General features: G+C 37.6%; 3 protein-coding genes across 4 annotated transcripts; 1 reads left to right on the top strand and 2 right to left on the bottom strand.

Annotated features, from left to right (window-relative positions):
* Nucleotides 1–14,694: 14,694 nt before the first annotated feature.
* Nucleotides 14,695–15,792, bottom strand: LOC140152369 (melatonin receptor type 1B-A-like). The gene has a single exon (XM_072174674.1). The coding sequence runs from the start codon at nt 15,790–15,792 to the stop codon at nt 14,695–14,697; it is 1,098 nt and encodes a 365-aa protein (XP_072030775.1).
* A 5,986-nt stretch (nt 15,793–21,778) lies between these two features.
* On the top strand, nt 21,779–26,818 carry LOC140153654 (uncharacterized). The gene is made up of 3 exons (XM_072176455.1): nt 21,779–21,864; nt 23,106–23,339; nt 24,089–26,818. The coding sequence occupies exons 1-3, from the start codon at nt 21,822–21,824 to the stop codon at nt 24,889–24,891; spliced, it is 1,080 nt and encodes a 359-aa protein (XP_072032556.1). The 5' UTR covers nt 21,779–21,821; the 3' UTR covers nt 24,892–26,818.
* An 816-nt stretch (nt 26,819–27,634) lies between these two features.
* LOC140153653 (protein arginine methyltransferase NDUFAF7, mitochondrial-like) lies at nt 27,635–58,085 on the bottom strand. Of its 2 annotated transcripts, none has more exons than XM_072176453.1 (11): nt 57,875–58,085; nt 37,040–37,188; nt 36,370–36,450; nt 36,007–36,117; nt 34,653–34,881; nt 33,418–33,476; nt 32,318–32,434; nt 31,335–31,481; nt 30,919–31,024; nt 29,668–29,735; nt 27,635–28,828 (listed from the first exon to the last, which is right to left on the bottom strand). In XM_072176453.1, the coding sequence occupies exons 1-11, from the start codon at nt 57,939–57,941 to the stop codon at nt 28,664–28,666; spliced, it is 1,299 nt and encodes a 432-aa protein (XP_072032554.1). In that variant the 5' UTR covers nt 57,942–58,085; the 3' UTR covers nt 27,635–28,663. The 2 variants fall into 2 exon arrangements, with proteins under 2 accessions (XP_072032554.1, XP_072032555.1); XM_072176454.1 differs by having other exon boundaries at nt 27,637–28,828; nt 31,335–31,478; nt 57,875–58,082.
* Between the last annotated feature and the right edge of the window lie 14,004 nt (nt 58,086–72,089).

The raw sequence follows: 72,089 nt of genomic DNA, 5'->3' as shown, positions 1-72,089 counted from the left end.
TACAAAAATACATTTGAATGGCATAAAATTCATAGAACACCGTCAAATTTGTTTACAAAGACATAGGCATACAGTAAATAAACAAATTAAACAACACAATGTAAAGTGATTCAATAATATAATAATAATTAAGATATGATTAATATATACTAGTACTATTAATAATATTAAAATGATAGTTATTTTTTTATTGTTATCATAAGAAAATAATAATAATACTATAATTTTTACTATAATACCGTATTAATTATTATTATATGAATAGGTCGTATTGATTATTCCATAATACATGAATATAAATGCAAACAATTGGAAGTTGTATTGATTGGCCATATGACCGCATGCACTGCATTCACGGCACTTTACAGTTTACACAGTGAGTCAATTGGGGCGAACTTGTCGTGGTATGTACGTGTATTGGGGCGAACTGGTCGCGGTATGTACGTGTATTGGGGCGAACTGGTAGTGGTATGTACTGGTGTGGGGCGAAACGTCCTGACACCGCTCATTTAACCATCAAGCTGTCCGAGTATACACCAATCCGACTTGGCCATTACTGAGGCAGGTGGATGTCAGTTCATAAGAGCAATGTCGGGGATTATAGATCACAATTTTTCAATCGATGGGGAGAGATGAGGTCCCACCAGGTCCGACCGAGTCTCCTACACAGGTTACGCTCCCTGTGGAGGGCGGAACCAAACTGGCTGATGTGGAGACTAAGCCAGTTTGCGTCGGTCTGATACTCGTCTATCCTCGTCTTTGCCCATGCGCAGATCTGGCTGGTCAGGAAGATATTTAATATCCCGAATTTATAATATGCCTACCAGTTCCACCGTATAACCGATTTGCTAGAGAATATTTGTTACCATGTTTAATAAATTCGTATAAATCGTATAATAAAATGTGGCCAAATGTATATTTGTGTACATAGTGTGTGGATCCACTCTTCTACGGACTTGGCTACTAAGCATGTCGGGAAGGATATGGCGGTATGCTGACCTGGGTCAATATGTTCTGGGCAGATGAGGTCCCACCAATTGCTACGACCTTGTGTGCGATCATGTGTGACAGGCAATTTCCGATAATAATAGAGGTTCCCTGACTGAGGTGTCCCCGACGTAAAACTGCGGTGTCCCAAGGTCGGGGTTCCACCAATTACTTGTTAGTGTGCTATATAATGTATACAGAATTGTACACAACAGTGATTTTCAATACACGATCATGCATTGATTAAACAAATTAAATCTCCCGCTCTGGTACATCTGTGGTTCCGTCAATAGAGTCAACTACAGTAAATGCTTCTCGGATTGGTGTATACCTGGGGTAGTTTGGACGCTCAAACTTGCAGATGAAGTCCAATGAAATTTATTTTTACTCTTACGAAAATAGTGATATTGAGTTCAAGCTTTATATTTAGATTCAAATTGTGATTTCCTGTCATAACAATGTATAGCCAAAATTCCAGTAAAAATCGCATGTTTGTACGATTATGTACGATTTATTACCATTTGGTCTTTGTTTTACGTGTTACAATCATGGTTATACATTTAATATGGTTTGCAAATGTTGTCCAACTTGATATAGTTTTATTCCCACAAATCCGTCCAAATGAGATTTTAGACATGCTTTTAACTTATTGGGAAGCAAAGTATACACTGAAAGCATTATTGTAATTATTTCGTGCCAAGGTTCGTGTTTTTAATAATGCATTATATTAGAATACTCTAGAAATAGCAACATTGCGTTTATATTAGTCGAGTTTAATCAAATCGACGTATGATCAATATTTTCTTTATACGATTTATTAATTATACTCAGTTTCCTCTTGTAGCGAGCAATCGTTCCCATGTTCTTGTGCAGGATGCGTAGCCCAATTACATACTTAATTTATATAATGCTGGGGAAACGATTAAGCATCAGTAAGGGTCGGTTCATAGTGCATATTCGAAGACGAATATTCGGCTTCGAATACTTTTTGTGACGTCAAAATATATACGGCAACGAATAAAATATGAGTTGAATCGGATTAAATATCGCGCAACTGACAGCGAGATACTATTGATTTATATGAAAGGCTCGAGGTCACCTGAATATCGTTCGACGAACGATGATTTCAAAAATCCCCAATGAAAATTAAAGGATCTGGAATGAGCGTTTTGAGCGTTTCGACAGTATTTTTGTGGGACATGAGAGCACATCAGACATATCGAATTACATTATGAATACGAAGAATGTCTTTCTGATATCAAATAATTTTCATTTTTTGAAATTCACGATATATAATACAAATTTTATGACAAATTATTAGAATGTGATATTTTTCACATATTGATATATAACAGTCCTCGAAGTAAATATTATAAATCTAATGATATTTTCTTAAAGTGTATGTAGCTGGGAGGAAAAGCCGGCGATCAATTGAAAATTTTGCCCTTTCATATTGAAGATATGCGAAAAAAAATCCATATTTTTTTTGGTGTTTTGGGAAAAAAAATCCATATCTTCAATACGAAAGGTCAAAATTGTCAATTGATTGTCGGCTTTTCATCCCACCTACATACGCTATAAGTATAAATCATCAGATTTATTAAGTTTCATTTGAGTACTGTTAAATATCAAAAATATCAATTTTTAATCATTTGCCATAAAATGTGTATTTCATTGCGAATTTCAAGAAAATCAAAATTATTTGATATCAGAAGGACATTCTTCGTATTCAGAATCCTATTCGACATGTCTGATGTGCTCCAATGTCCCACAATAAATAGACCTACTGCGCATTGATTTAGTGGTGTGCCCCCTTATTAGTGCGGTACAAGAGTACCCATTTTTATATGATTAGTAATGTTTTATGCAAATAATATGATATTTAGGCTTACAAACATAACCTAGATGTACAAGTGAATGTTTCCATATTAACGTAGCTCTATTTAAATCGACTGATGCAGAAAAAAAGTCTAACTCCAAATTCAGATTTATGCCTCCACACCGGTTTTACATAAATAATGTTTGGCCCCAGTTCTAGGTCCCCATATGCATCTGCCCCTGGCAGAGGACGTGTGAGGGTCCGGGGTGGTAAATCATTGGTTATTGATATAAAAATACGTTTGCCATGGAAGTTCACCCATTTTTGTTATTTTGGGCCGAATAAAGATGTAATGCATTGTTATCAGTCAAATTCATAATTATAATTAATAATAAAGAGGGCAAAATAAGTAATATATAGGAATGGATACATAGCGCTTTGCAATGAATCTCTTCATAAACTATGCAGAACAACCAAAACCACGAGCGTTGGTACCCTATCATTGCGTGTTCTTTTAAAATAAATTCTTGTTTATTTCTATAATTTGTGAATCAGGCATTAAAACACACTTAGGCCCTAGCAATGTAGGCCTACACAAGTTCGGAACGAGACTTTTTATCTTTTGACGCGTATTTCGGTCAAATGCCAAAATTGATTGCTCAATGAGTCATGAAATGAGAGCAATACTACTTTGATGATACCGATCTCAAGTGGATATCAGCCAATGAAAAAGTATTCACCGGAAATATATTTGTGGGAGTTGAATTTTGTTGAACTCGACAGATATATATTTGGTGGGTCACCGTGGGTGGTCTCATATATAACACTTGTGAGGGCTGTCATATTTGTCGTCGCTTCAATCATATCTTATGATATTTATATATTTATTTATATATTTATTTATTTATTTATTTATTTATTTATTTATTTATTTATTTATTTATTTATTTTTTATTTATTTTTTTATTTAATTATTTAATTATTTATTTATTTATATATATATTTATTTATTTATTTATTTATTTATTTATTTATTTAATTATTTATTTTTTTATTGACTTATTTATTGACTTATTTATTTATTTTTTATTTATTTATTTATTTATTTTATTTATTTATTTATCTATTACTCATTCATTTCTTGATTTGCTTTGCAGTTGAAACCTACAAGAAGGTATGGGTCAACCTCCGCGCCTGTTACAGGCAGGTCGTAAATGTCCCGAAAACCAAATCTTTTTGACTCCTATTCAGGTCAGGGGCGTAACCAGACCTGACCATCCGGGGGGGCAAGATTGAAAAAATTTCCCAATTTCTGATCAAACGTTTTAGTATTTATATTCGAGAGAACGCTCGCTTGCCACGAAGCGTTAAACGGGTGGAGTCGGTGGGGTCCAGGGGCAAAGCCCAGGCGGGGGTCAAGGGGGCTGAGCGCCATGAAGCTCCTGGTTTTTGGCATATTAGAAAATATCAGTGTTTCAGAGTACAAATTTCACAATGAAAGTAGTAGGCATATAGATCTTCTTCTCTCTTTCTTTCCCTTTTCTCTTCTCCCTTGAGTCCCTTCCCCTTTTCTCTTCTCCCTTCCCCCTTTCTTCTTTCTTTTTTCTTTTCTTCTTTCCCTTTTCTTCCCTCTTTTTCCCTTTTTCCCTTCTCCTTCCCATTTTTCTCTTCTTTCCCTTTCTCTTCCCTCTTTTTTCTTCCTTTTTTTTCTCTCTTTCCCCTTCCCAATTTTTGACTCTTCCGGGGACTCTTCTTCCAGGTTTTTTTTTTTGTCCGGGGGCAGCTTGCACCCCGGCCCCCACTGGTTATGCCACTGCTCCTATTTGACCCATTTATACAGACATTAAATCATGACAATAGTTCAACGGAGTTTACCTATTATGATTTTATTAACTTCGTTAAAGAAATTCTCTAAATTTTGCTTACCTTGGTCAACGGGCAATACTTGTTAACAGTCGGGCAACGCTATGAATTGTAGAAATATATCTTTCTCCGGTTCATAGTTTTATATTCGAAGCCGCATATATTTTGACGCCCAAAACGTATTCGAAGCCGAATATTCGCCTTCGAATATTCACTTTGAACCAGCCTTAATAATAAATCTCCTGTACTTCTGTACTTGCGTAATATTTGTTTGTGTGTATTACCGACTGCCTACATTATTACCCAGTTTCAACCACCATTTATCAATGCATGGGAGTTGGTAATTCGTCCAGAGATCGGAAGGTCGTGGGTTCGAATCCCATGCCGGCATATTCCTTTTTGTTGGGGTGTATGCCGGTCGGGATTTGTGTTTATTTGTTGTCTTGATTGTCTTGTTTAATTGTAACAATTTGGGTTGGTAAACTGTTCTTTCTTTATCATAAGCATGGCTCATTAATAGAATTGGGGGTATGATTGCGTGTTTTCGGCAACAAGAAAGTTTGGTGACGTCATCAAAACCAGACAGAAGTGTTGCCGGTTCTAAAAACACCTAGAAACACCAGTACCAGAGTGAACAAGATTCCTGATAGGAATTGAAATATTTCTGAGTGAGTAGTATCATTTTATTGGATCTGAACAAGAACCTTTATCAATCTTATGAACTATGAACGATCCTGATGAATCTGTTTCAAGAGTATATTAGCATCATATTCATTGTTGATTTTAACTATAGAATTTATACTTTGTGTGAAGCACCACTTTCAATAACAATATAATATGAAATAGTGAGGTGAATAATATTTAGAAAAACGGCGGGGGAAAGTGCGTGTGAGAGAGGGAAGGAGACTCTACATTAGGCCTACTATTAGTTTCAATGCAAGTTAAACCAGGGATTGGAAAGTCTACAGTACTGTTGGTTTTAATGCAAATAAAACCAGGGATCGGAAAGTCTACATTACTATTAGTCTTAATGTAAGTAAAATTAGGGAAGGAGACTCGACACTATTGTTAGTTTTAATTCAAGTAAAACCGTGGAATGGAGAATCTACATTAATACCGTAAACGTTCGCCTAATGGCGCTATGGAGTTCATGGAAATGAGAGAGCGCCATCCCTGTAAAAGCCGACTATTATCACTGATCATTAAGGGTACGTGTAGTTAAAGGGTGAAACCTATCGACACATACAATTATGAACATGATCGAACAAACTTGTTCATGATAATGCTGTAATCATTCACCTGATACGTTGTGGCCCAGTTAGCAGAGCATTAGACTATAGTGCGAGGATAAAGAGAACTTGTGGAGACGATTGATGGTTCGAATCTCATGCAGTAATTTCTGACAGATTATGATGTCTGTCAATGTTTTTTTTTCTGATTAATTTTGAGGAAATTTTATTCTCTATTTTCTTGATTTTATCTTTAACATTGTTTATATAATTTTATTATTTTATCTTGTATGTGTCTTTTTTCATGATTCTTTGTTTTTATCGTTTCATTTTAGAGTAACTCAATCCATTCAATCAAATGTTGTAATGAACCTATTTGATTGTATAGGCATTTGTTATGTATGTGAGACGAACTGTCGCGTGCGAAAAGTCTTTCAATTCGCGCGAGTGTCCTTGCCTATGCATCAGTGGTCATAAGAGGTATATATCATTTTATTCGAAAGGAGGGTGGGGGTCCCAAATATACGGGGGTCATAAAGTCTGGGAAAGAATAATAGGAGGGGGTCATAAAATGTTTTATGATCAAAATGTAGGGAGTCACACGATGACCACAGAAAGTGGGTTATTTTATTTAAAAAGACTGATTTCAATGCAATTTTGGGGTTTGGGATCATAAAATTTTTGTTGCCGACCGGGGTGCGCAATTTTATTGACGCAGACTTTTTGTAAATTTGGGACCCCCTTCCGAAAAAATGATAGCCCTCTAAGAGGATTCAAAAGATAACCTCTGCCCCAATAATCCCTAGCTATATTTGTTTGAAACTGTTCCACGGAGGATGTATCATAATAGGCTCAGTCTTCAAATGATATAAATAACATTTGAATGAGTGAACGAACAAAATCATACAACGACCAACTGAATAGAGGCTGTGCATATGACGTATCATCCCGTAAATATGGCGGACTACTCAAATGCATTCAACAAAAGCATGATTGCATCTACCGCGACAGTTCGTCTCACACATATAACAAAATGCACTACGATCAAATAGGTTGATGACAACATTTGATTGAATGGACTGCACTGCGCCATGATTACGGGGAAGAAACCGGTTCAAATCCTTTGATTAAAGCCAATCGATAAACGCAAGGCCTCTATAGCCAAGGAGTTTATATAGGAAGGAGAAGAAATAGATTATGTAACGCTTATTGTTCCTTTGTGCCAATTGGAGTTCCCGACACGCTATTCATCGAGAGGTACCTTTTGTTCGAGATAAAGGGCTTCCGCCATTAAATCGGTAACTGACCTGACCAGCGTATTAACGCTATAATAGGCAGGCTACTGTCAATAAGTGATGAAACGAAAGTCACGTAAAAGCGCCTATACGTACGAGAGGTACCTTTTGTACTAGTCCATCCCAAGGGTGTGCGTGAGTTGTCGCATGTACACAAAACAGAGGTTCACCTACAATAAAAACCTATTGCAGCGCCCAAATTGGTTTGGGCGCTCATTTGATTATACTCAGTGAACACGCTTTGCTCTACCATTTCGCTACGGACAGTTCAGCAGCATAGGCAAAGTGTGGCAGATATAAGAATCTACACAAGTAAGTTGTCTACATTGTTTGCCAATAGGTCTACATATAAGGATTTGAAGTAATTATGATATCACTCCTACTGTAGTATTTTTAAAGACATTAGCCGCGGTCCACATCGTGTTTTATTATGTATAGGCCTACCATAGTATTTTACATGAGCATCGCGTATATAGGAGTCTACCCTGGACCTCAAATGTGATATATTTGCTGAAGCATATAGCCATACTATTTCTGAATCAATCAATAAAGCAAAGCAAATCATACTTGTAGGCCTATAATACTATATTAAATATAATTGCGGATCAACCGATGCAGCTCGATACGCCCAATGTATTAATAAAAGCACCTGACAATAAAGTCGCCCAATTGAACAGCTGTAGGTGTTGATCGCACGACTTCATGAATATTGATTGGCAACATTTTCCAATATGTCAGCGCTCAAATCGGAAACAATAGAACAATAGACCCTTCAGTGCGTTGTCTATAGCTATCATTGAATACTGGCTAGGATTCCACAACACAATGAGAACATGTTATAAGGCGCTTTGGAAGGCACATAATACCCCAATGGCTTTCCATATTATGTGCACTCAACAACTATTCAGTATCGAAGCCCGGTATCGAAGTTACGTAATGATACTATGTCAACGGGATCACGCGCTTAAATAATGAACCACGATCGAAACAATCAGTACACAAAAAAGGCATACCAAAATTCGCTACTTGCACGGTTCCGCCATTATGCACTATGTGCGGGGAGAGCCTCGAACTGGCAGCATACATGAATGGGAATTGAACTAGTCATAACGTTCTGTGTAAGGTTACATAATTCTTCCTTTCATGTATGCTGCCAGTTCGAGGCTCTCCCGCACATAGTGCATAATGGCGGAACCGTGCAAGTAGCGAATAGCGTGATCGTAATGATCGCCATACAAACAGTGCTTGGTTCCGATACCATCACGGAGTTGCGTAACTACTTCGTGGTCTGATAGTTATATGATCAATGGTCTGATCTACTTGGGTTCGATCCTTTTAAGAAAAGATAAAATAGCTGATCATTTATGATGCATAAATGAATAAAGTAATGTAGTTACACAATTTGAAACATTGAGGCCGTTCTATTTTTCAAAGGTCATTTAACTGTTAAATGTAGTGGAATATATCACGCATTGATAGGTAGCAGGTGGAGCAAATTTTGTCAGCGGTTTTTGTTGCCGTTTGTTCGCAGTGCCTATTTATCTAAAAAAATAAGAAAATTAAAATTAAATTAAACAAAATTCACAATATTCGTTCGCAAAATGGGGACAAAATCCAAAAACATTTCTTGACCCTTCTTCACATAAAAGTGGGGGAAGAAATCAAGATTCGAACAAGTACCATTCACCATTCAAGGCGCACCCTCTACCGACTGAGCTAACGGGTCAGACAATAGAAGGTGTAATTTTGAACTGATGAATATTAAAAAAATATGAAGAAATTACAATGTTATAAAAAGATTTACCAAAATGAGTTAGGTATAACGTATGAATCGATTTACAAATTAAGTCCAATGGCACTTTGAGAAAGAATACCTGAAGAAACCCCAAAACATTTGCTGCTCTAGCAACTAACCTAGTGACCTAAAGTATTGGGTCATGTCACGATATTTTCTCTGAGGCATTATGTCCAGGTTGCTCAATTTAACATACACGTATCCTTAATGCTGTTGAGATTTTACAAGGATGGCGCTCTCACATTTCTAAGAATCCAAAAGCGCCATTAGGCGAACGTTTACGGTATTAGTTTTAATATAAGTAAAACCAGAGTTTGGCAAGTTTATATTACTATTAGTTTAATGCAAGTAAAACCAGGGATTGGAAAGTGTACATTACTGTTAGTTTTAATGCAAGTAAAACCAGGGATTGGAAAGTCTATATTACTATTAGTCTTAATGTAAGTAAAATTAGGGAAGGAGACTCGACACTATTGTTAGTTTTAATTCAAGTCATTCCTGACATTCGGTGATATATAACATCAAATAATAACAGCAAAAAAAAGAAGATGTCACATTCTTATAAAATTCGATGTTTCTATTTATGTGTTATCTAGTCAGTGACCATTATTGCGCGTGCCGTTAGATACGTAATGCGTATGCCCAACTGTCATAATTAAATTAGACCGATTTTCACATTGCATTTCTAATTTTCACGTCTTTCTACAGATTCGATCAGAACTGTAGCATATTCTTAAGCTTGAGTGTACTTCTGTGAAATGTTAAAATAATAACACTACGCTTGTAGACTAATACTAAATCGATTTTGCAAACATAAATATCCACGTCTTTTAAAAAATGACCAAGTAATTTGTGTTTAACTAACCCAAAATTGACATAACACCTATAATTACTTTGGTTGTAACAACGATGTTCTTGAGAAAACTCATAATTTAGAACTATATTAACTCTCTTCACGCGGGTGTCGACTGCAGACGACATGTTTCAAATTTTTTTTAAAAATTCAAAAATCACAGAAATGTACATTTTCATGACCATATTTGGAATCAGCATGACAAATGCATTAAAATGAGTACAAACAAGCCTAGTATTGGTTCAGTAGTTCTTAAGATAGCTCTTGATATTTTGAGAAAAAATTGCAAAACTTCAACTTTTTCCGTTGAAGCGCATGGCTAGCACGCAGAGCATATTCATTGTTGATTTTACTATAGAAATGATACTTTGTGTGAAGCACCACTTTCAATAACAATGTAATTTGAAATATCAGAAATAGTGAGGTGAATAGTATTTAGAGAGACGGTGGGCAAAAAAGTGAGTGCTTGTGTGAGAGAGAAAGAGACTCTACATCATTACTATTAGTTTTAATGCAAGTAAAACCAGGGATAGTAACGTCTACATTATTATTAATTTTAATGCAAGTAACATTACTATTAGTTTTAATGCAGGTAAAACCAGGGATTGAAATGGCTACATTACTTTTAGGTTTTAATGTAAGTAAAACCAGGGATTGGGAAGTTTGCATTGCTGATATTACTTTTAATGCAAGTAAATTCAAGGATTGGAATATCTATTATTTTTAGTTTTAATTCAAGTAAATACAAGGAGTGGAAAGTCTACATTACTATCAATTTTCATGCAAGTAAAACCAGGGATTGGAAAGTCCACTTTATTATTTGTTTTAATGTAAGTAAATTTCAACCAGGGATTGGAAAGTCTACATTACTATTACTGTGAAGTTATTATAATCTGATCTACTGGACTTACGTTTTTGATGAGTGGCAATATTTCACATCCTATCTCGGATGCATCATCAGGCCAACTGATGTTAAAGCTGCAAAAGTTCGTTGACCTGTGAAGAGGATGTTACGTCACAGGTCGAAGATTGACAGGGTGAAATATTGCCACTCATCAACAACGTAAGTCCAGTAGATCAGATTATAATAATTTCACAGTTATTTATACCTGGATGAATGATAATCTTCATAATCGTACATTACTATTAGTTTTAATGTAAGTAAAACCATAAGGAGACTCTACATAGACTGGAGAATCTACATTAATAATATTTTTAATGCAAGTAAAACCAGGGATTGGAAAGTATACAGTACTATTAGTTTTAATGCAAGTGAAACCAGGGATTTGAAATTCTACATTACTATTAGTTTTAATGCAAGTAAAATCAGGGATTGGAAAGTCTACATTACTATTAGGTTTAATCATTATGGTTTAATTCAAGTAAAACCTGGGATTGGAAAGTCTATATTACTATTAGTTTTAATGCAAGTAAAACCAGGGTTTGGAAAGTCTACAGTACTATTAGTTTTAATGCAAGTAAAACCAGGGTTTGGAAAGTCTATATTACTATTAGTTTTAATGCAAGTAAAACCAGGGATTGGAAAGTCTATATTACTATTAGTTTTAATGCAAGTAAAACCAGGGTTTGGAAAGTCTATATGACTATTAGTTTTAATGCAAGTAAAACCAGGGTTTGGAAAGTCTATATTACTATTAGTTTTAATGCAAGTAAAACCAGGGATTGGAAAGTCTATATTACTATTAGTTTTAATGTAAGTGAAACCAGGGATTGGAAAGTCTATATTACTATTAGTTTTAATGTAAGTGAAACCAGGGATTGGAAAGTCTACATAACTATCAATTTTCATGCAAGTAAAACCAGGGTTTGGAAAGTCTATATTACTATTAGTTTTAATGCAAGTAAAACCAGGGATTGGAAAGTCTATATTACTATTAGTTTTAATGTAAGTGAAACCAGGGATTGGAAAGTCTACATTACTGTTAGTTTTAATGCAGGTAAAACCAGGGATTGGAAAGTCTACATTACTGTTAGTTTTAATTCAAGTAAAACCAGGGCTTGGAAAGTCTACATTACTGTTAGTTTTAATTCAAGTAAAACCAGGGATTGGAAAGTCTACATTACTGTTAGTTTTAATGCAGGTAAAACCAGGGATTGGAAAGTCTACATTACTGTTAGTTTTAATTCAAGTAAAACCTGGGAATGGAAAGTCTACATTACTATTAGTTTAATGCAAGTAAAACTATGGATTGGAAAGTCTACAGTACTATTAGTTTTAATGCATGTAAAACCAGGGATTGGAAAGTCTTCATTACTATTAGTTTAATGCAAGTAAAACTAAGGATTGGAAAGTCTGCATTACTATTAGTTTTAATGCAATTTAAACCAGGGATTGGAAAGTCTACATTACTATTAGTTTTAATGCAAGTAAAACCAGGGATTGGAAAGTCTACATTACTGTTAGTTTTAATTCAAGTAAAACCAGGGATTGGAAAGTCTACATTACTGTTAGTTTTAATTCAAGTAAATCCAGGGCTTGGAAAGTCTACATTACTGTTAGTTTTAATTCAAGTAAAACCAGGGATTGGAAAGTCTACATTACTGTTAGTTTTAATTCAAGTAAAACCAGGGATTGGAAAGTCTACATTACTGTTAGTTTTAATGCAGGTAAAACCAGGGATTGGAAAGTCTACATTACTGTTAGTTTTAATTCAAGTAAAACCAGGGCTTGGAAAGTCTACATTACTGTTAGTTTTAATTCAAGTAAAACCAGGGATTGGAAAGTCTACATTACTGTTAGTTTTAATGCAGGTAAAACCAGGGATTGGAAAGTCTACATTACTGTTAGTTTTAATTCAAGTAAAACCTGGGAATGGAAAGTCTACATTACTATTAGTTTAATGCAAGTAAAACTATGGATTGGAAAGTCTACAGTACTATTAGTTTTAATGCATGTAAAACCAGGGATTGGAAAGTCTACATTACTATTAGTTTAATGCAAGTAAAACTAAGGATTGGAAAGTCTGCATTACTATTAGTTTTAATGCAATTTAAACCAGGGATTGGAAAGTCTACATTACTATTAGTTTTAATGCAAGTAAAACCAGGGATTGGAAAGTCTACATTACTGTTAGTTTTAATTCAAGTAAAACCAGGGATTGGAAAGTCTACATTACTGTTAGTTTTAATTCAAGTAAAACCAGGGATTGGAAAGTCTACATTACTGTTAGTTTTAATGTAAGTGAAACCAGGGATTGGAAAGTCTATATTACTATTAGTTTTAATGTAAGTGAAACCAGGGATTGGAAAGTCTACATTACTATTAGTTTAATGCAAGTAAAACTAAGGATTGGAAAGTCTGCATTACTATTAGTTTTAATGCAATTTAAACCAGGGATTGGAAAGTCTACATTACTATTAGTTTTAATGCAAGTAAAACCAGGGATTGGAAAGTCTACATTACTGTTAGTTTTAATTCAAGTAAAACCAGGGATTGGAAAGTCTACATTACTGTTAGTTTTAATGCAGGTAAAACCAGGGATTGGAAAGTCTACATTACTGTTAGTTTTAATTCAAGTAAAACCTGGGAATGGAAAGTCTACATTACTATTAGTTTAATGCAAGTAAAACTATGGATTGGAAAGTCTACAGTACTATTAGTTTTAATGCATGTAAAACCAGGGATTGGAAAGTCTACATTACTATTAGTTTAATGCAAGTAAAACTAAGGATTGGAAAGTCTGCATTACTATTAGTTTTAATGCAATTTAAACCAGGGATTGGAAAGTCTACATTACTATTAGTTTTAATGCAAGTAAAACCAGGGATTGGAAAGTCTACATTACTGTTAGTTTTAATTCAAGTAAAACCAGGGATTGGAAAGTCTACATTACTGTTAGTTTTAATTCAAGTAAAACCAGGGATTGGAAAGTCTACATTACTGTTAGTTTTAATGTAAGTGAAACCAGGGATTGGAAAGTCTATATTACTATTAGTTTTAATGTAAGTGAAACCAGGGATTGGAAAGTCTACATTACTATTAGTTTAATGCAAGTAAAACTAAGGATTGGAAAGTCTGCATTACTATTAGTTTTAATGCAATTTAAACCAGGGATTGGAAAGTCTACATTACTATTAGTTTTAATGCAAGTAAAACCAGGGATTGGAAAGTCTACATTACTGTTAGTTTTAATTCAAGTAAAACCAGGGATTGGAAAGTCTACATTACTGTTAGTTTTAATGCAGGTAAAACCAGTGATTGGAAAGTCTATATTACTATTAGTTTTAATGTAAGTGAAACCAGGGATTGGAAAGTCTATATTACTGTTAGTTTTAATGTAAGTGAAACCAGGGATTGGAAAATCTATATTACTATTAGTTTTAATGTAAGTGAAACTATGGATTGGAAAGTCTACATTACTATTAGTTTAATGCAAGTAAAACTAGGGATTGGAAAGTCTACAGTACTATTAGTGTTAATGCAAGTAAAACCAGGGATTGGAAAGTCTATATTATTATTAGTTTTAATTCAAGTAAAATCAGGAATTGGAAAGTCTACATTACTGTTAGTTTTAATTTAAGTAAAGCCAGGGATTGGAAAGTCTACATTACCATTAGGTTTAATTCAAGTAAAACCAGGGATTGGAAAGTCTATATTACAACAAATTTTAACACAAGTTAATTCTGGGGATTGGAAAGTCTACATTGGACTCCAAAACACACTCAATATATTTAAAAATATCAGTACTTTCTGATGATTCACTTTTTAGCATTGGAGCTCCCTTCAAAAACATTTACTTTCACCATGTAGGCCTATATCACGGTAATTTTCAATATAAATATCGAAATTTCAATGTTAGTAAAATGTTGATTTTCTATAAAATAAAAATCAACTAATTAGATCGCGAAGGTTCAATCACTGCACTTCTTTGACGAATACTTTGCAAAATGTGCGATGGTTCTGGAATATCAGCATAGCGACAGTGTAGTAATTTACCAATAACGTCCTTAAAATGTGGGTGCTTATAGGAATATACTATTGGATTCAGAGAACTGTTAGCCAAAACAAGTAGCTTTAAGTAATACACAGCATGAGTCCAGCCTGGAATAACACTAATGATAAAATAAGGTAAATAACAGATGAAGAAAATACACACAACAGTAAATAAGTTCTTGGTGATTTCCAGTTGCTCACGTTTAATATTTTCCTGTCGTCCAGTGCGTTGATGATGAGACTGCTGTTCATGCGTTCGTTCTGCAAAATTATCCAGTTCATTTTGAAGCTGCCGTTTGAAATGAGCTTTAACATGGCATCCAATCCAAGTATAACTAACAGTAATGAGTATTAAAGGTATTGGAAACACACTAACGATCTGCGCCATGTTGAAAACGCCAGCCTTTGGGTGATCATCTTGATCCGAGCAAGTGAAGTCAGTAGAATCGAACCCAAAACCACCAATTCCAGCAAGAGGTAAGAAAAGGCAGATGGACATCGGTATGAACCATATTGTGATTACCATTAAGGTCGAATGTAATGGAGTATACACTTTTTTGTACAAAGTTGGTCTGATGATCAAAAGAAGCCTGTTTACAGCTATTGCAGCGAGATTGTACAGACTTGCTCCATTACATGTAAATACGATGAAAGCACTTCCGCTACATAACCATTCGTGATTAGGAAGCGGCCATCCACTGCTATGAAAACGTGGCAGAAGAAATGCACTGAGCGCTAACGACGTCATGATGTCAGCAGTACTAAGGGATACAACAAAGATGTTAGTTGAAGTACGAAGTTTTCTGGACATTATGACGGAAATAATTATCAAAGCGTTTCCGACACAACCCAATAGGATTATGATTAAAATGACGATGCCAGAAAATACTCGTTCGATATAATGTATCGTCATTTGATGAAGAGAGTTACTTTCTTGGAATGTAGTGGAGTTGAAACCGTGTGTTTCGTTTGCTGTAGTTGATGAATGTTGCTCCATCTCAGATTATGTTATCGTTAAAAGTCACAGCGACATCACTGTGAGATAACATTGCCGGTATACTACTTCAAATAATTTTAATACCACAGTCTCCTTTCTGTCATGGCATCAAGTTCTGGAAATCATGTTTCTTCACCCTCAATACCATGAATCTATTACACAAGTTCAAATGTAAAAGTCTGTTTTTTCACGAGCTTACGGAGCTACACGTCTACTGAAAGTAATTCAACAAGAAGACAGAGGATGATTTAAGCACTTCCCACCACGCCACTGTGTTGACTTGCGGTTAGCACAGCTGTGTGAGTGAACATGACACGACTGCTCGCACATTGTGCATTGACGGCCATGGTTAAATTTGAATTTGGACTGATATATTTACAATAAATACGCATTCACAATGCTGGTCGATTTCACATTTTATGTTACCTACAGAAGGTGTGAATTATCCTTCATGCATACATCACTTTAGATCTGAAATCGACCAACTAAAAATGACACACGCACAATTCTTAAACAACGTCTTTTGCACAGAATTCAATGGGATTTGAAAAGTAAAGTGGCAGTTGAAACTCTGGTGATAACACGTTTGCAGTGCATGATGGGGCTTCCTTAAATCATCCTCTGACAAGAAGATAAAACGCTAAGCGAAGACAAATTAATTTAACTGCAATTTGAGAGCAACCACTCGTGAAATTATATTTGCCTTGGAAATGGTGGTATAGAATATCTGCAAGCTGAATTGTGTATAGCAATGCGCGATTTGTTTGGAGTCGGAAATGAGTAAGGGTGATGTGACAATTCCGGGGTGACAATAATAGTGAATAGCATTGATGCACACAAAAAGAGACGTTTGTTCTCCCGCGCTTTTTCCATATTTAACTTGCGAAGGTAATTTGTTCTCTGGATTGTTGAAAGATAAAAATATAATATTGATCTGACGTGTGCTATACCGTTGCATCGTTACACAGATTTAAAAATAGTGGAGGTGAAAGTGAGGTTTCAATAAAGTGGAATTCGGTAAAGAGATTCATTTGGTAGGATTGTTGAAATCATAAACTGGTATTTTTGTTAGCCAAATCCAAATAGAAATTACTCACGAATCTGAGCTTTCGAAATTACTCGACAGAGACTCTAATGCGTTCACGAGGAGAGTCAGGGAGGCCATCCAAATCAGAAGGAAGGGGCAAAAACTCACTCAATCGTGATGAAGGTGCACACTTTCTAGATCATGTATATGACCCACTGCTAAAATCAACATCACTTCCGGGTAACGAGGATGCGTCCTTAGCAACCAAGTCTCGCGGGAAAAGCAGTGGACCAGTTCATCTGTGATCAAGCCATCAGCCAAGATGGCGAAAGCTCAGATTCGTGAGTAATTTCTATTTGGATTTGGCTAACAAAAATACCAGTTTATAAAGTGGAATTCACTTGTGAAACATAAAGACTGTAAAGACGATCAAGCATTTTAAACTCAAAGTGATATATTATTCTTAATTACATCTAAAAATCCTTGTATGACTTAAAGTAATTTTCATTGTGTATCTTATTATCTATAACATAGTTAATGTAGTATTGAATTTGTCATGATAGTTTAATCATTCTTCAGTCTTTCTTCACCACAACAGTTTTCTTTTTGGTTTTGACACTGCATTGGCGTAGCTAGGGGTTATGGCGCACAGTGTTGTGTTCAGTGTGTACATAGGCTATTTACTTTTCAAATCTTGTGACAAAAGTGCTTGGTGATGCTTGTATAAGGTATTATAGACAAATTATTAGAATGCATGTGCACCAGTAGAAATGGCCCAGGTTGAATAAAATAAATAAACATATGAATGAATATTTTATTCCCTGGATTATTTTTGTTGGGACAAAATAATGATATAGTTTGACGCTTTGAAATACAGTTATGTTAATCATAATAAAGTTACAAAGTTAAAAAACAATATCGAAATATTGTAAAATCAAACATTTCCCCTCATAAGTTGCAATACAACATATTGAGGAAATTGATATGACAGATTTTTAAACTTTGATATGGAAAGATACCCCAGCCCTGTTGTCTCACCAGAGAAGATGAGCAGAAGTCTTTCTATCTGATGATAAAAAACCTCTAGGTATGATTACGAAAATGTTTTAAATAACTATTATCTACAAAAGTTTTATAACCATGTTTTATATAAAATGTTAACATAAAACGTCTTGTGTTATGATGTGAAGGGTTAATATAAAAACAGGGAAAATCTGTTCCAACTGACCAGCAGAGAACAAAGGATAAGCAATAGATCAGATTAAAATCAGGGAAAATATGACACAACCTCCAATGGGGGAATAACAAACGTATAAACGTATAAAGTTAAAAACTCTTTTAACTTTGTTTATTATACGTTTTGTGTTATTCCCCTATTGGAAATCGATGTTGTGTCATATTTTCCCTGTTTTTAATTGTGAACTTGACTTACTCATTCTTTCATTTCTCTTGACAATTTTTCATTTGCCCACCCTATTCCTTTTAAAGGAATTTTTATTTTCATACAGCTCCATACTCCGTCGGTGAGCGACGACGGGCGATTGGTATTTCACCGAACGCAAGAAAAGGAGTCCTATCTGATTGACTAGAAATCGATCGCTAGATCGCTCAGTGGTAAAGTACAAACTCAAAATGTATTCAATTCTATTGAAATCAATATTCTATTATTGACACAGATAAAGAAAGTTTACATATGCATTGTGTTATAGACGTGTGATTGAATATTCTATACAAACACCTGGATCTTAGGTGAATGGGCTAAATGTGTTCCTTTATATAATTGTAATTCTCAAAATTAAATATATCACACTTTTGATTTACGATTTAAAAATCGTTACGCACAAAATGCAGTAAAATATATCCAGAGCAAACAGCAATGGCCGCTAATTAGTGTATTTAATTTCAAGTTAGTGTATTAAAAACAAATCGAATTTTCTTGTAATAGCAACATCATATGGGGTACTAGAGCATGCGCAGATCGTAATAATGTGTAGAATAGAAACTTGGTGGTATCTCATATGATAGTCGTATAGTGTAAATGGTATGCTTAGCCTGAGTCGCTCGGCCTATCTCGAACAAAATCACCATGCGTAGCTATTGAAAAACGAGAGGATTCGCCGTACTATCACGGCAATTTTTGACACGAAGATAATAGGGATGATGATGCTGTGCGGTGTTTATTTTAGAATGAAAGAAAAAAAATTACATACAAAAAGGATGCTATATTGAAAAATTGGAGGATGTAATTACTCCTTCCCCACCCTCAACAATATAAGATAGCTTGAGTAAGATGGGAGTTAAAACTTGGAATTATGGAAAATTTCGGGCCTCATAACTGCTAAATTGTTGGTGTAACGTGTATAAAAGTATACATATTTAGAATGGCAAAGACTTGATCAATTCACCTGTGGGGTCAAATTTGGGCCAAAATGCCATTTTTAGCCCCAAACCCCCAAAATAACGGTTTTTGGCCCACTTCTTTTTCGTTAATCGTAACAAAAAAATTTTTGGGCCAAAAATTTTTATTTATTAATTGTTAAAAACTAGATAAAAGTATCTAGGAGCCGTTTTTTTAATTTTTTTAAATTTTGACCAACTTCACCAAAAATATTTGAAATTTGGGCGAAAATCTGACTTTTTAATGATTTTTGGTCGAAATTAAAAAAAAAACAAAAAAAAACGGCTCCTAGATATTTTTATCTAAATTTTCTTAAAAATTAATTTAAAAAAATAAAAAAACAGTTTTTTGGGGAATTTGGGCCAAAAATGAGCATTTTGGCCCAAATTTGACCTTACAGATGAACTTATTAAGTCTTTGCCATTCTAAATATGTATACTTTTATATACTTTATAGACCAACAATTTAGCAGTTATGAGGCCCGAAAGTTTCCATAAATCTAGGGTTCAGAGCAACCTTAACTTGAAGAAATCTACTTGGTTTTGAAAAATGAACATTGTAAACTCAGTTTCTGCAAACCTGATGAATCTATTTACGGACCTATCAATTTAGGTAATTAAACCTATTGTACGAATGGAAAATAAGAATAAAATCCTGATCACTGTGAATACTCCTACCACCAGTTGCCAAGGCAACCGCTACCAACATCATTACGATATTTTTGCAAATTACTTGCCATCCTTCTCTCGTTTATATATAAAGAATTCATTCATGCGGTACAAGTGACGAGTTGCCAGTAGCATCATTAAAACATACAAAGCTCTGCATTTTAATTTCTTAGGATAAAACAAAACAAATGGTGTATAGCAATCGATCGACAGTTATTAAACAACATTTCTCCTATTTTTACGTAATGATTGATTTACATTATGACATTATTCAATGGCGATATTTTTGTAACCAGAGGAAAAACAGACAGCCTTATGTAATAATTAATTATTCAATATCAGAAATTACTGTGCCAATTTTATCTAATTCTTGAACTTACTTTTTGCAATTTTGCAACGTTGGGCCTGGAACCATCAGACTTCTTCAGGCAATAGACATTATTCAACATCATTTTGGAACAAGCAACGAGAAAGCCTACATTACAGGACCAGTCTTGCCTTGCGAACTAAAAATGGGTCGATTAATTTTACCCAATATAAAATATTTTGATGAGTGATTTTATATCTTTCATCAAAATTTAAATACTGATATATTGATTTAATTAATAAAAGTATGCGCAATACATTATTTAAATATTTTGCACAAAAGGTGTTTTTATTTTCTGCATTTTGATTGACACACCTAAAAGCGTCAGCTGACTTCTGCGAAAATGTCAGTCTTTATGATTTATTCAGTATTTAACATAAATATTAATGTGCCTCAACAAAATTGAATGAAGAAAAGATAACACAAAATGACCACAAATCAGGCAACACTGTTTAAAGGTGTCTGTTTCCAATGATTAAAAGTGCTTAATAATTCTTTTATGAGCATAACGTATTTCCTTTTATTAGTCGAAGCTCAATAAATGTGAAATAATAAGTCAATCATATTTCATGTGATAGAATTGTGCTTCGATGGTGACAGTGTTGCTGTAATAATGAAAAATGTAAATGCTTAATTTGTAATGGACGCTGTTTTGGTGAGTAAACATTTATAGATATTAATAATAGTATGTCACAACATAAACGTATTCGTACGTATTGGTATTTTCAGTAATATATATTATCATGAGTAATGGCTAGCTGATGTATTTATCACGTTTATGTGGACATAATACGAAATTCCTGTTTTAAACAACACTACATGATGAGATCATGTCAGCTGAGTTCAGAGGCTGCATGTATAGGCTTATATATATTATATCAAGATTCAGCTGGATTTGATAATTAAAATTATTATTACTATTGTTATTATTAGCATTGTGTCTCGTGTATTCTGTATATTTTCACATTTTTGTAAGAAGCACCCCAAAATGACTTGGAGCGTTTCTAATATTTTTTTAAAGGAAAAGCTCATCTTTAGTTTTAGCATGTTTAGGAAAAGCGTAGTTTACTGCATTTCTTGTTCGTTAAACAGCATCTTGTCTGACAAAGAAAGAATCAAATGCTATTGGGTGGTCGAAGTGTTTTATTGTGCTTTTATGCAAAGTTCTACATTAGATGTCATGTAGGCCTACTTATGAAAGATTGTATAAGAAACACTTTTAAGTTTTCGATGTGTATAACAAAGGTATATAGAACTGAATCAAGCTATATCGATAACAACTTCCACCGCCGAGAGCTTATATATATGGGAAACCACGCGACCAAAACCAAAACCAGGAACTTGAAAAGGCATATTGTCATGCGAGATATTCTGTAGGCCTACTTCGTAGTTTCAAAATTATTGTGTTGTTTATATTCATTCAGCATGGTCATATACTAGTTTTCGAGAATAACTTGATATGCTAATAAAATGTGATAACATTTACAATATCATAATGCTACATCTTTTATTGTTATACTTTCGCTTTTCTGACAGATTTTGAGATTGATCGTGGGACTTCCTGTCGTTATGGTCACTTTCATTCCGTCCACTGCCTTTGTACAACAGCAAGGTGATTATTCTCACAGTCATAAAGATGATAAATGTATCACAGTCTTCGTTTAATATATATCTGGAATTTAGTGCTGTAGATAATAGGATTCCTTATAGACGAATCCAACGAGCCAAGTCATGAGCAGGATTTGGTCGGCCATTATTGGGTCCCCGCATGCACCCCGGGCATGCACCAAACAGGTGTTGTTAGTCCCGGGTTGTTAGTGCCCAATTGGGTGGATTAAAGCCGCTTAAATTTCAATGTTAGATTCTTTTGTGTTGTAAACTGTCATCATTCTTTTGTCTACGTGTAACACGGGTGATAGAATGCAGTTTAAAATACCCTCCAAGGCCGCATCATTTCACATTTTAGGTGAGATAGAGCCGACGGGGACCCAGCTAATGGCTGCCATTGAGGTGTAGGAATGCGTGAAATTGGATGGTTGAATTGGTGCTGGTGATTTTCACAACTTTTGGTCAACCCTCAGAATTGATTCTATAAGAAATCTTTCTTCAACAATCTGTTAAATTTTAATACTCTGAAATCAAAAACATAAAAGAACCGTCTGCCACATATCAATTTGTAAGCGCTCTTTAGCAAAGTCATAGTTCATTGAATTTACAACCGTATGACAAAACAGGCGAAAATAGTAACTTTTTGTACAGGATTTGTTAAAGAGAATTGGCCATTGCTCAATGAAATGAAGCTAGTATATGGAAAATATAAGTGCTTCTTTCATTTAATGACATAAAATTTGAAAAATATTGTAAGGGACACTTGAGGTTTTGACTTTTTTAAAACCCACATCTTGGTCAAAAATTGTGCGTGAATAGGTTGTTTTCAACAGATTTACCACATTCTCCTTGCTATAAACATTGAATTGCGTCATTTGTTGAAGTAATGAAAAAAAAAGCGTTTTTTAGCGGGAAGTGTTAGCTTTCGTTCGATAAAAAAAAAATTCTGATTGGATGAAGGGAACACTTGAGATTTTGACAAAAACCAATCACAGATGCCTATTTTCCACTAGTCACCAGCTAGAAGCTCACACAGCTCTTATGATGCTATGCACTCAACCGTGTAGAGTAAACACAGACTGTGTTCTCTACAAGGTACTGCTGCTTGGACGAAATAATGTGTGCTAAGGTGTATCGAGGTGGAAATTGTGCATAGATGCGTTTAAAAGAGAATCGTTTTGTACCCAAACCTTTCCACATGAACTTAAAATGAAAGCTAATCCTCTTCTTTTTTTTTTTTTACAGAAACCACTATCCGTCAAGATTGTTATTTCGACCAAGAACCAACCCATTTTGAGCATATTCCATTTGCCTGGGTTCTCAACACGCCAGATCCTTGCTCTTGCTTGTCTTTGAGACTGGGAGGTGCTTTCACTTTTATGCCACAAAGAACATTTGTACCTTATCGTTTCTACACAACACCGTATTTCACTAGTAACGCCAGTCTGATTCAAGATTTCTTTGGATGTGAAAAAGATAGTAAGTTTCGAGATAAGTAGGACTAACTGATGATGGGGTCCGGTCCACAACCACCCTCCCACACGTTTTATGCCAACAAACACACCCCCATCCACACCAATACACTCCATGCAGAACAAAAGCACTGCGAAATGTAGTTGTTGTTTGTTCATTATACGTTTTGATATTGTACATGTAAGATATCAAAATGCGACAAAAGGGCACAACTAGGGCTCGAGTTTCAGGGACTGTATGCCACCAATTAACTACCACTGCCTGCCCTTTTTCAGTTTTGGCCTTGGTAGCCCGGATCTTTGTCAACTTCAAGGCATTCTTCATCACTTGTTGGAGTTGGTGTCCTTCTTTGTCTTTGCCCAGTGGCCTTGAAAATGGGTTCCCCCAAACAAAAATTAATTTAAGGCCGGAGCATAACTGACATAAATATTAACAGTTTGAGGACATTTTAGGATTAAGGGTTTGAACTTGGGTGTGTGTAAGCTGTTATGTAGACAGACACCAACTGTCTAAAGCCATCAAAGTGAAAATTAAATCATGTTGGGAAAGTTCTCCAGATGTGTATACTAGTACCTTAACGAATATATATAATATAACCGTCATTCTTTTTTTTGAATAAAAAGGTACAAAAAGAAAAAAGAATATGGATTATTTTGGGGTCGCCAATGTACGAAGGACCGTTGATTAATATGTTTACCATTATTTGTGTTGTTATAATCACACTAAAACCTGATTTCACACATTTTCCTTACCAGACCGACGAAATTTGCAAAGTTTACAACATACTACTACGCCGTGTGCACTTTCCACGTTTACACCATCACCTATTTTTGAATACTACTACACAGTTTATGATATGGAGCTTTCTAATCCATATTCCAAATGTTCACCTGAAGCAATTCTCCCTACTTCACTTATCAAAACTGAGATTTATTATAACCGTGATTCATGGACCACACCCAATGATGAAACAACTTTGAATTATCACACTTTCAGCAATAATGCTACATGTCCAATTGATAAAGATGCAACTATCATTGATGGTACAATCAATGTAGATAATACAGGTACTAAAGATGCAACTTTCAATCAAGATTCTACCACCAAAGATGACATCACTACGGAAGATGCTATTGACAGCGACAAAGCTAATGCAGAATACAGAGCTAAGGAACGCGGCCCAAATGACGTTGACGACTACTGGACTTACATTTTTAAATCCTTCAATGTTTTAACACCTCAGCCAACTATCCCACTCTTTACACATACCAATGGAGGTCAAAGTTCATCCAATATTCTTGAATCACCAGAGGAACTCCTTCCATGTGTGCCATTCCACAATGTGACTAAAGTACAATGGCAAAATGAAGTCTGTTCCAATGATAAAGAACCGCCGTATTCTAAAGAGTATTATTACACGTTATATTATTCGCATCTTAACTGCAGAAAATTTAGAAAAAGTGGTGTTGGTGGTGATATAACATATGCAGGAACCTGCACTGCATGTTTTTACTGGAACCATGATCTAGGACATATTGGATGCAACAAATGTACTTAAAAAATAAGTCTGAAACACTTGGACAATGCGTTATTCCAGTTTAAATCCACACACCCCTATGGAAGACATGTGATGCGATCAAGCAAAATCAGTCGGAACTTGGAAATATTGATTTTGAGTTATAGCCAAACAAAGGAAATATTTTCTTTTGTTTCCTATTGTTTTGGAAACTCTATAATTGCTCATATCTTTGGAACTGGTTGTTCAATTTCAATGGGTTTTCTGCAAAATCCAGATTTGTAAATGCTTTTTACTATCCTGTAAGAAACTGAAAATGTATTATTGCCGAGTTCCGACTGATTTTGCTTGATCGCATTACCCCTTAATCTTCCACACAGGGAGTGTGAACTTTAAATGAGGTTTAATATACTAGGCCACATTGGATGCAACAAATGTACTTAAAAAATAACAGTCTGAAATACTTGGACAATGCGCTATTCCAGTTTAAATCCACACCGCTATGAAAGACATGACCTTAATCTCCCACACATCGGTGTAGATTTTAAATGGAGTCACCCATTCAGGTAGCCTCATTTGAAATTCACACTACCTGTGTGGAAGATTAAGGTCATGTCTTCCATAGGGGGTTTAATGAATTTCAATTTCATTATGGAAACTACATTTTGTCATTCGACATGTTCAAATGAAATAACTTGAATTCCATTGTGTCAAGTGAAGTATCAAAATGTGCATAATAAATTTATCCATCTATATAAATTTTAATTTTTAGGCAAAAAAAATCAAACATTTTCTCAGAAACATTTAGCAAAAAAGGCTTTGTTCTATGCACTTTGTTTATTTGTTTATGTGAGATAGCTATATTCTATGCAAAATGTATTTGTGTGTGTGCACTTTCTGCTCTTTCTTCTATATTTTCTGACAATTAAGGTCAATAATGGGCCGACATTCCATGTCCACCAGTACAATTCTTACTATAGAAAAAATATTAAATTCGTGTACATCGTGGAACATTCAACTACGCTTGTTACTCCGCGACTAGTCATGCTAACTACACGCACGTACCACGCTACTCTATGCATCCATATTAGCGAGGCTATCAGCGTACAACTGCTTACTACGCACAGCCACGCAAAGATTATGTTCCACGATGTACACAAATTTTTCTATAGTATGTTATTGCCAAATTCAAACTTTATCTATCGATGTAGTCTTGTCCAAGGCTCTCCAAGTTTTCTTCCCTCATATGATTAGTACAACCCTATGAAAGATGACAGTGCATAAATGCTAAACAACTCAACTTGCTAATTGAGTCTAACAGGCGATTAGACTTGTTCAAATTCAGTTGTTCAAAACATTTATGCACTGTATGATTTGGGCAACCCAATGGGGTTGTGCCCGTGAGGGTGGAAACTTTAAGGTCTTTGGACAAGGCTACTAGTACTATGAATGTTGTATGATGTAGAACTTGGTAAAATTAAAATTAATTACTCAACCTAGAATTATGCATGGGTCAATATATTATTGATAGGAACATGAACCATCATCATCTTATGTGCAATTTCCCTACCAAACACATTTCATTTCAAAACAAATGTCTTCTCCTCTAGATTTATTTATCATGAATTTATTTCAAAATAACCTTATAGATTACCTTGAAATTACATGTTCATTGGAACGTACATGTTTGTGTTTTAAAGCAATAAATCCAAGTGCCTTTACTGTGAATAAAGATGTAATCCAAGTGTGTGGTTGTGGCTATTTTGAATATCTTTTTATAGTTATTTGTGCCCTGGGCACTGATCCACTGAAGTCACCATGTTGTGAAAGTAAACCTGAACGTTTATGCACATCAATGTTGTCATTCAGAACAAATGGGCTGTTCCATTTAAAATCCACACTACCCCTGTGGAAAATTTTGGAATTATCTTCCACAGGGGGAATAAGAATTTCAAATGGAATGAACACATTAGGCAGCTCCATTTGAAACTCATCCTCCCTCTGGAAGATCAGGTTGAATCTTTCTCAGAGGGTGTATGAAATTCAAAGAGCTGCCTAATGTGTGCATTACATTTGAAATTCTTACCCCCCCAAGATATTTTCAAAATCTTCCACAGGGTAAGTGTGGATTTTAAAAGGAATAGCCCAATGTCACTGCAACTCCATGCCAGGGTTGTAGCTACGCTCAAATGTTTCAAAATCAATGAATAATCAGTAAAAAATGAGCAATTCTTATCAAAATTTCAAGTTTTTTACCATTTCATATAAATTTCACCCGGCACTAAAATTTGCCTAGCTATAACCCAAATCCATGCTGTATGATTTTGCTGTGATTTATTTACACTGTTTGCCATATTTCATGTTAAACATGTGTATATTTATTTGGTGCAAGCTAAAAAGTCCACAGGGACCCGGGGGGGGGGGGGGTACTCAGTACAAATGACCATACGGGGCCGTGCCGCAAACATGGGTAGCATTTTCAGCCTTCTGATATATCAATGACTCCCTTTTCAAAGCCTATTTTGGTATATGAATGGGTCCTTTTTTCAAAATTTTCTCTGAAAACAGCCAAATTTTTCCTTAATCTAGCCAAAAATTTTGGGAAAATTTGTAAAAACTAAGACAATTTTGGTTAAATTCGGCCGAAAATTTCAACTTTTGGTATATCAATGGGTCCAAATTTTTTGAAAAATTTGTATATTTATGGGTCCACTTCCAAAATCTCAGCGGCACGTCCCTACCAAAACCAAACTTGAATACCCCCCCCCCCGGACAGTATAATAAAGTCAATATTATTCACATAATTGGACCAAAAATATTAAAGTAGCACCACAGCAATATAATGATAATTGATATGGTAATCTTTATTGCAATTTTTTTTTTTTCATTTATTACACTGTACGCTATAAGAAGCACTCCACTGTAAACACATGCAATCTCAATATATTCCAATTTCAATTTGTAAATTAAGTTTTTGTATGTTTTGTGTAAAAACCTTCATTTAGAAGCATATGTGTACATCTGTATCAAAAGGATGCACTTGTTGGCTGCTACATGTGTCTCTTTTTACATAATAGCTAGGAATAAATATCAGACTCATCTTAAGTGGAGGTCACTTCAAATCATCCCCAAGTTTCTGGTTTAGGAATACAGAAAACATTCCTAAACCACATCACTTGAATCCTTTTGATATGGATGCACACATATATGCTTGTAGATGGAATTGTACGGTAATTTCTTAATGCATATAACTATCATATCTCATGGTCCAAAGTATGGATGAGTAAGAAACTGTATGGTTCATATGGAAAGGAAATCAGTTCATATAGCTCCCTAACAAGTCCTTCTTCACAGGGGATGCTCCCTCATGATGTTCACATCTTTACTCTCAAAGCATCCTGTCAGCTCAAAGACTTTGGTCAGCTCAAGGTGAATTTCATTTGCAATACACAATAAGTAACCAATTATTAGTACATACCAGTTCTCGAGTTTCAAGGAAGCCACCACGGCCACTGCCTGCCCTTTTTCAGTTTTGGCCTTAGTGGGCTAGATCTTTATCAACTTCCAAGGCACTCTTCATCACTTGTTGGTCTTGGTGCCCTTCATTGTCTTTGACTAGTGGCCTTGAAAATGGGTGCCCCAAGTTTTTTTTAATTCGAGGCCTGGTACATACTTTAATCCTCTGTGTTCAAGATGCCATATCACTCTAGCATCTCCTGTCCTGCCGTACCCATTTTCCCATAAAACAGACACCACTTGTGACAGGATGTCCGTCCAGGTCCGTAGATACATCACTTAATTTGAGCCTTGCTCATCATGTTATGGCAAATCCTGCTGGATTGTAAGGAGACCCATCTGCCCTGTTCTTTGGCATTAAAGAAAACATTTTGAATCTTTGTCCCATTTGTTCTGGATCCATCAGCATTCGGTAACCTGAGATCAGTTCCTTATGTTGTTCAGGCTGGGTTGTCAGCAACTTCTGAAAATCAGAATTGATACACACATGTGGTACATTTTAATATCAGCTCTTTCTACATATATTTCTATTTGGTTTTAAATACCAGCTCTTTTATGCACACACCCCTTGTGGAAGACATGACCTTAATCTCTTACACAGGGGTGTAGATTTCAAATGGAGTCATCCATTCTGGTAGCCCCATTTGATATTTACACTCCCTGTGTAGAAGATTAAGGTCATGTCTTCCATAGGGGTTGTATGGATTTCAACAGGAGGGTGAGAGTTCATAGTGGCAATTTTCGGGATCTATGTCACGCTATTATTCGACCTAGGCTACATCATTTTTAACGCATGCATGTTCGTCAATACAGTTTTAGTCTCCTCCACCTTCGCAACACGGTATGTAGAGTCACTGGAATCACACTGACGGTGGAGGAGAATACTAGCTGGTCAGACGGTTTAATTCTATCAAGCATATATAATACCTGAACAATCACCGTCATTTGATCGATTTACTACAGAATATATTGTATGCTCAAAATATAATTTAAAAATTGTAAACCTGTTAACTTATATATTTGTGTACTGAAGTATAATGACACATGAATAACATCATGTAGGAAACAAAATGGCCTCTAATGGCCGCCTATTGTCTAGACCTAGGCTACATCTTCCGGTTTGGTTACATCATTTCAGTCAGATGCCCATCCCATTGTCCATTATTCCTGATTTCAATTGGATTAGCTCATTGCATTCTGCATTCTACTAGACTGCACAATGTAGATATGGGAGATGCATGCATGCAGTTTACATGCACTGGCATCAAAATGTTAAGTTACATACATATTGCTCCATCTTACCTTCAACCTGGTTTCAATACCCATCTGCTGCAAAAACAGATTCTGGTTGACAGGTCCAAATGTACACACTGTAAAATATTCAATAAGAAAAACATGTACTACATAACTCACATGACGGTATATTTTTACAGTGCTATAAGACAATGAATTTATCAGCAACAAAACATTGTGATTCACCTAACAAATTTGAATATTTCGAAGTAATGAATTATTAAGACGAGAACACCTGTTATACTAACAAGCATTCATAACCTCATTAATATACGCGAAGCCTGTAATCCAATCAAAAGAAATTGATTGCCTGACCGCGCACTAATTGCGAGGTCATTAATAACTCACAATGACTCCGGACACACAACAATGACTTCTGCGCGCGTGCGTGTATAAGCTATGCGTTATGGCAACGCACACGCCTACGCGATGCCATCGCGCTTCTGTGATTGGTAGCTCTTGTTGTCGGCGCGAATGTTATATTCGCCTGGTTGATTTTTTTGTAGGGTAGGTTACAACAATGATTAAAACTGGTTATATTTAACAGCGTTTTATGGCATAAAATAACATAAAATGCCATAAAATGATTTGTTCAAAATATTAGATACGACGGTAATGAATGACAATAATAACTTTGCACCATCTATTTTGAGGTCATTGTGTGAAATTGTCGGGTTTTGTTTTGGGCCTCGGTTGTTTTGGACCTCAGCCCAAAACAAAACCCTCCGATTTCACACAATGACCTCAAAATAGACGGTGCGCAGTTATTATTGTCTAAATATGTGGGGTCAAAGGCAGCAATGAAAAGGATATAAAGGCAAAAATATTGAGTAAAAAAAAATACATGAGAAAATACACATCACAAAACTTTAGAACTTTAAAACCATGTATGCTAGACCTTTGGTGTTTTCAGTATATGATAGCCTAATGTTTGTATAAGGTAATAGTTTGTACTAAAGGGCAGTGTTATACATGCATTCGGATGGGTTGTGAGATGCCGGACCAGAATGCAATTCACGCATACCAATGGCTTGGTAATTGTGCTAATTATTCACATTTACGCTGAAATTGTTCATGTTTTCTCACATAGATGCAATATAGGGGACAATACTTCCCATTGCATGTAAGTTTGAAGACAATCCATATCCTAATCCAATAAGGTTACCCCCTTTAACGTCATGTCTTCCACAGGGGGTGATTGGATTTCAAGCGGAATAGCCGATTGATTCACTTATACCATAGATATACTTGTCAACCTACCACTTTGCTGTACCATTTCTCTGATATAGGAGAAATCCACATCAGCAGTCAGGTCAGCTGTGCCAGGCTCACTCAACACATCATGTAATGCATGTTTCTTGAAACCCTACAACAGATCAAATAAGACTTAAACGTAAAGAGGCCATTTATAGATTATACTCAACTTGTGGTTCGTAAAAATGGATTGTAATACCTCTCTATAAAGTTGGACGACTAATTTGCCGTAAGTCGTAGCAACTATTGAGGTAGTTGCGACCATAGGGTGCCAACTATATTCGACTACTTAAAAAGCTTTTAAAGTCACACGACTCTACTTTTCTAGCAATAAGCAATATCTTGTCTCAAACTGCTATAGTAAATTTTGCCTAAATGTCATTTCAGGTCAAAATTTGAGCAATCATTTTCTTATCACTCACCCTTATTGTATCAGTTTTTGTGCCATCATGTCCATAATCTACAATGAGTCCCATGCCACCATCTTCTTCTATTCTAGCTGCCATTTCTTGTGTAATGACACCAGCTTGTGGACAGATCTCAACATGATCTCTTTTCTCATTATCCTGCTGACAAAAATGTAAGGGATAATGTCAAAACCCAACCACCAGGGACCTGGTTGTGCCCTAGCAGTTTAACTGCTTTCTATTGTACAAACATTACATACTAGGTCCAACCACCTGAACCTTGTTTCACAAAGCCTAATGATCAATCTTACGATATATTTACCACATATAATTCCCTACGAAATCAATCGTAACATCTATCGTAAATCCCAGTTCTGACAGGCTGTCTGCTGTCGACTGGCGATTGGATTTTGAAGTATCACTAACACCTATATGCACAGCCATTTTTGGTAAAAAAGTAATGGTTATCTTTAGTTAGAATAAAGTCCCAATCAGAGATTGTTTTACAACATATTTTGCATAACTGTTCCACTAATTGATCAACGAGAATATATTATGTTGATTTGATGGTATTAATGTAAATAACTCATTCGGTATATGTCAATGGCTATCACAAAGGGCGAGTGCTCATGTTATATCATCGTTGGGCAGGAAAACCTTGTATGTGCTTTTGGGCCCCTGAACATGTTTAAAACAAAACGGTCAACAGGTTACAGAAGAGATTTTGCTTTAAACATGTTCAGGGGCCCATGACACATAGGAGGTTTTTCCTGCCCAATGACAATATGTTAACCAATGTTACAAAGTGGCAAGACTCACTCACATTTCATTCTACAATCATAACGGCAAATTTCCCCAAAATAAAAAATGTCTTTGTTCGAAAAGTCCAAATTGGAATAAATTGATGTGACACATAACCCCATCATACTGTTGGCTGTGTTCTTTCATTATACCTCTCCAATGAAATCAACTCAGCAGGTTCATCCCCTTTACATTACCTTGGTGAAAACTTTGGAGGCAATTGTTGGACCAGGAGCCAAGACAAATCTTAAGTGATGCGGCCCATCTCCTTCATCTATATCTACCATCACTTCTCGCCACCCTTTGTCTGTTTTCTGAGTTATAAAACAAGAAAGGAAAAAAGAAAGAAAAGTTACTGTCATCAATCAGGGTTATAGATCACAATAATAGAGAAAATGTTTCTTGCAGCACATCTATTTGAGAACTACTCTTCTTTTATATAGTTGGCTCAATAGCAGACATTAGCTGCACAATTTAGATAAGTTTCAGTCAGGCATTTTTTTGAAATTTTGAACTGCATGAAATTCTTCAGAGATAACAGTTCTAAAGAGCTGTCTATAGACAAATCCAATTTCACACATTCCTACACCTCAATGGCAGCCATTAGCTGGGTCCCCGTCGGCTCTATCTCACCTAATATGTGAAATGATGTGACCTTAGAGGGTATTTTAAACTGCATTCTGTCACCTGTGTTACACATAGACAGAAGAATGATGACAGTTTACAACACAAAAGAATCTAACATCAAATTTTAAGCGGGTTTAATCCACCCAATTGGGCACTCACAACACCTCTTTGGTGCATGCGGGGACCCAAAATGGCCCACCAAATCCTGACCATGACTTGGCTCGTTGGATTCGTCTATAGTCTTTGCATGCATTGCGTTAAAGTTATTGTATGACGCCTTGGATCAACATTGATTTGATTTACAGTCCCCGCCACAATCATTTCATATTATTTTAGTTATCTAGCATTCAATTACACAAGTGAGTTCTGATAATCGGTTGGTCAAACTAGGGACCTGTTTTGATTAGAAAAAGTTGTAATTTGATTTTGACCTTGAATTTGATTACGTCAGAGGATTGCCGGGAGTTAACATGTTAATAGATTTCAGAGAAATTTGATGTTGAATTGCAAAATGTTTATTCAGCACACACATGAAAAATACAAAATCAATTCAACTGACTGCTTATTCCAAGTCGATGCAGAAGAAAATTAAAACTTTCCATAAAAATGTTAGGAATTCAGATTAAACTTGCAAACACATAATTATAGGCCTATGTGTCACCTGACCTACCTGGAATTTGTGTACAGGAAGTGCATCGAAAAATTCATGGGCAATGAAGCAGGAGAAACCTTAAATGCAAAACAAAGAAACAGGTATACATAAGCAAAATAGAGGGTGCATTAAATACTTAATGATTAGGTTAAAGCTGATAGTCTATTCTGTATGTAATGTTTTTATCAGTAGCAACACCAACAGGGGGAGGTGGGAGCAAATACCGCCAATCAGAGATCTTCCCACTGTTTTCCTCGCCAATGAAAACCAAAAATATTGAAAACTTGCCCATTTTTGTGGTAATTTGGCATAATTTCATGATTTTAAACCCTGCTGACATTCACTTTGCCACCCATCCCCCATCAAATGTCCCCTAGAAAGAATTCTGGTGCTGCCACTAGTTTTTATAGTAAGTGCCACATGGCAAGTGCCCAAATAAGACAAAATATGTGTCTTTCAGTGTGACTCACCCAGGCAACTATTATGCTGATGAACTTAATATTGTTCTAGCAACAGAAAAATCATGTCATTAAGAACATATTATACAATACATCTTTGGTTAAGATATCGACTGCTCAGTACCAGAAATAGGTAAAAGCATCAGCTGCCCTGTGAACATCTGGCAATTTACACACAGTTTACACTACTAACACATGGTAGCTATTGCACTTACTCACTTCTGGCACTGAGCAGTCGATATCTATTACACTGATAATGCCAGATCTGTAATGGTGTAAGTGGCTGTCTCCGTCTCCCCTGGCAGCTTGCCAAAGCTTCCAAGTACAGCCTGCATGTTACTGCATGTAGGTATAGGTAGTTTATAAACTCAACCCAGAAAGTATCGAAACGATTATAGATGGTCAGATATATTGGGAACTAAAATAATTGTTTTGATACTTTCTGGGTTGAGTTTAGACTGGACAGAAGTTACCATGGTTACCATGGTTTGGGGAAAATGACCCGACACTTGTGGAGTATGAAATCATAAAGGTCATCCGAGGTCAAAGGTCAGGTCAATTATAAAGTTGCTCTGATTGAGCTGTAACTCTGGCAAAATGATTCCTAACACTTGAGTATGAAACCGTAAAGCATCTTATTGCACCATACTCATTAATTGCGCAAAGAGTGCCAACTGCATTGAAGTTGGAAGCTGCTATAAATAACAACTTGAAGTTGAAGTTGCAGCAGCAAGAAATGCTGTCATTCTCTAGTATCTTATAGTTACACCACCAAGAATGTTGATCCATACATACCTTTAGGCACCTGTGATATATGTGTGTACCATGATACAGGCACACCTGTTTGACTAATTGCTGTCCTATATGGAATGCCATCCATATTTGGATTGGTCTCTGCATCAGACCCTTCACTGGTTGCTGCACCAGTTAATTTAGCTTCCTGCATTGCACTCATCTTGGGACTGACTTCCACCAGATGCAGAGACACAGCGTCTTTTGCTACATGCTGGAGTTGCTTAAAAACCTGATGAAATTACAAATGTTTCAGTTTGGACAAAATTAATAGGAGATAAAATGTATTATACATTAGACAAACACTCATTGCTATCACATATTCTACTAGACACAAAATGTACATGCATAAATTGTATGCATATATACAATTATCAAAATGAACAATTTACATAAAGCCTGTGACAATATGCTACATTTTTCACTCTATTCTGTGAGACTGCTATTCATATTATCAAATGATTTGGGTTATTCCAGTTGAAATTCACACACCCCTATGGAACACATAACCTTAATCTTTCATATAGGGGGTGTAGATTTCAAATGGAGTCACCCGTAACCCATTTAGAATTCACACTCCCTGTGTGGGAGATTAAGGTCATGTCTTCCATAGGGGGTGTATGGATTTCAACTGTAATAGCCCATTTAGCCATATTTAACTGGTAGATAATCCCTAGCATAATTCCAAGACTGATCTTAGACTAATCCAAAACTGATCCAAGACTAAGTGCGTGTAAACGATCTGCATGATATAATACTGTGATCAGCAAAATACAAAAATGTGCCACCTTCGACTCCCAATATGACAAAATATTATAGATACTTATGGCTGAACAGACTTGAACAACATGGCTGAACAGACTTGTGCTCATGGTAGTGTACCCATTGTTGTTGCTTTCATATGGTCAGACCTGTTGAATTCAACAACCCCTTCTAAGGGAGATTTATTTAAACCTTTCAACCTCACGTTAAGTTTTTACCAGCTATTTTCACATGGCAGCACCCATTTACACCCTCATTTGCAACAGGCTGCCAATTACAAGAATGGTTTATTAGCTTGGATCCACAACAGCTGAAGGGAGTATTCCATCATGCATTGCTCCATAGCAAATAAATACAAAACATAAGTAAGAGCTGCTTAAATATTGAGAGCTATGGATAGTTTCACAATACTTTAGAGATCATATTTTTTCAAACAAAAGTCCAAGCTCCCCTGATATATAAGCAAGTTATTGAAAGTTGGAAGTGAGGGATTTAGTGTACACTTTCTATGGTACCATAATTGCAGTTCTACCGCAGAGCATGATGGGATACACCTATCAGCTGCTGTGGCTTGGATCCAACCAATTGTACCTACCCTGAGCATATCATCTGCTAATGTACCTCTTCCAGGACCAAGCTCTACCACCTGCAACTTCTCTGGTGAACCTAATTGTGTCCATTCATAAATGACCCACACAGCCAAGAGCTAATGTAACATCAAAGAAGATACAAAATATACAGTTACAAAACAAAATGAAAGCTAAAATGTTGCATACATGTATGATTTGCCTGGGTCAGTGTTCGATTTACCAGAAAAAAAGATACTTGCATTTTTGCAGGTAACAAAGAAATCTATGTGCACAAAGTGAAAGTAACACAATTTAACCATATAAAGTTTGTGCCATGAAACCAATCACCTTTTTTTACAGATGAAAATTAAAAATTGCTTGAAGCTTACCTCACCAAACATCTGACTTATTTCAGGTGAAGTTGTGAAGTCACCACTGCTTCCAAATACATCTTTACTCATATAGTATCCCTGAACAGAACAGAATTAAAATGAGGTAAGTAGCAGAAAATTGTCTTATAAATTTTTATTTCAAAGTATTACACACGTATTATGAACATATTTCGTTCTGGTATACCAGAATGTAATTCAAATTTGACAATATTTTTGTACATAAATATTTATTTAGCCAGAGGTTTCCAGTGGTATAAAAATCTTTTTTTGATAAAAGTGGGGGGGGGGGATGAGGCTGTGGATCACAAAATGCCCTTTAATAATGTTTCAGTTGCCATTTTAAAAAGTTGCATCAATGGGCTATTCAATTTAAAATCCACACTCCCCCTGTGGAAGATTTTGGAAATATCTTCCACAGGGGGAGTATGAATTTTAAATGGTATGAGCACATTAGCAGCTCCACAGAGACTCACCCTCCCTCTGTGAAAGATTCAAGTTGAATCTCTCTCAGAGGGTGTATGAAATTTAAATGGAGCTGCTTAATGAGCTAATTCCATCTTTAAAATTCATACTCCCCCGTGGCAGATATTTCTAAAATCTTCCACAGGGGGAGTGTGGATTTCAAATGGAATAGCCCAATAGATGGATTCAATGTGATAAGACTTACAGCTACAGGATTAGTTAGAACTTCTTTCATATAGTCCGCTACAGTTATAGGTCCCACTGTCTTGATGCGTTGCGTCAGTTGTGTCAAGAGCTTGGTTTCACCAGATTTACTGCTATATAATTGTGCACACTGCTTAATGCCATTCAAATCTACATATTGAAATATAAAATATAAAAAATAACAATAAAATATGGCTACGATGGCTCATTATACAATTGGTAGAAGAAAGAAAGAACCAGAACCTGACAGAAACAGGACCTTGGTAAGACATGTATTTATTTTAATATGTGGTTCGTCGGTAATGGTGCTGCTGCAACAAACACTTTAAAACACATCCTTAGTTTCCACTTGTCCAAGTTGACCTATCTATAGGATTCAAATTAATTTCAACGTTCAAAATTATGCGCGGAAAATGGTACCTAGTACTAACAATCCACATACAAACTAGGAAATCGTACTTTCAATGTACAGCTGGGTTTTTTTTTTACAACAAATGACTTACTCACCAATGTCTTCTGTGGCCAAACTTGATTAAAACAAGTCCTTCTGCATTATATAGTCCACTTAAAATATCAATTTGGTTGAAATTTGTTGCTAAAAACTGTGTTTAAATGTGTTTATTCCACCACGTAAATTCTTGTGATCAAAATTTCCGCCATAAGAATGTGCTATCTACAGCACGTAGCCCTTTACACATAGCATGTAACCTCATCACTGCTCAGTCTGAATCAAGTCTTTAAATAAATTTGATGCACTTCACTGAGCAGGTGCTTTACAATACATTGGCAATGGAAATTTACATTTACTGTTACAGGCATGTGTTACAGGGAGGATTTCATGAGCTTGTTTTAGGTCTATTATGTTTGGTAAATTGGCAAATCAGATCAAGACATGTCATCAATTTAACCTTGGCATGAGAGAGAGTTGCCCACTCGTGCTTAAAATATACCACATTATGGAGGATTAAAGAAAAGTCTAATCTATTATGTACATATCTGTGTGTGGTCAAAATGAGTATACTTCATGACTTCTAATATTATTTGCCCCACATGTGTCTGTCTGGCACTTAAAAGGGCACTTCGTAATCCACAGCCTCATCCCCCTACTTTTCTCAAAAAAAGTTGAGATTTTTATATCACTGGAATACTCTGGCTACATAATGTTTATGTACAAAATATTTCTTGCAGATTAATTCGTTTAGAAAAGATATCGTGAAATTTGAATTTCGTTCTGGTGCACCAGAACGAAATTACAACGTATTGTCTATGGAGCAGTGTAATACACATAATCATGCATAACTCGCAAACGCAAAATCGGAATCAACTGAAATTTTGGGAATATCATTTTTTCGTGGATATGTACTGAAAAATTTCATAAAAAGAGGATGCTAGGATCACGAAATACTCCTTTAACACTTTGGGTGGTATATTCAGTGAAGTGCATCATGAATATCAGTCTTTCCTCTGGTGTTGTCCCTCAGCCTGGAAAAAGAGTAGAGTCTCCCCTATATTTAAGGAGGGGGATCATCTCGACACCAGTAATTATAGACCCATTTCGGTGATCCTTCCTGCATGAAAGTTTTTGAAAAATTGGTTCATGGCCAAGTTTACAAATATGTCTCTGATAAAAATCTATTGTCTTCAAACCAATCAGGGTTCAGGGCCATGCATTCTACCCAAACTTGCCTTCTGGAGGTCACAGATTATTTGCTCGACAACTTCAACTCTGGGCTTTATCTGAGCGTCATCTTTTTAGATCTGAAGAAGGCTTTCGATACCGTGCACCACAAAGTCCTTCTTCATAAACTCCAGAGTTTTGGTGTGCATGGCCATGAACTCAGATGGTTTGAATCTTACCTTTCTGATCGTCAACAGGTTACTAAAATAGGTGATAATGTGTCAAGTCCAGCAGCAGTCAAGTTTGGTGTCCCCAAGGATCAATCCTTGGGCCCCTTCTTTACGTTGTACATTAATAATCTTGCCAATGTTGTCACTGACACTAACTCTAAAGTCACCTTATATGCTGATGACACAGCTATTTTTGTTACGGGTAAGTCTGTCAGTGACATCAATGACAGAATGAATACAGAAATCAGTAAGGTTGCTAAGTGGCTTAACAAAAATTATCTCACCCTCAATGTAAAAAAGACCAAGGCTATGCTTCTATGTACTCAACAAAAAATGTCTCGTAAAAATGATGATTTGAAGGTGTATATAAATAATGCTTTAATTGAAAATGTGTATAAATTCAAATATCTGGGTGTTTGGCTGGATCCAGCCCTAAACTGGAATGAGCAAATTAACAAAATCTGTAAAACTGTTTCTAAGCGTAATGGTCTGCTGCTTGAGACTCAGAAAGGTTTTACCTCAAAAAACCCTCAATCTCCTGTATAAAGCTCTTACTTTACCTCACATGGACTACTGCGACTCAGTGTGGGGAAATGCTGGTAAGACCTTACTGAAAACGCTTGACAGGTTGCAAAATACTGCTGGCAAAATAATCCTTGGTCTCCCACGCAGATACCCCACTGATGTTCTTCTTAATACCTTGAAGTGGGACAAACTTGACGATCGTCGCAATATCCACCTTAACATCATGGTCTATAAGAGCCTTAGCAACATCCTCCCACTGCCTTTATGTAACATCTTTTCCACAGTTAGTAACAGTCATGGCCACTCCACTAGGTCCGCATCCCAAGGTAATCTTGTCCCTCCAACAAACCGCAGTGCCTCTGCCAAAGGAAATTCTCCTCCAGAGGTGTACTGTCCTTTAACCTTCTCCCCACCAGAGCAAAAAATCCATTGCCAGCTACAGTTGGTTATTTAAAATATGCTTGTAAGCCCTAAGTAAATTACACCTTTTGATGTCCTATAGTGCAATATCACTGTTTTTATATATCATTGTTGTTTGTATGTAAATTTTATGCCTAGCTGGTCTAGTTTTTGATTGTATTCCTAATTTTGTTAAATTGTGCAATCTGATATATGCTTATGTAATGTATTTTAAAATGTATTGTTTATTTTTTGATGTTTTACGTTTGACCCCTGGGCCAAACTGAAAAACAGTGTTTACACTGAGTTTTGTTACCCAGGCAAAAGAAGTTTTAATAAATAAATAAATAAATAAATATTTGGAAACAGGTATTTATAGTCCACAAAATGTAAACATTGAGACATGTACAATTACAGAATTTGACTGAACAGAAATTGGCTTTTGCTGAACAATTTAGTAAACATTAGGGATCATATTTGTCAAAAATGGAATATGGGGTTTCTGGAAATTGGTTTTTGCTGAACAAAAGTAAGTAAACATTTATAGGGATCATATTTGTCAAAAATGGAATATGGGGTTTCAGAGTATTTTGAAAATGATGGGTTTGTGTGAATTTTCATAATGGGTGCAGTTATCATTGTTTTGAAATATGAAATTTTTGACAGCTCCTCCATTATCCATGTACACTGTGTTTGGATACCTCTTATTTGTACCACAGGGGCCATTTTTTTTGCCAATGTGGCCCCTGGTTCAAGCGCTCTTATTTTCACCCTTGTGTAGTACAAATCATTTCCAAATTTGTAGTTTACCACAGGATGAATGGGAGAGTAAAACCTGTGAACTGCACTAGACTAGTCTCAACTTTTTATAGTGTAAGTTCTGATAGTGGGCAAAACAGACACATCATTTATCGGTAGGACATTTTCGTATTGGTGCTGCCCTACATGTATCTATTTGTGCAGAGCTCCTGCCTTCCCTGTATAGTAATAAAGTTTTCTAACGTGAAACAGTAAGAAAACAACTTTGACCCCATGCGGAACATTTCCGGGTCATCGGGTCATTTTTTCCCGGGGTTTTCATGAATTTTGGCGCTATTGGGCTTTGGCCTATCAGAGCTGCTCTTTCATATCGCTAGGTCGTGATCATTTCCGGGTCAGATTTTCATGGGGTTTCCATGGCTCTATGACGCTTTCGTGCTTTGACCAATCGGAGCTGCTCTCTCAATTGCGCTAGGTCGTCATATTCGGCGATTTAATTCATTGCATTATTGGATTCCAGTCAGGATAGACGGAAAATTTTTACTCCCACCCACCACTCCCAATTTAAGGGAGCTTATTGGGTTTAATAAAATAATTTAAGCAAGTGCAGCTATTCAAGAAAATTCATAGTCTGTCTATAAAAACAGGTGCTGTCTTCCTTACATGAATGAGGAAAACAAGAAAATTTTTTGTTTTGCATGATATAGCATGCGTTGGGCATGCTGACTAAGCGCTATAAATACATTTAAATGAACTTTTGCACACAACAAGTGGAAATTAATTTATAAGCTCCTGACATGTTCGGTCAGTTTTTAATGGAATAATATTAAATTTTATATAAGGCTTATAGCTGCAGCAAAGGAATTAGCATCAGCTTATAGCATCTTTAATAATGCAAAAGCCTTGTCTTCTAGAAAAAATTAACAGATAGAAAGGAATCCACACAGAAGAAAGACACTTCAACCAGGATTTTACAAGTCTGTTTAATATTATTTAATCTATAAAAAACAAGTCAAACATTTAAGAAAAATGGAGATGTTTGTTTTATTTTAGCTTACATCGTCCAATTATATGCACTTGTATACCTATATCCATTATTAATATTCTTTCACATTCATTCTTTCAGTCTTTGTATTTCTTCCAGGTAGGATTACCTCGAGGAATCTCCAAGGTGCCAACCTTGAGCAACTGTTTGTATGCACTAATCACAGAATGAAAATTAATTGATTGAAAAATTCCAGCCATTATAAATTCCCCTTTGTTGGGTTTGTGTGAGCACCACGTTCCTCAGCACCGCTTGCTGTAGAATAGAAATTGGGTGGAGTAATTTTACTCTTATTCTGGAGTTCACCTTTTGATTGTGCTTGATTGGGATTCGGATTCTCCAGTAGGGTAATTACTGTTGAACAGAAATTGGGTTGAGTAATTTTACTTTTATCTTGGAATCCCATCTTTCTGATTTTCCTTTTGGATTTGCCTTGGGGTTCAGATTCCTCAGTTGGGTGTTTACTGTCGAACAAAATTGGGTCGAGCTGTTTTGCTCTCATCTTGGAATCCCAGGCATCCTTGTTGATTCAGGGTTGTGTACAAACCCTTTGCTTTTAATGATGTAATGGCTGGAATCTTTGCAAATTTATATGAAATAAATTATTGTCTATCCTGATGGCCAATAAGTAGACCAAAAATTCATGGTTCCTTGCGTTTCATTGTCTCCGTCTGGGGTTAACTGTACTTCTACTCCTCAGCACTATAGCATGACTAGTTTTAGTGCCGTTGTGATGTGCCCTGAGTAATTTAATTTGATGATTTATCTTTGTTTACAAAGTTACATGAGTGATGACATTTTAGGGGAATTCCCCTCTCAAATTGAGCAAAACAAGTTGAATCATATCTAATTTGGAATATTTGGAAACCCCCTTCTTCTTCTTCTTCTTCCGGTACTGTGCAAAACCTCAAAAGAGTATCGACGCACATTGGTTGATTTGTAGACATACAGGTGCAAAACATGCTCCACTTGAACAGCATATATGTACAGGATAAAAAAGTTTGATGTGGAAGAGCGTGGAGCTGGTAGGTGCAGTGACAATTATATACAGGAATAAAATATTGTTGTGGATGGCTGCGCTAGTAGAAGGTGACGTCTCCAGCTCTGGCCTTGAAGACGTCTGTGGATGGAGAGTCGACTACATGTTGAGGGAGCGAGTTCCATAGACGGATGGTGTCTGGAAAGAATGTGCCCTTCATCATAGTAGTTCTGGAGTTTGGTATGTGGAAGCGCCTACTGTTGCCTCTGGTAGGTGTTTCTAATGGCTTCAGCTGGGTTTGAGGGATGCCGATCAGCCCATTGGTGATTCTGTGCATCATGGTGACTTTGGACACAGCACGTCGATGTTGTAGGGAATCCCAGTTGAGCTCATCCAGCATGGCGGAGACACTGCTCTCTCTACTGTAGTCATTCATGACGAAGCGAGCTGCTTGACGTTGGATGGATTCAACTTTGGTGATGTTGCGCTGAGTGTGTGGATCCCAAACACAGCTGGCATACTCTGCTATCGGTCTAACAAAGGCGTTGTAACACTTGGCCTTAACCTCAAGGGGACAGTTACGCAGATTACGACGCAGGAATCCAATGGCACACGAGGCTTTCTTGGTTGTGTTGTCAACTTGCTTATTCCAGGACAGGTTGTTGGATACTTCAACACCAAGGTACTTAGCAGATGGAACAGCTTGGAGAGGATGGTCATGAATGTTGTATACATGCTTCACAGGATTGCGGCGTTTGGTTATGTGCAGAACCTGGCACTTGTCAGGGTGAAACTCCATCATCCAGGTCTTTTCCCACTCTTGGAGTTTGTCAAGATCTTGCTGGAGTTGTATGGCATCGCTCGCCATTACAGATGGTCCGTAAACAACACTGTCGCCTGCAAACAGCCTAACTGATGACTTGCTGGAGATGCATTCGGGAGGTCATTGATGAATGCTAGAAATAGGAGTGGTCCTAGGACCGCTCCCTGAGGTACTCGGATGAGACAGTAGTTTGGGCAGATGTTGCTCCTTCCAGGATGACTTTCTGGTCTCTTTCTTTCAAGAAGTTCCCAATCCAGCCAAGGAGGCTTCCTCCGAACCGTAATGATGGAGTTTGTGTAAGAGGCGTTGATGAGGGACTTTGTCAAAAGCCTTTGAGAAGTCTAACAGGATGAGATCTGTTTGGAGCCCAGCGTCAAGGTTGCGAGCGATGTCGTCGATGGTGGTGATCAGCTGGGACTCATGAGGAGTGAGCCCTCCGAATCCGTGCTGGAAGACGGTCAAGATGCTGTGAGAGTCAAAGTGTTGCATCACTGAGCTGTGGATGATATGCTCTAGAAGCTTGCAGCAGATGGACGTCAGCGATATTGGGCGATAATTTGCTGGTTTGTTTCTATCACCTTTTTTGAAGACGGGGACTACTGTCGCCGATTTCCAGATGTCCGGAAGGATGCCAGAATCCAAAGATGCTTGATACAGTACTGTCAGCATTGGGCCAAGGCTATCTGCAAGTTCTTTGAGGAGACGTGCTGGTATCTTGTCTGGGCCTGTGGCTTTGTGAGGATCAATCTTCTTTAACAACTTGATCACGCCATTGCAGTTGACTTCAATACGGTCAATTTCTGGGTATGGACTAGGACCAAGATCAGGCATGTTCGTAGTTTGCTCATCTTTGTTAAAGACGGAGGCGAACTGAGCATTCAGGATGTTTGCTTTGTCTGAGCTGCCAGTATACAAGACACCATTTGTTCCACGAAGGGGAGCAACACCATTGTTATCACAACGTTTGCTAGATATGTGGGTCCAGAAACGCTTTGGGTTAGATCTTAAGTCAGCACATATGATAGAGTTGACATAACTGTCATATGCTTCTTTACAGGTTTTCTGCATGCGTTTCTTAAGGACTTTGTACCTAGCCCAGAGGCGGTCCTTGTGTTGAGGACGGCAAGAGCGGGTTTTGTTGTATGCACGCTGCTTCTGCTTACCAACCTGCTTAACCTTTCTATTCACCCATGGCTGGCTGAACCGAGATGATGTCATCTTAGATGGAACAAGGTCAATGATTTGACCCAGCTTGAACTCAATAGTTGCCCACATCTCATTGACAGGGGAGGAAGAATCATACTCTGATATGAATTCATTCATCATCTGGGTAGCTTCACAGTGGATCTTACTCATGTCAGCCTTATTCCACAGGTAGATTTTCCTCTTTACTGGTCTACGGCGCTTGGGCTTTATGTCTGTATCAATGAAGACAATCTCATGGTCGCCTATACCTGGCATAGGTTGGCACTTGTTGATGCATGATGGACGGTTGGTCAGGAAAAGATCCAAAGTGTTGTCAAGTCTTGTTGGAAATGTCACCACTTGATCGAGGCCTGTATCCATCATGACATTAAGAAAGCTGTTGCTTATAGCTTGCTTGTATTGATGACCAACAACAGTATAGCTCTTCCAATCAATGTCAGGAAGGTTAAAGTCGCCGCCTAGCCACATGATAGATTTTTTGTGCTTACTTGAGATGTCTCTGATGACGTTACATAGACTGTCCATGTATATCTCATTATTATTTGTCGGCCGATATGCTGCGCCTATAATGAGCGACTCGTTTATTTATGAGCTCTATTTGGACAAAGATGGCTTCACATTCTGCTGCTGTTTTGAGAAGTTTGCCATCAAGGCCAGGGCCTAGGCCGATTGCCACACCACCCCAACCACCAGGACGGTCTCTTCTGTAGACTTCATAGTCAAATTCAGGGGGAAAAATTTCATGGTTTGAAATTTCAGGATGTAACCATGTTTCGGTGAGGATGACAATGCCTGGTTTAACAGACTCAAGGATGGTCCAGAACTCTGCGAGTTTTTTACCGATGCTCTGACAGTTTATGACTAAGACACCAAGGTTGGTAGGGCGGTGTATTTTGACACTTGGAGTGGCCTCGCTTGGAGAGGAACATGCAGATGGACTACCAATAGGGCTCGAAACAGGCAGGTTGTTATCAGGTTCATTGTTGCCCGTTTCATTGGCACAGTTTAATTCACTATGTGATGATAGCGAATCTGAGTTTACGGTGGATTCAAAGAGGCTTGATGTGAAGTGAGGGATACCACATGATGGACAGTGCCAAGACACATCCAGATCACTAAGGTAATTAAATATTGGAGTGCAGATTTGGAGGCAGTCTTTATGGAACCATGTATCACAATCATCACAAGCTACAGCAGGGGTTCTCCAACGAACAGCACGGCTGCATTCACCACAAGGGTACTTGGGTTTATATGGCATAATAAGGATAATACATGTACAACTTGACTAAAGATGAGTAAACAATAATTCTATCACTGTTGGTTGTCATAGGAGCCATGATCAAAACAAAGGTTTCAAAATGGCCGCCTGTGTCATCACTAGATGTAGATGGAATAAACAGCTCCAGTTTACGACATACAGGTCAGATATATTCTTGGAATATGAGTACATAGGTTGATCAGCAATAATATAATTGAACTGTGACAGGATTGAAGGTGGATGGGTAAATCGGACTTCAAATATCTACTTGCGTGGTTCCTGTGTAAGGTGTCTGATGTCTTCCGAATTCATCTACCAGGTCAGTAGTCCACACTGTGTAGGTAGTCAAGATGGTAAACAGCCTCAAAAATACTCAAACAATGCGATTTAAAGAATCCAGATAGGAGAGTAGCTGGTATACACTGGGCGGTCAACAAAGAAATCAAAAATGATGATGGAGATTTTAAGACTTGGAAATCAGATTGTAAAGAGATGACATCATATATGGGATCCCCCTCAGGAAGTGATGTAATGGGATTTCCCCTCAGGAAGTGATGTCATGTGAAAGGTTAATGTTATAATTAAGACTTTGGAATTCCCCAGATTGAGCATAATGTGAAGGCAGTAAATGGCCCAGAATAGAATGGGGTTTTTCCCATGCTTGATATATAAGAAATGTAAACACAATTATTGTCACAGTCGATAGTGTTGATCTGGGCTATGCTTACAGTCCAATTCCTTGAAAGAAAGGAAATTACAAACCAGAAATATTTTATGTAGTCAAAGTACTACTATTTACCAGTGTTGTCGGGAAGATCTAGAATACGTCAAAGAACGTTATTCTTCCAAGAAAGGAAATATATTCTTCTGTCGACTTGCTGAAGTCTGGTATTTTGATTCAACGCAACTGTCAAAATAAGTGGGGACACCTGCATCGCAGTCCTGCTTCCTGAAGATATTGTGTGAAAGGTGGAAATAGCACCAAGTTTGGAGAACTGCGCAAGGAGTTTAGCATAGGAGAACGGCGCAAGGAGTTTAGCATAGGAGAACGGTGCAAGGAGTTTAGCATAGGAGGACGGCGCAAGGAGTTTAGTAGAGGAGAATTGCGCAAGGAGTTGTAAACGTGTTTGGAGAACACCATTTTCGTGTAAGGATTTTATACGCAAGGAGTTATCAATGCAAGTGTACAAAGGACTTCGCTGATTGTCGCAGGACACGTGAATAGGGATATATTAAATCAGTCGTCCAGAACATTACAAGAACTTTATGATCACCAAGGAAGAAGAATGCTGGCTAAGTACAAAATAGATAAAGAGTGATTATATTTGATTAATGTATATGTGCATTTGTAGTCATTATATTGTACCAAAGGAAACTTGCTTTCAATTAAAGACTCAGATTTTGTTAGCTTAAACGAACAGTGTATTTGTGTTGTGCATTCGTGTGAGTTCGGGTAAAAGGTGATTTTGGCCTTGAGTCAAGTACGACTCGTAACAAAATTGGGGGCTGACATTAATATACTGAGTCTTGAAAGTGAAAGTACAGTATGGAGTTCAAAGCAGAAGAGTTTCTTGAAACTATAAATTGGGAGAAGTTTGATGAGTTGAAGAAGCCTGATTTATTGGCATTTGCCAAACATTATGACTTGAAAGTAACACAAGCTACAAGAAAGCAAATAATCAAAAATGCCTTGATTGATGTTTTGGTCGGGAGGACATTTTGATGAATCCTATTTGGAAGAGAAACTTGAAGTAGAAATTGGTGGGGACTCAGCATTTAAGTTGAAAGAGTTGGAAATTCAATTAGAATTCAGGAAAATGGAAATGGACCAAAAGAAAATGGAAATGGATCAAAAGAAAATAGAAATGGACCAAAAAGAAAAACTGGAAATGATCAAGTTAGAGAATGAAAATAAAGAAAAACAAGAACGGCTAGACATTGAAAAACAAAAACTAGCAATGGAAGACAAAGCGCGCCAAGAAAAGATGGCGCTTGAGCACCACAAATTAGAAACAGAAGAAAAGGAAAAGGTAGCAAAATTGGAACTTGAAAAACAAAAGTTGGAAATGGAAGAAAATTTGAAACAAAAAGAAATTGAAGAAAAGTACAAGTTTGAACAAGAGAAGTTGGCAAAGCTAGGTGACAAATACTCATCAAGTTTCTCCTCAAAGTCAGGGTTTGAAGTTACAAAGTATGTAAAGCTTGTGCCTAAATTCAAAGAAAAAGATGTTGACGAGTATTTCCAACATTTTGAAAAGGTAGCTACAAATTTGAAATGGCCTCCAGAGCATTGGACCCTACTGTTACAAAGTAGTTTTGTGGGAAGGCCAGGAAACTTACTCAGCTCTACCAATAGAGAAGTGTAATAATTATGAAGAAGTCAAACAAGCAGTCCTTAAGGCCTATGAACTGGTGCCTGAAGCATACAGACAAAAGTTCAGAGATTCAAGAAAGCAAGCAGATCAAACCCATGTAGAATTTGCTAGAGTAAAAGAACACATGTTTGACAGGTGGCTTGGTTCAAAAGAAGTCAAAGATGAGTTCGGCCAACTTAAGCAATTGGTTCTTATAGAAGAGTTAAAAAATGTGTCCACGCTGACATTAAAACCCACTTGGATGAAAGCGCTAGCAAAATTAAAACGCTAAGTGACGCAATGGCGACAATGGCGGATGACTATGGCTTAACTCACAAATTGAATGCGAGTAGATTTAGTCATAACAGAAGTTATTCAAACAGGTTCAGCCAAAACCAACCTAGAGCAAATCAGGGTGGTACACAAGAAGGGAGATCTCAGTCAAATCACAGATCCTGGTCTAATTCACAGAATAGTGCTGGTGGTAGAGGGACCCCATGGAGTTCAGGTACCAGACCAACAGGTGGGACTGAATTTAAATCCCAATTAGTTTGCAATTTCTGTAAGAAACCAGGACATACAGTGACCATGTGTCGGAGCTTAAAAGCCAAACAAGATGCACAAAAACAGCAGCAAACTGCTAGTAATACTGTAGGATGTGCAGTGTCACTTGAGTCAAAGAAACAAGTCAGTCAAATCAAGAAACAAGAATTCCCACAAAAGGGAGGTGAGACAGACAAGGTGTGTGAAGAATTTGAACCATTTGTGTTAGAGGGAGTAGTATCACTTGGTGATAATGGTAGTCCAAAGCCCATTAAGATTGTGCGAGATACGTGTTGTGCACGGTCTATGATTCTGGAAGGAACTTTGCCCTTTAATGAGGATAGTTCAGCTGGTAATGCTTTGATCCAGGGTATTGGGATGGAAATACTTAATGTACCTCTCCACAAAATTAACTTGACATCTGACTTGGTTTCTGGTCCTGTAACCATAGGAGTTAGACATGAATTGCCAGTCAAGGGAGTGTCCATGTTGCTAGGAAATGATTTGGCAGGGGGAAGGTTTTCCTGACCCAATAGTTACAGATAAGCCCTGTTTACAGGATGATAGTAGTGAGGAAAAGGAGATATTTCCTGCATGTGCAGTGACACGGGCAATGAGTAAGAGAGCCTCATTAGAAACAATTGAGGACAACCAAATTGATGACATAGGCTACAGTTTGGAAGACACATTTGTGTCAAAGTTGAATGAGAAAGAAGATAAACTTCCTTCTCCAGGGGATAAAAAGACCCCTCAAAATGACACAGCCTCTGAGCATGAACAAATTGGGGAAACATTGAGAGACCCATTAAGTCATGACAAGCTAATTCTGGAGCAACAAAATGACCCAGAACTCAAAGAGATCAATCAAAGGGCATTGACCCTAGAAGAAGCAGAACAAAATTCTGTCTGTTTTACAAACAAGATGATGTGCTAATGAGAAAGTGGCGCCCGCCTGATGCACCTGCCGATGAAGAGTGGAAGGTAGTGCACCAAATTGTGGTACCAAAAGTCTACCACACTGAAGTTATTAACATAGCACATGACAGTCCCATGGCAGGGCATTTGGGTGTTAAGAAAACTCATGAAAGAATTCTGAGACATTTCTGGTGGCCCACTCTCAGAAAAGATGTTTCTGAATATTGCAAAACATGTCACATATGCCAAGTAGTAGGGAAGCCAAATCAGAAAATACCTCCTGCTCCATTGAAGCCAATTCCAGCTTTTGATGAACCATTTAGTAGGGTTATTATTGATTGTGTAGGCCCCCTACCAAAGACTAAGTCAGGTAATCAGTACCTTCTGACAATTATGTGCGCATCAACACGCTTTCCTGAAGCCATACCCTTGAGAAATATTAAAGCAGTGACTATAGTGAAAGCTTTAACCAAGTTCTTCACATTTGTGGGGCTCCCCAAGTCCATACAGTCAGATCAAGGATCAAACTTTACTTCTGGAGTATTTCAGCAGGTCATGTATCAATTAGGTATAGAACAGTATACCTCAAGTGCTTACCATCCAGAATCACAAGGTGCACTAGAAAGGTTCCACCAAACATTGAAAAACATGATCAGGACATATTGTTTGGAATTTCAGAGGGACTGGGATGAGGGAGTACACTTGTTGTTGTTTGCTGCTAGGGAAGCAGTTCAGGAAACTTTAGGATTTAGTCCTTTTGAGTTAGTGTTTGGACACACAGTCGCGGGCCCTTAAAGTTGTTGAAAGAAAAGTGGCTCAATGAGAAATCAGATATCAATTTATTGGATTATGTCTCCAATTTTAAGCATAGGCTTAACAGAGCAACTGATATCGCCAAAGAAAACTTGAAACAGGGTCAGGCCAAAATGAAACAATGGTATGATCAACATGCCAGAGAAAGAGTGTTCAAACCAGGTGACAAAGTTCTAGTACTGTTTCCAATTCCAGGACACCCATTGCAAGCCAGATATCATGGCCCATGTGAGGTAGAGTCAAAAGTGGGTCAAGTAGATTATATTATCAAGACTCCTGGTAGACGCAAGAGCAGGCAGTTATGCCACATAAATATGCTCAAAGAGTATGTTGAAAGAAGTGACAGTGGCATTCCAAAACCTGTGTGTACAGTAAAACATGCTAATGTAGACAAACATGCCGATGTAGACAAAATCGCCAATGTAGACAAGAGTAAAGATGACAATTCTGATGTCACACTTGACAAGGATAAAGAGCTGGAGCACAAAGAGTATAATGTAAAATTGAACAATTCTGATGTGCTCATTAATTTGGACTCAAAGTTAGGTCATCTTTCTCAAGATCAACAAAGTCAAATTGCAAATTTGATTCACAAATTTGACAATATATTTCCTGATACGCCAAGTAGAACAAATGCTGCATTTCATGATGTAGATGTTGGTGATACAAAACCAAACAAGCAGCATCCTTACAGAGTCAATCCATTGAAAATGGAACATCTCAAAAATGAGATCAATTATATGCTAGACAATGATATCATAGAACCAAGTAGTAGTGAGTGGAGTTCACCATGCATTCTTGTTCCCAAGCCTGATGGTTCATACCGATTGGTCGCATGAACATGAGAGCTGCAAATGTTCATTCAAAGACAGACTCATACCCAATTCCAAGAATTGATGATTGCATTGACAAAATTGGGAATGCAAAATTTGTTAGCAAATTTGATCTTTTGAAAGGGTACTGGCAGGTTCCACTCACAGACCGTGCCAAAGAGATTTCTGCCTTTTGTACTCCATTTGGTCTTTACCAATACAAAGTTATGCCATTTGGGTTGAAAACGCACCTGCAACATTTCAGAGAATGGTAAATCAAATTGTGGCAGACATAGAGGGATGTGAAGCGTATGTAGATGATTTGATTGTTTACAGTCAAACTTGGGAACAACACATGGAACAACTCCATCAATTGTTTAAGAAGCTGTCTGAAGTACAGTTAACAGTCAATCTGGTAAAAAGTGAGTTTTGCCATGCCACAGTCACATACTTGGGATATGTTGTAGGTCAAGGTCAGGTGAAACCTATCAAAGCCAAAGTTGAAGCAATTGAGCAATACCCCACACCTGTAAACAAGAAGGCACTCATGAGATTTCTAGGAATGGTTGGCTATTATAGAAAGTTCTGTCCAAACTTTTCAGAGATAGCAAGTCCTTTGACTGATTTGTTGAAGAAAGATGCAAAATTCATTTGGTCAGAACAGTGTGAAAATGCTTTTCACAAAGTCAAATCTATACTCATGAGTTCACCAGTACTTACTGCACCTGATTTTCAGAAGCAGTTTAAGTTGACTGTTGATGCCAGTGACATAGGCTGTGGAGGTGTTGTGATGCAAGAGGGTGAAGATCAAATAGATCACCCCATTTGTTACTTTTCAAGGAAATTCAACAAGCACCAGAGAAATTACTCAACAATTGAGAAGGAGTGTCTAGCATTGCTATTAGCATTGCTACATTTTGATGTGTATTTGGGTACCATGTAGTTTACCCTGTGCTTGTTTTCACAGATCACAATCCCTCACCTTCATCAACAGGATGAAGAACAAAAACCAAAGACTGGTGAGGTGGAGTTGACCTTGCAAGAGTACAATCTGGACATCAAACATATTAAGGGAAAAGACAATGTAATGGCTGATGCCTTGTCCAGAATTGCATAAAAACTGACAAACAGAAATTCCTTTAAAAAGGAACTTGTGTGACAAGTAGTCACTGTGTATGTTGAGTTAAGCACTCGAAGTTAATATTATGTTGAAGTTGATGTAACAGAAGAAAACATTTAAGAAAGTTTTCATTACATTCAAACTTTCTTCTTTTAAGGGGAGGTGTGATGTGCCCTGAGTAATTTAATTTGATGATTTATCTTTGTTTACAAAGTTACATGAGTGATGACATTTTAGGGAATTCCCTCTCAAATTGAGCAAAACAAGTTGAATCATATCTAATTTGGAATATTTGGAAACCCCTTCAGATTGTAAAGAGATCACATCATATATGGGATCCCCTCAGGAAGTGATGTAATGGGATTTCCCCTCAGGAAGTGATGTCATGTGAAAGGTTAATGTTATAATTAAGACTTTGGAATTCCCCAGATTGAGCATAATGTGAAGGCAGTAAATGGCCCAGAATAGAATGGGGTTTTTCCCATGCTTGATTTGATATATGGCCCATTTCACGGTTAGGCGCCACTTTTTGATTTTCAACATATCTGGCCTGGTGTGTAAAAAATAATGGGGTTACAGAATTTACTGTTGGTGATTTTTCATTGTCTCTGTATGGCCTACCTCCATTAGCTTAATCGGCCTTTCTAGTTTTATCTTTCAGGGCGCACAGGGGTCAGAAGTGGTCAAAAAACCACATTTCACTAGCAACCTGGAAACAGACAACTGACATTTATTTTCCAATGCTGCCACTTTTAACTCTGTTGAGCCTACCAGCTGCTTTTGTTGTTTTTATGTAGTGAACAAGTTGCACTATACAGCCATACATGAACAAAGTATTAGTTGTCAGTTAAACTAGCATGAGAACCATTTAAATTTCTGAATTCGGATGTGACATTTTCCGTTCACATCTATGTACCTTATTCAATGTGGAATAGATCGACTAATACTTTACATGAATGGCAAACTAGTGTGTTTTAGTAAAGTTCAGAGTCTTGTTACTATTTGTTGAACAAATTACGGTACACTTGTTGCTCTTAATATGTAGATACAGCGATATTTTGAATTTTTGCCAACAAATTCCGTTCACAATTTTGTCACATCCGATTAATTTTCCAAATAGTATAATTTATTAACAAAATGTGGCAGAATTTTGTCTCCTTGATTTTTAAAAATCTCCTGCTATGAGCTATCTAATGACACCATTTAATGAAAACTCCTTCATCAACTTAGCTTGCAGATGTCATTTCAAAGTTTCCGTTCACATGTGTCACATCCATGGTACCTGTCACATCCAAAATAGTTTCTTCAAAGAACTAAGACAGGAATGGGACTAGGATGCCAGTTTGAAGTTATTTCATTACAGGTTTGTGGGGGATCAAAAGGCACAACAAATCTTTAATTCAGTATGCCTTCTTTAATTGTGACAGGAGATTCAAAAAGCTTCAATTTCCGTTCACATGTCACATCCTCAAAATTAGTAGTTTTAGGCCAAAATACTTAAACAACATGATATTTGACTTTCTAAAATAGGTTTATTATTTTGTACATGTCATATATGATTATTTCAAAGCTTTGTCTTTGTCTTTAGAGGACAGTTTTGTATACAGAAGCGGATGTGACATTTTCAATTGTGAACGGAACATTTCAGTAAATTATAAACATTTTGCTTATCAAAAATATAAAGGGTCAGGAAAAACGTTTTAGCATTGCTCAATTCAATAGAATCTCACAAAATATATGTGTTAGAAGTGCCCAAAGCTTATATTTTGACAAGCAAACTGTTTATCATAATGAAACATTCCGTTCACAATTGAAAATGTCACATCCACTTCTATAAATTGTAAACAATGTTTTAAAATGAACACTAACACAGGTTGATATGTTTCAATATATCCCATTTAATTCACTGAGTGTGTGAAAACTCTTTGAATCATTATTTTCTGAAACATACTCTGCTTTACAGTGTGTGGTTTCCGTTCACATTGACATCAGTCACATCCAAAATTGCACAAACATCAGAATCTTGAATTTGACCTGTGTTTTCAAACTGGCTGATATTATTTGTGAACATTACCCATATTATGACCTTCAAAGCTGTGCAATATCAGAGTCATTCATTGATTATTAAAATTGTTGAGTAAACCTTTTCATGTCAATTTCCTTTTTACCACAAAATTACATTAAAGTGGCCATAAATTTGTCATTACACAACAAAATTTGCCCAAATTTGGTCAGAAGGAGCCTATGACATACTCGTTTATTTTAAATATCTATGATATATGTATTGGACAGTCAAAGTATAAATATACACTACTCAATATTGATCAAATTTGTTAAAAAATTACATAACATGAGATAATAAATCATAATTTTCTTCAAGAAGTAGCGAGATTTAAGCTGGGAAATGATATTTTTATGAAAATCTGGTCTTATTTGGAAAAGAAAACCCTATTAAATTAAATTTAATCCATTTTGAAAATTTCGAGTTTTTTTCACTAAAAGTGGCGCCTAACCGTGAAATGGGCCATATAAGAAATGTAAACACAATTATTGTCACAGTCGATAGTGTTGATCTGGGCTATGCTTACAGTCCAATTCCTTGAAAGAAAGGAAATTACAAACCAGAAATATTTTATGTAGTCAAAGTACTACTATTTACCAGTGTTGTCGGAGAAGATCTAGAATACGTCAAAGAACGTTATTCTTCCAAGAAAGGAAATATATTCTTCTGTCGACTTGCTGAAGTCTGGTATTTTGATTCAACGCAACTGTCAAAATAAGTGGGGACACCTGCATCGCAGTCTTGCTTCCTGAAGATATTGTGTGAAAGGTGGAAATAGCACCAAGTTTGGAGAACTGCGCAAGGAGTTTAGCATAGGAGAACGGCGCAAGGAGTTTAGCATAGGAGAACGGCGCAAGGAGTTTAGCATAGGAGGACGGCGCAAGGAGTTTAGTAGAGGAGAATTGCGCAAGGAGTTGTAAATGTGTTTGGAGAACACCATTTTAGATGTAAGGATTTTATACGCAAGGAGTTATCAATGCAAGTGTACAAAGGACTTCGCTGATTGTCGGAGGACACGTGAATAGGGATATATTAAATCAGTCGTCCAGAACATTACAAGAACTTTATGATCACCAAGGAAGAAGAATGCTGGCTAAGTACAAAATAGATAAAGAGTGATTATATTTGATTAATGTATATGTGCATTTGTAGTCATTATATTGTACCAAAGGAAACTTGCTTGCAATTAAAGACTCAGATTTTGTTAGCTTAAACGAACAGTGTATTTGTGTTGTGCATTCGTGTGAGTTCGGGTAAAAGGTGATTTTGGCCTTGAGTCAAGTACGACTCGTAACACCGTACTATTACGCTGACTTTCGTATTCGGCGAGGAGGACAATTTTGACTTCCTGGTTTGTTTACAAACAGAGACGTAGTAGACAAAAGACCGTTCCGCTTGTCCAAACACTCAAGTATCAGAAGGATGGTCCACAATAGCGTGATTCACGTAACATGAATAGGGATTAAAAAGCTGTCACGTAGAACCATGTGCTTCTATTGTCCAATTTGCCATCAAGATTTCATATGGAAACAGTTCAGACTAGCTCGAGATACTCTAGCTAAAATACAGGTTTACATTTACTATCTTACATTATCTTGCTGTATTTCAGCTAGAGCTCCAAACGACAAGCTTCCGGGTTTTTTTGGAGAACAATACTGTTACATAAAATGAAGAAGAAACCGCCTCGGCCCGCCCTGCTCATTATTTCATTGTACTTATTGCAATTTGCCTCACACATTACGTAATCAACACAAAGCTTTTGTGAGGATTAGTGAGCGGATAAGAAATTGACAGTGGAGGATACGAAGGACACGCCGATTGTTAGTTGTCAATCATGAATTGCCGCAAACGTATTAATATTTTACTGCATGACAAATTATGCCGTATTTTTCCAAAGATCATCTCATATAAAGTAAGCTGAATGCGATCTGTACTTATGTAACATTCCGATCGCTTTTGATCACGTATTATCGGCGAATTTGCTTGAAAACATGTGAGTTCATGTTGTGTAAACATAATTAGCATAGACACAAATGAAATTACGATGCAATACAATGCAATTTGAATGCATCATCATGCCACCAGCGCCTTTTGTATAAGATCAATGATTATGGCATCACAGGCAATACCTTTTTAACTGGATCTCTAATTTTCTGACAAAGCGGAATCAGAGAGTTGTTGTTGATGGAGATACATCCTCTTGGGTACCGCTTAAGTCAGGAGTGCCCCAGGGCACTGTCTTACTGTAGGTCCGCTGCTATTTCTCTTGTATCTGAACGATTTGCCGAACAACATCAAATCCAACGTGAGACTGTTCGCGGATGATTGTGTGATGTACAACACCATAAAGAATCAATCGGATGCACAACAACTGCAAGAAGATTTGAACACATTGTCCACGTGGCAGGATCTGTGGCAAATGAGCTTCCATGCCGACAAGTGTTTTGTTCTTAGGCTCACACATGCAAAAACTCCCAAACAACATCAATACACATTAGGAAACAAAATCTTACAAAACACATAATCTCACTCATATCTTGGTGTCGAAATAACATCTGATCTCAAGTGGGGGAATCACATCCAATCTAAAGTGGCTAAGGCCAATAGGGCCCTGGGATTTATTAGGCGTAATCTATATTCATGTCCAAAGGACCTGAAAGCTACGGCTTACCAGACTTTAGTACGACCCCACTTAGAATATTCATCTACCATCTGGGACCCACACACCCAAGATTTGAAAGACCAGCTAGAAAAGATCCAAAGAAGAGCGGTAAGATTTGTCTGCAATGATTTCCACCGCACAAGCAGCGTTACAGCAATGTTGAATGCCCTTCAATGGGATACACTGGAAACCAGGCGGAAAGCAGCCCGACTGTCCATGTTCCATAAAATCCATCACGGTCAGACTGCCATACCGGCAGGAAAATTCTTACAACCGGTCACACGCCTCTCCAGACACAATCACAGCGAATCCTACAAGTTGAAGACATCCAACAAGGACTATCACAAGTTTTCATTCTTTCCGCAAACAATAAAAGACTGGAACAACCTACCACAAAGCATAGTAACCATCCACGATAATAAGCAATTCAAATCAGCAACCATAGCACATCTAAGCAAGCAGCAAAAGGACTAAAAAATACCCCAGCGCACATCACATTTCTTCTCGCCTGGCTCTTTTAAGAGCGTTGAGATTTGAGAATATTGAACCAGATCCAGACCAGATCCAGAATGCGCAGCAGATCTATAGAAATAACGTTGCCCGGTTATATGTAGAATTAGACCCTGTCTGGTTCAGACCCAGTACAGGATCATGTCAGAAATTAATATTTTGTTCTGGGTCTGATTATTCGGACTAGATTAGTTTAAGCTTACCTCGTATGCTCGCATTTCGATACAGAAGCGACCCCACCTTTATTAAGACTGCTCTATTCTGAAACATGGTTTGTCAGTGACTGTCCGTATTTACTGCAAGAGATAGAGATTTGCTACACATTTATTTAAGCTTATCGTCATATTTCTTTCCATGGGCGCAGCCATACTTGCGCAGTTCAGATGCGCAAAAGAAATGTCCTGCTTAGTCTCGATCCCAGACGGCTTATTCTCCTTCGTCAATCGTCACTGCTAAAAAAGCAGACTGGGACCGAGACTAATTCAAAATGTTTTAAGGGGGTACTACAAAATTATAGCGCATTGGGGACAAGTAAGATTATTATAGGGGCAAGGACTACAACTACTGCACTGGAAATTTTATTTCAGCACAGACAACAGTTGTGGAGTTACAGTCAAAAACTAGTGACAAATGGTGGTCATAGACCACAAACCTAGCTGGGGCATGTTGGTGTTGTGGAGGTATCTGACCCCTACAAAATGTTCCAAAAATGCTCCCCTGGTCATGGGGTTTGTTTTCACCGAGTTTGAGTCCCGTACTCCTAACAGATGTCCAAAAAATTTAATTCTAAGATTTGACCCCAGATGACCTTTGACCTGACCTATGCATGATGTTCCATGTTCCCCTGGTCTTGAGGTTTGTTGTCACCATGTTTGAGCCCCGTACCTCTTACAGATATCCAGAAAATGAAATTCTACGATTTGACCCCAGATGACCTTTGACATGACCCTTGCACAGTGTTCCAAAATGTTCCCCAGGTCAGTAAGTTTGTTGTTGTGGAGTTTGAGCCCCGTACCCCTAACAGATGTCCAGAAAATGCATTTAGAAAATTTGACCTCTACATGACCTTTGACCTGACCCTTGCAAAATGTTCCCCTGGTCATGAGATTTGTTGTCACTGAGTTTGAGCCCCATACCCCTTGCAGATATCCAGAAAATGAAGTTATAAAGATTTGACCCCAGATAACCTTTGACCTGACCCCTGCAAAGTGTTCCAACATGTTCCCCTGATCATTAAGTTTGTTGTCACCAAGTTTGAGCCCCGTACCCCTTACAGATGTCCAGGAAATGTGTTTCTAAAATTTGACCTCTGCATGACCTTTGACCTGACCCCGCAAACTGTTCCCCTGGTCATGAGATTTATTGTATCGAGTTTGAGCCCCATACTCCTTACAGATGTCCAGATAATGCAATTGTAAGATTTTACCCCTTAATGACCTTTGACCCCAATTCTGTGTGCAAGGTATGGGCACTGGGTAAAGCCGATGCACATGTGTAAGTGACGTCATTGTGCTATGTAATATGTGGCAGAAGAAGCATTTTGAAGATATTTGGTTATATACCGAAAATGCCCCTTTAATGACCTTTGATCCCAATTCTGTTTGCACCATATGGGCACTGGATATAGGCGATACATATGTGCAAGTTACGTAATTGTAGGGTGTAACATGTAGGAGGAGAAGCATTTTGAAGTTTGTTGCCAGAAGAAGAAGAAAGAACTAGTGGCAAATGGTGGTCATAGACCACAAACCTAGCTGGGGCATGTTGGTGTTGTGGAGGTATCTGACCCCTACAAAATGTTCCAAAAATGCTCCCCTGGTCATGGGGTTTGTTTTCACCAAGTTTGAGTCCCGTACTCCTAACAGATGTCCAAAAAATTCAATTCTAAGATTTGACCCCAGATGACCTTTGACCTGACCTATGCATGATGTTCCATAATGTTCCCCTGGTCTTGAGGTTTGTTGTCACCATGTTTGAGCCCCGTACCTCTTACAGATATCCAGAAAATGAAATTCTACGATATGACCCCAGATGACCTTTGACATGACCCTTGCACAGTGTTCCAAAATGTTCCCCAGGTCAGTAAGTTTGTTGTTGTGGAGTTTGAGCCCCGTACCCCTAACAGATGTCCAGAAAATGCATTTAGAAAATTTGACCTCTACATGACCTTTGACCTGACCCCTGCAAAATGTTCCCCTGGTCATGAGATTTGTTGTCACTGAGTTTGAGCCCCATACCCCTTGCAGATATCCAGAAAATGAAGTTATAAAGATTTGACCCCAGATAACCTTTGACCTGACCCCTGCAAAGTGTTCCAACATGTTCCCCTGATCATTAAGTTTGTTGTCACCAAGTTTGAGCCCCGTACCCCTTACAGATGTCCAGGAAATGCGTTTCTAAAATTTGACCTCTGCATGACCTTTGACCTGACCCCCGCAAAATGTTCCCTGGTCATGAGATTTATTGTATCGAGTTTGAGCCCCATACTCCTTACAGATGTCCAGATAATGCAATTGTAAGATTTTACCCCCCTTAATGACCTTTGACCCCAATTATGTGTGCAAGGTATGGGCACTGGGTAAAGCCGATGCACATGTGTAAGTGACGTCATTGTGCTATGTAATATGTGGCAGAAGAAGCATTTTGAAGATATTTGGTTATATACCGAAAATGCCCCTTTAATGACCTTTGATCCCAATTCTGTTTGCACCATATGGGCACTGGATATAGGCGATACATATGTGCAAGTTACGTAATTGTAGGGTGTAACATGTAGGAGGAGAAGCATTTTGAAGTTTGTTGCCAGAAGAAGAAGAAGAACTAGTGGCAAATGGTGGTCATAGACCACAAACCTAGCTGGGCATGTTGGTGTTGTGGAGGTATATCTGACCCCTACAAAATGTTCCAAAAATGCTCCCCTGGTCATGGGGTTTGTTTTCACCGAGTTTGAGTCCCGTACTCCTAACAGATGTCCAAAAAATTCAATTCTAAGATTTGACCCCAGATGACCTTTGACCTGACCTATGCATGATGTTCCATAATGTTCCCCTGGTCTTGAGGTTTGTTGTCACCATGTTTGAGCCCCGTACCTCTTACAGATATCCAGAAAATGAAATTCTACGATTTGACCCCAGATGACCTTTGACATGACCCTTGCACAGTGTTCCAAAATGTTCCCCAGGTCAGTAAGTTTGTTGTTGTGGAGTTTGAGCCCCGTACCCCTAACAGATGTCCAGAAAATGCATTTAGAAAATTTGACCTCTACATGACCTTTGACCTGACCCCTGCAAAATGTTCCCCTGGTCATGAGATTTGTTGTCACTGAGTTTGAGCCCCATACCCCTTGCAGATATCCAGAAAATGAAGTTATAAAGATTTGACCCCAGATAACCTTTGACCTGACCCCTGCAAAGGGTTCCAACATGTTCCCCTGATCATTAAGTTTGTTGTCACCAAGTTTGAGCCCCGTACCCCTTACAGATGTCCAGGAAATACGTTTCTAAAATTTGACCTCTGCATGACCTTTGACCTGACCCCCGCAAAATGTTCCCCTGGTCATGAGATTTATTGTATCGAGTTTGAGCCCCATACTCCTTACAGATGTCCAGATAATGCAATTGTAGATTTTACCCCTTAATGACCTTTGACCCCAATTCTGTGTGCAAGGTATGGGCAGTGGGTAAAGCCGATGCACATGTGTAAGTGACGTCATTGTGCTATGTAATATGTGGCAGAAGAAGCATTTTGAAGATATTTGGTTATATACCGAAAATGCCCCTTTAATGACCTTTGATCCCAATTCTGTTTACACCATATGGGCACTGGATATAGGCGATACATATGTGCAAGTTACGTAATTGTAGGGTGTAACATGTAGGAGGAGAAGCATTTTGAAGTTTGTTGCCAGAAGAAGAAAGAAGAATCGGAGAGCATTACAGTACCTAGCTGGGGGGTGTAAACCCCCCAGCTAGGTAAAGAAAGTGCCCATATGGTGCAAAGAGAATTGGGATCAAAGGTCATTAAAGGGGCATTTTCGGTATATAACCAAATATCTTCAAAATGCTTCTTCTGCCACATATTACATAGCACAATGACGTCACTTACACATGTGCATCGGCTTTACCCAGTGCCCATACCTTGCACACAGAATTGGGGTCAAAGGTCATTAAGGGGGTAAAATCGTACAATTGCATTAGCTGGACATCTGTAAGGAGTATGGGGCTCAAACTCGATACAATAAATCTCATGACCAGGGGAACATTTTGCGGGGTCAGGTCAAAGGTCATGCAGAGGTCAAATTTTAGAAACGCATTTCCTGGACATCTGTAAGGGGTACGGGGCTCAAACTTGGTGACAACAAACTTAATGATCAGGGGAACATGTTGGAACACTTTGCAGGGGTCAGGTCAAAGGTTATCTGGGGTCAAATCTTTATAACTTCATTTTCTGGATATCTGCGAGGGGTATGGGGCTCAAACTCAGTGACAACAAATCTCATGACCAGGGGAACATTTTGCAGGGGTCAGGTCAAAGGTCATGTAGAGGTCAAATTTTCTAAATGCATTTTCTGGACATCTGTTAGGGGTACGGGGCTCAAACTCCACAACAACAAACTTACTGACCTGGGGAACATTTTGGAACACTGTGCAAGGGTCATGTCAAAGGTCATATGGGGTCAAATCGTAGAATTTCATTTTCTGGATATCTGTAAGAGGTACGGGGCTCAAACATGGTGACAACAAACCTCAAGACCAGGGGAACATTATGGAACATCATGCATAGGTCAGGTCAAAGGTCATCTGGGGTCAAATCTTAGAATTGAATTTTTTGGACATCTGTTAGGAGTACGGGACTCAAACTCGGTGAAAACAAACCCCATGACCAGGGGAGCATTTTTGGAACATTTTGTAGGGGTCAGATCCCTCCACAACACCAACATGCCCCAGCTAGGTTTGTGGTCTATGACCACCATTTGCCACTAGTTTCAACTGTTACTGTGTAATTGTCCTTTAATACAATGTTCTTTCAAATATTTTATAAACAACTAAAGAAATTTTACATTTATATACTACAAGACATCACAGCAAAGCAACAGATACCACTTTAACGTAAAGCAACATTTTACTAAAAAAGTAAACTATACACCTTTCGCATTTCACAACATTAAAGTTTTATTATAATCCTCATACTAGTAGATAAACTTAGATTCAAGTAATTTAGCGCAATATATTTTGTCAAACATATTTTTATGTTTTCTATTTCACAATATGTACAGTTTTCTTCAAATCGTAATGCAAATGTATACTTTAAGAAAATATGTGACCGTCCACCACGAAACGCTCGTAAAGTCGGCACCCGGTCAATTTTGTTTTATTTTGTGTTTAGAAAATAAATATCATAAACTTTAAAATGATATAGCATTAGACTTCAAACGATATCCAGAAGCTGAGTTATGGTTTGTTGAATTTTGCTCCTTCAGCAAAAGGGTATCTTATTTCGGTGCTATGTCTCTTTTCCCCTATTGCTATTAGTAACTATTAAACGGTCGTAAGTGGCGATCACTTCAAATCATAATATTTTGTAATAAACCGATTAATTTTGTTAGCCAAAACCAAAATTTATTATTCATGAAACTGAGCTTTCGCAATCTTGTCTGATGGCTTGATCACAGATGAACAGACTGGTTCACTGCTTTTCCAGCGAAACTGGGTTGCTAACGACGCATCCTCGTTACCCGGAAGTAATGTTGATTGTAGCAGTGGGTCATTATACATGAGCTAGAAAGTATGCACCCTCATCACGGTTGAGTGAGTTCTTGCCTTTATTTCTAATTTGGATTGCCTCTCTGATTCTCCTTGTGAATGCATTTGAGTCTATATCGAGTAATTTGGCCCCTCCCTGTCGATGACATGATTTTCTTGCGGTACGTGGTCATATCAGTTATTGCCGACTTGTGCTGTTCTGTTGTGGAAAGCTTTCTGCTAGGTCTTGTGAAGTTTTTAGTTGCAATCTTTTCTGCGTCTATCTTATGCTCCTTCTTCCTTACCCGAAATGGTCTACCAGTCTCTTATATGTAGGATTTATTACACCACTTCGCTGGTCTGATCAATATCCTATTTGTCTTTGGGGTGGACAAGCACACTTTTTAGGGGTGGTGCAATAATTATGTGTACCCCGGTCTGGTGAATTATAGGGGGGGCAAAGATTTTGTTTGGCAGGCCAAAAGGGGTGGGCAATCATTTTGGCAGGTCGAATGGGGGTCAAGCAATTTTGGCAGGTCGAATATTATTTTCGGCACCATTTCTATATTATGCCCTAAAAAGGTGTAGGAAAACGTTAAAAACACATTCAAATATGCAAAATTTCCTGCTCGCTGCGCTCGCATTATAACATCAGACATTTAATGTTTTAAATTCGGGTTCCACAAAATCTTAAGTGTAAGGGGGGGGGGGCAAAGAAGTTTTGGCACGTCAAAAGGGGAGATTTTTTGGCACGTCAAAGGGGGGCAAAGATTTTGTTGGCACGGCCAAAGCAAGCGATTTTTGGCAGACCATTTTGAAAATTCACCACCCCGGGGTACACATAATTATTGCACAGCCCCTTAGTGTGTTGGTTGGTTTCAAGGCCGTTGTAAAACCATGTTTCCGTAAGACTCTATAAAGTTTCTCAGTCGTACCCTCCACTAACAACCATGCCTTTCATGGGAGTCTCGTTGGTTTTGTTGTTACCTAGCTGGGGGGTTTCCAACCCCCCGAGCTAGGTACTGTTTTACTATCGGATCTTTCTTCTTTCTTTCTTTCTTTCTTTCTGGCAATTAATTTCAAAATGCTTCTCCTCCTACATGTTACACCCTACAATTACGTAACATGCACATATGTATCGGCTATATCCAATGCCCATAGGGTGCAAACAGAATTGGGGTCAAAGGTCATTAAGGGGGCATTACCGGTATATACTCAAATACCTTCAAAATGCTTCTTCTGCCACATATTACATAGCACAATGACGTCACTTACACATGTGCATCGGCTTTACCCAGTGCCCATACCTTGCACACAGAATTGGGGTCAAAAGGTCATTAAGGGGTAAAATCTATTTTGCCGTATCTCGATATCTGTAAGGGGTGTGGGGCTCACACTCAGTGACAACAAATCTCATTACCTGGGGAACATTTTACAGGGGTCAGGTCAAAGGTCATGCAGAGGTCAAATTTTAGAAATGCATTTTCTGGACATCTGTAAGGGGTACCGTGTTCTAACTCTGTGACAACAAATTTAATGACCAGGGGAATATTTTGGAACACTTTGCAGGGGTCATGTCAAAGGTTAACTGGGGTCAAATCATAAACTTTCATTTTCTGGATATCTGTATGGGGTATGGGGCTCAAACTCAGTGACAACAAATCTCATGAACATGGGAACAGTTTGAAGGGGTCAGGTCAAAGGTCATGCAGAGGTCAAATTTTAGAAATGCATTTTCTGGACATCTGTAAGGGGTACAGGGCTCAAACTCTGTGATAACAAATTTTACTGACCAGGGAACACTTTGGAATGCTTTACAGGGGTCAGATCAAAGGTCATCTGGGTCAAATCGTAAAATTTAACTTTCTGGGCATCTGCAAGTCGTATGGGACTCAAACTTGGTGACAACAAACCTCATGACCAGGGGAACATTTCTGGAACATTTTGCAGGGGTCAGATACCTCCAAAGCACCAACATGCCCCAGCTAGGTTTGTGGTCTATGACCACCATTTGCCACTAGTTGTTGTTGTTTTGTCCTTCATCTATTGTTTCTCCTTCTCCACGGCCCATTAGGGGTATTCACAAACCGCAAATACTTCACTGATTCTTTGCTCCTCGTCTTTCTTATCCTCTTCCTCAGTAACAATCTTTTTTTCTGTCCATTAATGTCGTGATTACACCCAGTTTCTGGTGTAATGGGTGTTGAGATTTTAAGCTTAAATAATTGTCGGTATGGGTTTTTTTCATACACAAGCAGTTTGACCGTGCCATCTTGTTTAAGAATGAGCAAAGTGTCCAGGAATTGTATTTGGCCCTCTTTCTCTTCTTCGTAGGTAAACTTGGTGTTCCCAGATTCATCGGTAGTAGTGTTGAGGTGTCAGTATGCTTCTCTGTATTGTTGATTATTTCCAAAATGTCATCGACATATCTCCACCATAGCTTCGGCTTGCAATCTAGCGGCGCAGTTGTTATTTCTTCTTGCTCCAGCCACTTCATGAAGCGGTTTGCTGCAAGACTGCTAATCGCGACACCAAAAATCTGGCGATATATCGACCCACGAAAGCTGAAGTATGTGGTGGTTATTACAAATTATAGAAGCTGTATGATGTCATCTGTAGTGCGATTTGAGTTCCGTGAGTAATACATTTTGGAATTGGCTAACAAAATTAACCATTACAAACTTAATTATGATCTCAAGAATCCTACTCAATGAATCTCTTTGCAGTACATAATCTGCTTGCATTGCTTTTATTTGAGCCAATTATTGACGAGATTACTTTGAAATCAGTTTAAATACTTGTAATGTAATAAAGGTTTTGATGGCCTACACCCAAGGGTGGGGACACTGTTATCCGGGACTATTATTATACTTACAACTATATATAATTATGATACATTAACTTTTTACATTGCCTCACTATACTACCAGCCAACACGGTCCACTGAGTCAATGCATACCGTTAGTTTTTCTATCAAGGATTGTGGCTTATCGTACTAATCGGTACGTTATTGGTGCTGTCTTTTGAACGGTTATGTTGATCTCCAACCACCCTAGGGCAACACAATCCAAATATTACGCTAGCAAATGCACGGCGATAACGTTGATTAGTAACGCAATAAATCACGGGATTAATGATACTGTTAATGGTTACAAGACAAACCACTAGCCAATCAACGGCTCCCGTTTGACTTGCGGTTAGTTTGAATCCGTACTTACTGAGTGCCAATAGCGTCCTATTAAACCGGACTATGTAGAAGGGAGTGTTTAGGAAGAAAAACGCAACTCCGTTGGTGATTAGAAGTCGTGCGACTTGATTACGAGCCCGCCGGTTACTTTCCTGCATCTGGTTGGTAAAACGCGAAACTCGTTTATGGAGTTTCTTAAGGGCTGGGGTATGAACGTTTGGACAGTATTTATTGTGGGACATTAGAGCACATCAGACATATCGAATTGTATTCTGAATACGAAGAATGTCATTCTGATATCAAATAATTTTGATTTTTTGAAATTCGCAATTGAATACACATTTTATGGCAAATCATTAAAATTGATATTTTGATATTTAACAGTACTTGAAGTAAACTTTATAAATCTGATGATTTATACTTAAAGTGTATGTAGGTGGGATAAAAAGCCGACGATCAATTGAAAATTTTGACGTTTTGTATCGAAGATATGGATTTTTTCCCAAAACACCAAAAAAATTAGGTCTTTTTGGGAAAAAATCCATATCTTCAATATGAAAGGTCAAAATTTTCAATTGACCGTCGGCTTTTCCTCCTGCTACATACACTTTAAGAATATGTCATTAGATTTATATCATTTACTTCGAGGACTGTTATATATCAAAAATTTGAAAAATATCAAATTTTTATAATTTGTCATAAAATTTGTATTATATTGTGATTTTCAAAAATGAAAATTATTTGATATCAGAAAGACATGCTTCGTATTCAGAATGCAATTCGATAGGTCTGAGGTGCTCTCATGTCCCACAAAAAATACTGTCGAAACGCAATAAACGCTCATTTTAGATCCCTTAATAATGAGCCCGTACATGACTGTGTTGCAGGTAAACACCAGAATAAACGGTATGGCTTGCAGAATATGTGGAATAGTCTGATAGAATGGGTGAATTGGCGTGCCAACCTTAAGCACATTCGGCAAACCTTCATACTGTTCATCATCTGGCCACATTACACATGTCTTAACCATGACCCACCATCTGGGAGTAACGAATGCACATGAATAGAAACAGCCAAAAACCCAGGCAGATATGATCAATGTTAAAGTGCGTCTCTTCCCGATAACCATACGATGTGATATTGGCTTACAAATACATAAATAACGTTCTATCGTCACCAGAAACAGCAGTGCGATCGAGGTAAAATGACAAGCGTATTGAATTGTCACATTAACGCCGAACCATGCAGAAGAGTTGTATCCCAAATTTTTTACTCTTGGAGATAAAAAATAAAAGCCCAGAAAGTGATAGTCCACAGTACATATGAATATGAGGTCAGCTACTGCCAGATTACCGAGATAAGCATTTATCACTGTCCTCATTTCGGAGATTTGAAACAAAACCAAGAGAAACAAACCATTTGCTAAAATGCCGAACAGAAATGTGATCGGATAAAAACTCAAGATGATGGAAGTTTTTTTCGTGCTCCAAAAGTAAGGAGATAATGATTCTTCATCAAAAGTGCGTAAATCCAGAGTAGAATTCACATCGCAATAACTTGGGAGATCCGATGAAATCGTTTCAACTTCAGCCATGACTATCAGCTGAAATTTTGTGTCAGTAATTGGCTTTCTGATTATTTGCAGAGGTTTTTTTTCCGTAATCCTATACCGATTGAAGTAATATTACAATGACTATGAGCACGGAAGCGAAGTAAGGACACATGATATGATGTTCCTCCACTCAGAGCGCATGCGTAAACGAGACAGAATTTGGTAGATAGCTATATATAATAAATGCTAGCTGTGATGTTGATGTTTGATGACTCCACACCGTTAGTGTAATGGTGAGGGCTGTGCAATAATTATGAGCCCTGGGGAGGGTAAAATTGGGGGGGCAAGAAATTTTGGCGAGACGAAAGGGGGGCAAGCAATTTTGGCAAGCCGAGAGGGGGGCAAGCGATTTTGGCACACATTCACGGGGGCACCTTTTTAATAAAATGCTTTAAAAAGGCTTAGGAAAACGGTACGGAAACGCTTAAATATGCAAATTTTCCTGCTCGCTGCGCTCGCAACATACATCTAGACCATTTAAAGTTTGCAAATTGGGATCCAAAAAATTTGGCATGTTCAAGGGGGGGGGCAAAGAATTTTTGGCGGGCCGAGAGGGGGGCAAGGATTTTGGCGGGCCGAGAGGGGGGGGCAAGCAATTTTTGGCGAGCCGTTCGGAAATTTTACCCCCCCGGGGGGGGCTGATAATTATTGCACAGCCCCTGATGTGTTCGTATTCATGTTTACACCTCCGCATTTCTCCACATTTCTCAATGTTTCTCCCAATGAATATAATATACAGCCTGTCTCAAAACAAATGTGCAAGTAAAAGCGCCCTCTCTGGCAATTAGAAAATACGGTTGTGACATAATGCTTACACCAATGTCAAGATCGTATTCTTAGCTCTCAAATGCCGTTTGTTCTATTCAATTTGCTTGTTTTAATCTCGAGTTATGCTTACTTAACAACGAAAGGGTAAAATCGCAATTGTGCCACTTTTACTAGGGAAGAGGGTTGTACACGTAAATCAATGATAGCATCAAGTTTATCAAGAGTTCCTCCGTGAAATCAAAAGAATGCATCAATTACACAACAATACAAAATTGTTTTTACTGGTTTTACTGTTTTATCATGATACAGGTATAATGATTCTCTTTTTCCACTTACGACAAATTAAAAGATAAATAAATATTTCACACGCTGCTGTCAAATTAAATACATGTGCATGTCAATGATTTTATCATGGTAAATACTGTTCTCTTTGTCACTCAAGACATGTTAAAAGACAAACAAATATTGCACACTTAGACAAGTTTATGAAATTTGACAAATTTATGAAATTAGACAAAATAATGCACGCGCGCTGATATAGATGCGTCTAATGCACGAGCCCCGAGGGGGAAGTGCATTAGACGCATCAACATCAGCTATCATTGACTTACATGTACAGCCCTATTTCCTAGTAAAAGTGGCACAATTGTGATTTTACCCTTTTGTTGTTAACTAAACATATCTCGAGATTTAAAAAAGCAAATTGAACAGAATAAACGGTATTTGAGAGCTAAGACGTCACAACGGTATTTTCTAATTGCCAAAGAGGGCGCTTTTGACTTGCACAATTTTTTTTTGAGACAGGCTGTATATCGATATAAACCCAACACAAAAAGAAAGTCTTCGCTTATGTAACCCGTCACAAATCTAAACTGCTTATGTTTTGACGATTTGATTGATACGATCGTGTGCAGAATCTCGTTAGCTCCAATTTGATACCACATTTGCTGAAGATTTGACAAAGACGGATACAATGTATATGAAATTTGATAAAAGTTGGAAATTAAAAAGAGTGCACGCAGAGCTGTAGAGGTGAATTGCATAGGGTGACCATGACATTGCCCGAAACGACCGCTAGGTAATATCGATCGAATAATGCCCTCGTATACAACAGCAAACCATTATAACAATACACGCGTTTTAAATTAACAATTGAGTAAACCGGGCACTTGCGATATAGTCGACAGAGGCTCGTCGCGGGCAAGCGAGCTTTGCCATGCCTAGAATTGCATGGTCGTGTAAACAAAGAGTACGAACACATCACCATCACTCTAGCACAGGAAGGGGGTGCGGTGGGTGCAGAACAGAAGTAGTATTTATGATATAGTGGACAGCAAAAAGGTTCTAAAAAGCTTTGAAGAAGTTTTTTTGTCCTCTATATGGAACCGTAGGTTCTTTAAACTGAAAGAACCTTTTTAGGTTCTTTAAAGGGTTCTTTAATCTTTTGTAGAACCATTTTTGGCCTTTATAGAACTTTTCGGTTAGTTACAGAACCATTAAGGATTCCATAGAGGACAGATTTTAGAACCTTTTTTGCTGAGAGTGTACGATATGAATAGTAATGGGCCTAAAATCGACCTCTGAGGTACACCACGTTAAATGTTCATATATATAACTGGTTTTACATGAATTTGTGCTCATACATACTGTTTCCTATTGTGTAAACAATATATAAACCAATTTAATACACTGTTTCAAAGCAAATATTAGCCCTGGTTTATAGTCAACATCAACAGATCGCTTAATTAAAATATACATAGACCATGTAGACATAGAGTCTATCAGGGGGGGGGGGGCCGGCCAAGATTGGCTGAATTTTGACGTTGTCATTGGTTTTACACGTAAACACAAAAATGTCTCAAATTATTCCAAAACTGTACGTATGTTATTAAGCACTATTTTATCAGTCTAAATCCGTTGAGGTTCGCCAGTGAACCTCATTGTAAGTACTGTTTTTTGAATGTTTTGTATGAATAACGCACGGTATGTTTATGATATATACCTAAAATTTCCCCCATTGTGTATCACGGTTCGCTTGGTCTAATGGTAACGGGTCTCGCCTGCGGTGCATAGGGTCCCGAGATCGAGTCCCGCTCACTCCCGGCTATAATTTTTTTTTTTTCTTCACATTTATTTTGAATCCAAAAATATTTATTTTTATGTGAAAATTTATACATTCACTGAGAAATATATTTTGTGCATTTTTTTCTGTAACGGGGCCAATAGAGCTAAAAACACAACTCAGCACGGGGCGTCCAATGTCCAGGCAGTGTTGCCGTCATATTGTCTGTTTTGTTTACGATATTGGCTGTTGCCACAGTGAATAATGTAGTCCACCATCGTCTGGAGTCTATGCCGTTAAAAATTGTTTAGTCGCCCTCATGTGACCATTATGCTGCACAGTGTCCTGAACTGAGATGTACAGCAGCATCTTGCGGTATGTACACACGAATTAACGCACGAATGAACGGGTGTAAGGGGCGAGGCGTAATGGAACATCGCAACCTCTCGAGAGATTGAGAGGGAGTGTCCGGGGAGTTTAAAGAGATTACTGTGAAATCGTAAAATACTTGTAATGTAATAAAGGTTTTGATGGCATACACCCAAGGGTGGGGACTCTATTATCCGGGACTATTATTATACTTACAACTATATATAATTATGATATATTATGCATGATGTGGTGTGCAATAGAATAAAATTTTAAATATTAACTTTTTACATTGCCTCACTACTACCAGCCAACACGGTCCACTGAGATGAAAGAGATTACGAGAAATCAAGTCTTCAAAAGTTTAAAATACATCAAAGTCAATGCATACCGTTAGTTTTGCTATCAAGGATTGTGGCTTATCGTACTAATCGGTACGTTATTGGTGCTGTCTTTTGAACGGTTATGTTGATCTCCAACCACTCTGCGGCAACAAAATCCGAGTAATACGCTAGCAAATGCACGGCGATAACGTTGATTAGTAACGCAATAAATCACAGGATTGATGATACTGTTAATGGTTACAAGACAAACCACTAGCCAATCAACGGCTCCCGTTTGACTGGCGGTTAGTTTGAATCCGTACTTAGTGAGTGCCAATAGCGTCCTATTAAACCGG

The sequence above is a fragment of the Amphiura filiformis genome, chromosome 5 (assembly GCF_039555335.1).
Source record: "Amphiura filiformis chromosome 5, Afil_fr2py, whole genome shotgun sequence".
In the NCBI taxonomy this organism is placed as follows: Eukaryota; Metazoa; Echinodermata; class Ophiuroidea; order Amphilepidida; family Amphiuridae; genus Amphiura; species Amphiura filiformis.
The sequence above is the reverse complement of the archived record's forward strand: the minus strand, read 5'-3'. Positions and strand labels throughout refer to the sequence as shown.

Excerpts from the sequence above, each read along its gene's own strand:
- LOC140152369 (XM_072174674.1), bottom strand. The coding sequence starts at position 15,792 with ATGGAGCAACATTCATCAACTACAGCAAACGAAACACACGGTTTCAAC.
- LOC140153654 (XM_072176455.1), top strand. The coding sequence starts at position 21,822 with ATGGTCACTTTCATTCCGTCCACTGCCTTTGTACAACAGCAAG. Across the intron at positions 21,865-23,105 it reads TGCCTTTGTACAACAGCAAG|AAACCACTATCCGTCAAGAT; the intron begins GTGATTATTCTC and ends TTTTTTTTACAG. Across the intron at positions 23,340-24,088 it reads CTTTGGATGTGAAAAAGATA|ACCGACGAAATTTGCAAAGT; the intron begins GTAAGTTTCGAG and ends TTTCCTTACCAG.
- LOC140153653 (XM_072176453.1), bottom strand. The coding sequence starts at position 57,941 with ATGTTTCAGAATAGAGCAGTCTTAATAAAGGTGGGGTCGCTTCTGTAT. Across the intron at positions 36,451-37,039 it reads TTCTAACTAATCCTGTAGCT|GGATACTATATGAGTAAAGA; the intron begins GTAAGTCTTATC and ends TGTTCTGTTCAG. Across the intron at positions 34,882-36,006 it reads TAGCAGATGATATGCTCAGG|GTTTTTAAGCAACTCCAGCA; the intron begins GTAGGTACAATT and ends TAATTTCATCAG.